This window comes from Brachionichthys hirsutus, chromosome 5 (genome assembly GCF_040956055.1).
Source record: "Brachionichthys hirsutus isolate HB-005 chromosome 5, CSIRO-AGI_Bhir_v1, whole genome shotgun sequence".
In the NCBI taxonomy this organism is placed as follows: Eukaryota; Metazoa; Chordata; class Actinopteri; order Lophiiformes; family Brachionichthyidae; genus Brachionichthys; species Brachionichthys hirsutus.
In genome coordinates, this window is record NC_090901.1 from 8702082 (window position 1) to 8774170 (window position 72089).

The window sequence follows — 72089 nt, forward strand, 5'->3', positions numbered from 1 at the left end:
TGACGTCAAAATACCAACAAAACGTGGGCTGCAAATAAAAGGTGTCTGGTGTTTTTTTTTTTTTTTGTGAGAAACCGGACAAATTGTAGGTACTTGACCATGCATGTTATAAAACATAAACCCTGATAAAACAATTGTCTACAGATTGTAACACGGTGATCGACACACAGTACGAACACTGACGTCATCGCCCGGCTCGCTTCCAGTTCGCTAAAAGGGTCTCATCGTGAGACAGCAGTCTCTTGTCCTGCATCCCGTCCCGTTACTTGTAGGTCTAATGGTCACTTTTCATAAAGCGAGATAAAGCAGGTTACATCCCTTCCTTTGAGTAACGCAGTGTTAGTATAATATTTATAAAAGCCAGCTTTGCCCCCCCCCCCCCCCCCCCCACAAAAGCCATTATTGACAGACTTGCTCATAGCTGCGCAATTCAGACTTACCGAAAAGATGGAGCTCTAAATGTCAATTCCTTTGTCTGGCTGAAGAGAAAATATCCCTGAACGGAGTCAAAGACCGGCTGAGGCTTCGTCCATCGACCGTTCATACAAGCGTCGCTCCGTGCACGAGTCGCTCCGAGCAGGCTTTCATCTGAAACTATGTTAGAAATAGTTACATTCTCGAGGCTTTGATGGTCGGTTCGTTAGTCCCGCCCCCTGGCTGATCTGATTAGTTTATGATCTATCAGAATCCCCGCTCATTGGCTGCTCTAATTATCTGTCAAATGGGGGGTTTAACATGACGTCGGTCACTCGACCGGCGTCTGCGGCTTCCCCGGCAACGTGGCCTTTACGCGCACACGATGAAGGCATGGCCATGGACGGATACAGCAGGCAGCAATTTAATTCTTATTTTTATTAGCATTTTTATAGAGTTCTTATAATCTTGAGAAAATAGTGCAGATTTAAACTGACACTATACATAGCATTCTGGTTGTAGCGTTCACGTGCTATGTTTTTTTTAAAATGTGCAATTCATCATAACTAGCCTATTTATTAGTTTTTGCGACCAGTCAAGACATGCATCCATTTCTTCTATTGCATTTAATGATTCTGTCATAATGAAAATCCTTCGAGGTTTCTTTCCCTCCTCTCTTTCCAGCACTTGATTTTGCGTCCCCTAAATTCTCTGAACGCAGTGATTCGTGAAGTCTTGTGCATCTAAATAAATAGAGATTATCTGCCTGACCTCATCGCTTCAGCGTCAGTTTAGCGCTGTATTTTGATGCACACCGCCACCTACTGGCATAAAAGCATAATTTACATTCCCGATAATTCAATCAGGCTATCAACTACGGCATTTATGGTTTAATCCCAATATTCTGATGTTTTTCCAACATGACCTAATAATGCATATGAGGAATGACCTGCGGGAATTCAGACTGCTATCTATTATTATCCTACAATGTTTAGGTCATTTTATTTCACTCAGTCTATATAAAGCTTTATTTGTTTTGAGATCTAAATTAATTTGTCGACTATTAGTTATGATATTTTTTAACGTTAAAGAATGTGTTTTTATGTGCAAAATGTGGCTCAATTGATTGCCGGAGTGTATTTCTGTATTTAATGGTCATCATTTTTCTCAAATGTACTGGTGCTTTAATTTCTGAACAAGATATTATTTTCAAAACAATTATTTAAAATAGCACTAATATATAGCAGTATTTATATGTTATATGGCCTCATCTGAAGCGGCAAAAGAAATACATAGTAAATGTATCAAATAAATGTACAATATCTTCCTTTGTGGACAGGGAATATATATATATATATATATACTACTCATCAGCACATAAACTATATAAATAACTACCTCAACTAATAATTAAAATGTGCTGTATTAGACGTTACACAATAATTTATTAAGAATATTGTATATAATGCTCGGCCGAGCAAAATGTCAGCATAATGTTCATTTTTAAGCATGTTCTTGTTGTTCCTATTTTTGCCTAGTATTTTTAGGGGCAACCAACACCTTTATAACTAAACTATTTACAGTTGTATGTTAATTTACAGGTTAGATCCAATCAACATCTTTATGCTTTTTGCAGATATATTGAGCCATTGGCTGCTGAGTAGACACCAGTGAACAACGATGACCCACCGCTAAAATGATATTCGGTTTCTGACATTTGGGCTTTTCTTTGAGCATCCGGCGTATTGGCAGAATAACAATAATAAACTGCACAGTAAACAGGAGACTGGTGCCGTGACTTAACAGTTTAATGTAAATTCAGGACAAAGTGTGATTACATTTCTACACATATACAATATGCATATGTGAGCATACAAATTCTCATTATTAACTCGATTCACCTCGGAGACCGAAAAAATGATCAAAAGTAACAGTGAATGACAAGCTATAACATAGTTCACCACGACGCGAGCCCCTTCTCACCCTACAGTTAGTAAAGAGGACAATTAAAAATAACTAGAGTCTTCTATTTGACGAAGCTGTTTGTTTGTTTGTTAAAATCCTCCTGTGAAATTTACAACGCTAATATTAGTTTTTTTTTTCTCGAGCCTATTAGAAATTCACTCCATTTTTCTACAACGAAAATGATTAAGAGAAGCACACAACATCATAATGGTAACACAAGCGCTTAGTAGCAAGTACTCAACTTGTTAGGAGGTTTAATTAATTAATCCTTCTTATTGTCATTATTATATTTATTTAAACATTCTATAAAGCCAGTTAAATATCCATTCTCATAACATACTTAATTATATTAAGCTAAAGAACAGGGCATACATATAATGCTACATCAGCAAACTGAATTAATGAAGCAACACACCCCCATTAAACAAAAAGCAAATAAGAAAAGACAATTAATGGAGAAGTATACGAGGAAATACTGCAGCACACGTTATCTTTATCGACAAAGAATGGGATTTTACACCATTAACAAACCGTACAGCAACGGACACACACGGTGGTCAGGGTTTGATGCACGCTTCGGCTGTTGGGCTACACTTACTTGCTTGAAGCGGCTTGAGGATGTACCGAAAGGGACTTGAATGATCTGAAAATTATCATTTTTTGCAGCGTAAAAAGACAAATCTGGCGTTGGTCTACCACCTTTAGACTCCAGTCACACACACGCACACACACACACACACAAAAAGGTAAGATGGGAAAAGCTGGAATTGTTTTGTTCTCTGAAGTCGGATGTAAAATCTTCTCCCAGGATTTAAAGTGACAGAACCAAATATATACAAAAAAAGAACAATATTTTGATAGTTGGGAAACAATTATATTGAAATTTGGTTTTGGTTCTTTTTTGTAACTGCAGTCATCGGACAGCCTCTGTTAGTGGTAACATCAAACCTTGACCACCTCACCCTGAATTCCCCCAAGAAATAGCCAGCAAAAGGAGCTGATCTCCACAACACAGGTAAAATAGCAACACAAATCTAATCTAAAAGGGTGTTAAGAATAATAGATAATGAATTTTCTGTGAGAGATGGTACATCAACTCATGATGAATCCACTACTACCTCTTCTTAACCCCTTCATACTTTGGGAAGCAGTTGCTACATTGCCAAAATGTTTTTGCACTAATAGAGGCGTTGGTTTCTGTTCACCTCCTGCTGAGCTTTATCTCACATTGATGGAATTCTGATTGAAAAAGACTAAACAGCAGCACAGTGCCCAATCTCACTCTCAGGAATGTTTACTCATATTTCCACCAAAGCTCCACGAATAGAGCTGTCCCTGAAAGCAGGAGGAGCACAGTTGAAAGCTCGAGTGCATTTTGGAGAAGAATTCCAGGGTCCATCAAAAGAGAGAGAGAGAGATGTTGCCTAAATGAAGTTGAATGTCATTTTAAACCCTTGGAGGTATCATTGGTTATTTGGAAAGCAGTCATCTAACAACAAAGTCATAAGCAGGGAAGGCTATATGCTCACTTCAAAAACACAAAACATATTTAAACTCTACTTAAGCACATTTTGGTATTTTTAAGGTCACTCGATCTACATTAATGTTCACATTTCTGATTCCCTGCTCTTGTGAAATGCAAAACATTGCTGAGAGGGAAAAACAGACAAAAGGTATTGTACAAATCTAGCCATTTTCCACAATGATGCCCATGCAGGGTCACTCTGAATTGAATGCTTCGTTTGAGAAAAGATGATTTGTTATTCCCTAATCATGAGGATGGTGTTAATTTGACTCTTTTTTTCTTTCTCTGATACGGGGGAATTTGCTGGAGATCAGATATTATTGCATCAGGCATGGCAACAAATGAAACGAAACAAAGAAATTAAACGAATGGTCACCCACGGCCAAAGATCTGAAGCCATCCCAGATGTCAAAGGTCACATTTCACATTCAGTTTGAAATGACTGCGGATTTAAAGTTTTAGTTGGTACGTCTTTGACTAATTCACTTCTTCAGGTCATTCTTTGCCAATGGCACCCCAATGAAGACAAATCATGCCTTACAAATGCATTTTCAAATGCTGCAGCATTCGGCAATTTAAACCAACAACTGTCTTAACAAATTCGGATAGGGGGGGGCCGTGTGAAAGTGTGACAAACAATGCCACAGAAAAAAAAGATTTCAAACAGACTCTTAACAAATGAATGCATATGCTGTATGGCTTGAGTATGTCAAATCCTCCCTATGTCTTTGTACATTGTATGCACGCCTGCACAGTTAAAACAGAATGCCCCCCCCCCCCCCCCCAGAAGTTGTTGCCCGTCTGCCTTAGCAGTGCCTGTGGAAGATTGCTCGTGCTGGGACTGTGCACAATAAATCTGCTTAAGTCTTTGGTGGGAGGAGCAATTCATTATAAGTGTAATGAGACTGTCCCCGCGCTGACAGGAGACAGGACAGCAGTGTCCCCTCCAACAGTGGAATGTTTCAGTAGTGTGTCTCATAACAGAGGAGTCAAAAGAGTTGAATGGGAAATCATTTCCTTGTTTGTGTGTGTGTGTGTGTGTGTGTGCGTGCTTATGCCTCAATGACCAAGAGGAAATTAAGTAGATTCAATAAAAATAAAAAGACAACAACAAAGCACAGACGAACGATGCAACCAGCAACATCACATCCTGAACTGCCTGCATCCTCGGGTTGCTGACTGGCTTTTGACGGGGATCGGAGCGGTCGAAGGAAATGAGTTCCACAGGATGGCAAAAACATTCAGGAGATTCTGTTTTAAGAGATTCTGGGATTTCCAACCAAAGCCTTGCATCTTGTACGGCCCCCACTGGATCGTCATCAAGTCGATCAGCAGCGTTGCAGCACTTCCACGGAATACTAAACATTACTGTACATCAACCCCCAGGTTACAGAATAGAAATAGAGTTCGACATAATAAAAACACACACACACATACACACACACACTCTGATAAAACATCCACAATAATTATTGCAACAGTCTCTAAAAAAAAGAAATGGAACATGTACTACAGCATTGTCAAAAAGGTTCAAGATAAAAATCAAGTTAACAAAAAAAAAAGAAAATCCACTTCAAATAACTAGATCTCAAAACGCGGAGCAGAGGGGGGGGGGGGGGAGTTCGACTGGACCCCCACCCCCATGAACAGAGGAAGAAGAGGAGGAAAACAAAATCGGCAAACTCAAGCAGCAAACAATCAAAGCGACAGCCCTATTGGTTCTCTAAGTATTCAGGTGTCCCGTCCGGTGGGCGTGGCGCGGAGTCTGGGACACCTGGCTGGCTCGAAGACGAATGGACCAGCCACAAGGTGCCCTTCCAGGTGTGGCATTTCCCTTCGGTTCTGTCCTTGCAGCTCTGAGATGTGTCCCAAACCTCAACAATAGAAACAAAATGACAACAAATGGAGGATCCACGCAAGTGTTTAGGCCGAGTATCCCCCCCCCCCCCCGGCTCAGTGTCTCTATCAACCTGCTCAGTGCCAACATGCTCCCATTTAAGATAGAGCGTTTCCACCCCGCCCTCCACAGTCCCCACCTAAACTGACGCTACGCTTTCAACCAGCCTCCCCTCCCTCACTTGTGCCTCCACACACAGTATCTCTCTCATCACTCTCAAACTGCCCTCGGCGGGTCTGCCTCGTCACCGCCCTCATGTCGACCAATCCCGTTCCTCTCTCAGACGAGCGTTTCACTTTGAAAATAACAACCTCTGCGTGTCTCAAATATTGTAAATCGAAAACCGAGCCCACAATATCTCCGCTCCGTGATCACGATGCACGAATTCCACCGTGTGATTAAATGAAAAAAACAAAAAAACAAAGTTCCAAACTAAAGCCGCATTTTTAAGTGCCAATCTGATAGAGTTTTCTTTTTTTTTTTACAGCTGCAGCTACACTGCACATTGTTCATATTTACAATAGTATCCAGAACGGATGTAAGAAGAATTTATCTCGGACTTTGGTAAGTAACCCAAGCGAGTTATCTCACGCACACTTTAATAAAATAGCTCAGTGCGATGCGAAGCTCTGACGTGAATCTTCATCACCTATAAATATGCCGTCACTGAGGACAAGAAACAACAAGGGCTGAGCCTACACCTGGGAAGAGAGCTACAACTGCCCCCCCACATCATTCTAGTTATTACCACCGTCTCTTGTGGCCTTCAGGACCCAAGCAGGAGTAAACTGTGGCGTTATATCAGTAAGGCACTACGAGGGAACGATGGTCCAAACCTAAAGACAGAAGAGTTGTAAGGACTGCACACGCATGGCTGACAGCAGAACACACAGACAATCACATTGTACATGCCTATGTTATTATAACCACTTTGTGCAATCACATTGAAAAAAAGAAGAACCAAATAATCTGTTGGTATCGGGGGGGAAAAACGTTTTCTTCAGGTGCAGACTGCTACATTCTAAGAACAGGGGCCCAGCTAAGACGCCAAACTAAAACGGAGTATTGTCATAAAGGTGAGACATAAAGGAAAAGTCGTCTATAAATACACTGAAAAGTTTGTTGTCTTCTGTTGGTTATATTTCCACAGGCCTCCTCGGCTCGAGAAGGTGGAGTGGGTGGGGTGGGGGGTGAGTTACTTCTCTTTTTTCCCCACACCATGAATGATTCGGAAATATTAAGACAGTTCAAGGCCATCGATATTTTTTTTTTCTTTGAAGAGCAGCAGGTTTCCGTATTTCACCTTCTCCCAAATCTCTTGGGATTCTCATCTTCCAGTCAGTAACCCCTGTTCAACAGTCACTTCCCACATTTTAGAAGGGGAAAAAAAATGAAAGAAAAGAAATCAGAAAACCCTTTCAACCCTTCCCTGCAAAAAAAATTAAAATAAGGACGCCATTCTCCTCTTCAAGTAAAGCAAAGGAGTAAAAGCAGTGAAAGCAAAACTTGGCCCTTTCAGGAAAAGAAGAACTGTAACCCCCCTCTATGAAACTTTAGTTTCTCTTTCTCTCTGTCACATATGAAATCTTCAAGTTAACAAGACATTTCCACGAGGATTGCATGTTCCTCTGTCTCTGTTTATGTCTGAGGTCGAGGAAAGGATGTTCAGGATGCTGATGGGGCAGGTGCGTTTCGGGCGGGGGGGGGCAGCAGAATGGGCCAGGCGCTCCAGTGTCAGTCGGGGTCTTCTCTAGAGGTAAGGGTACTGGTTCACCTTGGTGGGACTCAGTGGGTATCCAGTGTAGACGGTGGAGGCAGGAGAGGCGCTGATGTAGGCCTGATGAGCAAACTGGGCCGGGTACTGGCTGTGGTGTAAGTTTGGCGAGGGCAGCACACGGTGGCCCATGCTGACGGGGACCTGATGGACGATGCTCGGCGGGTAGCTTCCGTGCTGCACTGTGTGGCGAGCTGAGCCCTGCGACGCCACCAGGTGGGCCACGGCGCCAGTGGATCCTAGAGTGGCAGGGGCTGCGTAGGTGTAGAGGTGAGGCTGGCTGGGCAGATGCGTGGCGGCGAGGTGTGGGTGGACATTGCCTGCGTGAGAGGGGCTATTGTGATGGAAGGAGTATGGGGCCTGAGTGGCGATGGTAGGGGTGATGTAGGCCTGCTGGCGCCGATGACCTCCGCTTCGCTCGGCTACCATATGCTGCTGGGCCTGCAAGTAGGACACGATTAGAAGGGCTGGATATCAACTCAAATCTGTCTCATTCTTTTCTTAAGAAACTCGTACAACAAGATCATTTAGATTTTTGTTTTTGTTTTTTAAATGCAAAATGAAGGCAACACTTTAGTAAAAGGAGTTAAATGAAAAGACAAACATCACTCTCATGTCTGAATCGCATATAACGCTACCACCTGTAGCTGATTAGCTTAGCACACCGCAAACAGGGTCCCAAAAGGTTTCACACATTCATTGACACACTGATAAAACACAGTTCACCCTACCTGGCTGAGATTGAGAGGCTGCTGCTGGAGGGGGTGGGGCCCTGAGCGCTGCTGTCGATAGGACCCGCCTCCAGTCAGGCCTCCTGGGAGGTGATTATTGCCAGACACCACTCCGTTGGAGGATTTGAATTTATAAGCTGAATTCTGATGGTTCATTGCATCTGCATATTAGAGGATTTGAGTTTGGTTAGCAAGGAAGCATCAACTTTAATGAATGATATTTATTAAATGCACGAGGCTGTGTTTTTGGTTAGCATCTGCCACACCCCTTTACCTGGCATCAGGCGCCCACATTCACTCAGGAGCTCACTGTTCTGGGTTTTGAGAGGAGGAATGATGATGGTGCGGGCGTTCCCATTGTGGTAGTTGTCCAGGATGGTGGTCTTTGTGTCGTAAATGTTGTTGTTGTTGTTGTTGTTGGGGGGTCTTGACTCCACTTTGTAGGGGCTATTGTTGCTGGAACAGTCAGAGTCGGGAGAATCGTGGACCGTCACACAACTGATGACATTCTTCCGCTGCTTTGAAGATGACCTGGAGACAAAATGCATTGTATTTGATACAGTACTGTTATTATACGTATTGGCTAATTAAATACATGTTTTTAAATTGTATACTGTCTGCTGCCAATTATAGGCCCTGAATCTAAATCTGTAATCAAACTTTACATTGTATTATTGAAAACAGATTGCAATGCGCCATATTTCACAACAGCATTGCTCCTTTTGTTCCTTCAGACTGTGCTCCTGTTGCATTTTCATAATACAAATCTTGTAACCCCATTGGCCAGCTACAGAGACAGATTCTTAGCCTTAGCCGCTATCGGCTGAGCCAAAAAGAACCGCATGAGTCCCCTAAAAGGAGAAACTGACCTATGCCTTTGTTTGCGATCCTCCTCCTCGTCTGTGTCGCTGCTAATGGTGATGATGCTGACTGCAGGGCTGGGCGTGTCGGGGATGATGATGGTCTGTCGGGGGACACGGTGTTGATGCGGGTGGTCACGGGTGGTGCTGGAAGCCTGCTCGGCTTCACCAGCCCCCCACCCGCTGCCAGCGCAGCCCTGTAGAGGCAGGCAGTTGGAGGGCGGGCCGTTCTGCAGCACAGCACAACGTGGGGGCGTGTTCTCCTTGACTCGTTTGGAGCGCTGCGGGGACAGCATGGCCTGAGACGACGACACCTCGTAGGCTGACATGTTCCTTATAGAGAGATAGAACAGAGGGTCATTGGCGCATTGAAGGGAAATCGCGCAATGAAGATTAGATACCGCTCAACCAATAGATTTTTTTGCTTGTTTTGTATTTAGCACTATGATGATTTGCAGCACGTCTCAAGGGTTTAAAGTACCTGGCAGACATCTGGTGCTGTTTGTTCTTTTTCGATGAGGAATTGTTGTTGCTTGGCGGTTGCCTCATGACGTGTGCCACCCCCACATTGAGTGTCTGGTTAGATGGGAGCGTGACATGGCCAGCCAACAAAGCTGGCTGCTGCATGATGGTATTATAATGACCGCCATGAGGATGGGAATTCCTGTAATAAAACATAATTTCATGTCAATGGTGACAATAAGGAAATCTGTTAAAAACAAAAAAACAAAAAATGCATTTTTACAGCAGGACAACTAGATTGAACTTTCATGAGGATGAAGATCAGGATAAGTAGTTCTCACACAGGCCAGCAGGTGGCAGCAGCTAACGTTTCCAAAAGGAACAAAAGGAGGGGAGAGGAAACAAGTGTGGGAGAGACCAAAGAGGGGGAGCAGAGGAGCTGACACCAGCAACTCTTGAGCAATATCTCTGCAGAGGAAGTGCGACACTTTCCCAATCATCTCTCCGAGGACAACAGAGCTGCCACCGGACAAAAGGGGAGGCAGAAACAAGAAGGAGGAGGGATAGGGGGTGTCTGGCCACGGATGGACAGCTCCAAATAAATCTCGGTGCATATGGCCGCTGTAGCGCTACGCATACGCTGTGTGTACCTGCATCCTCCTTGTTTTCCTGCAGATTGCCTGGCTTCCCCCCCATTTATTGATCCATTTATCGAGTCGTCACTGTGACAGGCTGTACTCAACATGTCTCGATGCCCATATATACTATCTCCTGTAGGTAAAGCCGTTCTTATAAAAGCACCATCATTCACATAGGGACTGTGATTCATTCAAGATAAAGAACAAGGTACTGACACTGAGGCATCAGTCTTATGTCAGACCATTGGTATAATCCTGACCTATAAAAGTCAGGAAACCACTGAAATCATTTTATCTGACCTGAACTCAAAGACCTGCCTCGGAAGTTGCAAATATGATCTTTATTTTGAAAAAGTTTTTTTTTTTTTTGCAGTCTGTCAACCTTGATATTTATGTTTTACAGCAACATCTGTGTCTAAGTAAAGTTTTCCACAATACTTAAATACCCCAAAAAACAAAACAATTTAAAGGCAAGGAAGCCGTGCCACTCACCTCCAGTTGCCGAGAGGCTGTGTGCTGCTCATGGAATCGGGGATGACCGTAGCATGCTGGACTGAGGTGTGGGTGAGCTGCTGCCAGGCCGGAGGCAGAAGGATCTGCTGGGTGCCGCTGGGCCAGGCCTGCTGAGGTGGGAGAGGGAGCAAACAACGAGGGGCAGAAGATGAGGGGGAAAGTTAACCGGGTGCTTCCATACTGTGATTACTGTGCAAACATTTTACTCTGTTTTTGCTTCGTTCCAATTTAAACATTATAAAAGTACTCATGAAACATGGCTGATCAAGCTGAGGGTGTTGTGATAAATAACATTACGTTTTCACAAGTGCATAACTGGGCATGCAAAACAAACTCTGCGAGCTCCGAGGATATAAGAAAGAGAAAAGGCTTGATAAAGTTGCATGTCTTTGTGTACGTGTGTGTGTCTGTGTGTAACTGTCATTATTGTGTTTGACTTGAGTCAAATCTTTGTTCTAATTAAAATCCTGGGGCTATTCAAGCTGCTGTGAAAGAGGCTACTTTGTATTTCCTCGACAGAACAGGAGGAGTATCAGGCATAATATGCCCCAAGATGTGCCAAAATAAGTGTGTGTGTGTGGCTGTGCATGCCTGGAGCGTGTTTGTGTGTTGCCCAGTGCGTAACCCTAATAGTTTAATGCAGCTCTATTGATTAGCACTTTAATGGCAGAGCTAATGAATTGTTCCTTTAATACCATGTGCCCATCGATTTGCAATGGGATCAGAATGTGCAGCGGCACACAGGTTATAATAGAGGAGGAGAAAGGAGGCGGGAAGTGAGAGCCCAAAAAGAGAGGTGGCATAAAGAAGGCAAAGCAGAGAAACACTGCATAGAAAAAGGTACCATCAACCTTTGACTTACTCGTAAACTATTATATTTTATTCTTTTTACCTTTTGCTTTTGCTTAGTCTGATCCCACTTGACTAAAGACAAAGTGACTGCTCTGCTCTGTAGTCTGGCTGCAGGACGCCGAATAGTTTTGTTCTGAGGCAAAGGTGCAAAGTCCAAACCAATCAGCCTGCGGTTGAAATGATGGCGAGGGGGGGCATCTACGGGTCAGCAGGGCGGCCTTTCCTTTGCAATGACTGACATCTCTTACAAAAACATTCTCGAGCTGGTGCTCATCGACGCGGCTTTAGAAAAGATCCCCGGCTTTCATCAACATGTCGTTAGGAGACTCTAATACATCCATCCATCTCTCCATTCCTGGCACTTAACATGCCGCTCTCACCGGGCGTCTGTGTTGTGTAACTAGCCTGTCTGCCCTGAAATGGTAACTCAGTTAAGAGGCCCGCTTTCCTTTCTCCTCACCGCGCACATCACTATCGGCGATCCACCACCTCCCACCTCAACCTGCACTCCTCGGGTGCAAACCCCTTTTGTCACCTCGGGGCTTTGAAAAGCCTCAGCTTTTACTCCCAATTGTTTACACATTTTCTGCATTCCTGCTCTGCTCCAGATAAAGGTCCCCCTGGTTTCCCTGCCTCCGCTTCCTGGAGCCTCTCTCAATCTGTCCCCTCTCTGCATGCCCAGGGAGCTCAGGGCAAAAACCTTGCTGTTGGGCACATGGGCCACAGTGAGGCGTGAGTGGGTGAAGGTGCAGGTGGGGAACATGCGACCGAAAGGCAGACGATTACTCAGCCAAGCCTGCGAGACCTCCCACACTAAAGGAATAATCACACATGCGCCACACACACCCTGTTATTTGGTGTTCTGCTCGGTGGTCTGTGTAAAGTGAACCATCTGCTCGGGTTAACTGTTACCTGTCTTTGTTCAACATTTGTGCAGACAAAGCTGAATACCCGAATCGTGTGTCGTAAATGTCTGAAGTACGTTTTATTTTCCCTCTGATAGGGTCGTAATATCCATGGATCCAGGGACGCTGTGGATTCTATGGCCATGCAGAGCCTCATCCAAGCTTCCCCTGAACTCCCTGGATCCTCTCTGAGGCCTGTAATTTGGAGCGCCTGACTTGGAAGTAACCCTGGAGCTAATCACCATTTGGTATCCGACAGATTAGCCCACCATAGGCGCATGCAGACACACACACACACACACACACACACACACACACATACAGTAGGCTTGCTGCCCGCCCGCCTGCCTGCTGCATGATTAACTGGAGATAAGGGAGCTCTTCAAACCCTGAATTCTCAGGGATATTTAAAGCCTTCATGGAAATTTCCATTGGGAAAGAGGTGGTGCAGTGATGGAAGTGGTCTGCAGTGTGTGTGTGTGTGTGCATGGAGAGAGTGAGGCATAATCACTTTCTGTTGCTTCTAACAACTGTACACTAGAAGCTAATGCACCAGCTCCAATGCACAGGCTCTAATGTTGGCCTTCTCTGTGTGAAAGGCTCTTCTTGCCTCTGTGTGCATCAGACCGTAGCCGGCTCAGCCTCCAGAGGACCAGGGCAGGAGAGCGAATGAGAGAAAGAGGCAGGGAGCAATGCACAGGAGAGGCCGGATTGAATGCACTCCGGGAAATAAAATAAAAACTCAGCTGCCAGCAGGGGCAGGATCACAAACATGACTTCCAGCCTCCATCAATAAGTACTATTCTTAGCAAAGGCTTATGAAAAAAGGGCTTCAGAGGTCTTTGTTTTTAGTGTGAGCTGCAATTACCTCTTTTGTTAAGACCAGAAAAACCTCCATTTATTATCTACCTGTTATGTTTTAACATATTTCTACCTGTGTGAGCAGGCCAGGTTGGATCTGAAGAGGCTGGGCACCAGGGGCCTGGGTCACTATGGGAACAGCGTTCTCCATCCGCACAGCGTAACTGGTGTGTTTAGAGGGGGAAGCCTGCAGCCCTGTGCACAAAAAGACAGCACATACACAGAGGATGCTGAAAACAAATACGCTCAGCAATATCTTCCCTATGTGTCATAAACAACATTCTGATGCTATATTAAATACTATTTGCAATGACTTACTGCGTTCAACAAAAGCAGAGACTCTTCTGCCGTTTGGTATGATACTTAGAAAACCAAAACCGTAGTATAAAGGTAACTAATAATGGAAATTATTTTCATCAAGCATTCAAAGAGATAAAATAAACAGAAATAGCCTTTAAGTTTTTTTTTTTTTGCTCCCTCAGCAAAAACACAATAATAATAATTTACTTTTCAGTGATTAACTGCCTCATCAAGTTTCATTGATTCATTGTTTGTACATGATTAGATTTCCATGACCTGTGTGGCGCCAGGCTAACTCTGAAAAGGAGACAAAAAGCTAACAAAAAGGGAACAACCTTGTGTGCACAGAAGATTATTCCAGATTACAGTGCTATATTAATGGTGCCAGATAATTGCTATTTAATCATGTTTTATCCTCATATCACCGCCACTTCAAGCGGAGGAGCCCGTGTTTTGTGCAAATGACAGAAAAGCACCCTTGGTGCACACACACCCACGCTATAGTGACTGGTTAGACGTCCTTACCTTGGAAGCCAGGTGGGCAGACGATAAGTGCCTGCTGGAAGGGGTCTGGACGGGCAGCGCAGAGTTGAGGAGCTCCCGGCTGCAGAGGCATGCTCCTCTGGGCCACGGCTGCCATGGAGGCAGCGGAGGACTGGTAGAGTGCAGATTGGTAGTTTAGTATGGAGACATCAGGACTTGCAAAGGAAAGTGTGGCATTGTTGGTGGAGGAGGGAGCCAGGTTGGTGGCCTAAAGGAATGATGGGATCAAAATAAAAATCATGAGGGTGGAGGTAATGATGGGAAAGACCTGGAAGTGGGTGAACTCCATGGATGCAAGAGTAGCAGGCATTGGTAAAACAGAAAAATAACAAATTGTGATCAAATAATGCACAAATAAATACACGCAACACTGTTTGGATCAATAAAAAAGGATGGAAGAATAAGGAAATTGGGCGACTCATTTGAAAATAGGAAATATATAAAAAAAATAGAACTGTTGTTGATTTAATTACTGAGACAGAAAAAGAACAGGAGGAGAGATCCCATCAATTCCACAATTCTGAGAATAATCAAAAAGCAATAATAAAATTGCCACCCGAGTGGATTTAGACAGAATGTTTGGAATTGATTTGATCATTTGCGTTATTCACTGGCAAACAAGCCATCATCTTCAGATGTGCATAATGAGCTCTTAGGAGTGAGACTGTAATTGTTGCTTTGTTTATCAGAGCAGAATTTAGCAACAATACAAAAAAAAGATCATATTTTTACTCTGTTTAAATGTAACTGCTGCAGAATCAATAAGAGCCACAATATACTGAGCAGCAACTAAATTTGAGGTTTCATGTCACAACTTCAATATGTGACCTCCTAATCAATACGCCTGAGAGTAATAATCATTCCATAATAGTAACTTTTGGTATCTCCAGCACGCATTGACCATTAATAAGCCATGTGGAACACTAAGACTGAAGGCGAACATCTGCGAAACAAACAAAAGCTTTTAGGAGACACCATTTGCACAGCCTGGAAGTAGGATTTGCCTCACAAAACACAGTCTAATTTTATCCCTTTCATTAAGCACATGTAAAGATGAGGGGAAGCACAGAGGCGCTGCTTTCATTTTTCATTTGCTCTTTCCAGCGTGTTCAATGAACACCGGGGGGGGGGCGACATGATCAATATGGTCCCGTTTGTCGCTACAGGAGAAATGAAGCGGCAGAAATGCACGCCAAAGATGGATTCGACCTCGTAACAAAAATCGAGCCGAATAAATCAGCAACTTAAATTTTGTCTATATGCCCTGAAAGCCAGGCACAGAGAAGGCAAGCTGAGGGAATGCTAATCAGTTTCAATCACAGCAAGGTGAGGTTTCTGTTGCGTGCGGCACAGCGTGAGCCGTCTCAATATAGCTGGTGATAAAGAACTCGGTTAAAAGAGAGAGCGGCGGGAGGAGGAGTTGTAACTTAGCACAACATGGTAAACCTCAGTGATTCAGGCATAAAAAAGCCAAAAGTCAGCGGTTTTTATTCACATGCTTTACAGGAACGGAGACGTAAAGCAACACTGGCTTAACCAAGGGAGACGGGGAGGAAAGAAGAGGGCAGCAGCGAGAGGAGGGAGAAAGGGAGGACGCCTAGGGAAGGAATTCTTAAGGCACAGAAAGCCCCAGAATGCAAGGCAAGCAGGAAGTGTGGCTCGTCGTGTGTGTGTGATCAGCATTTTGTGACAATCCATATAGGACCTGGGGCGCAGACGGCAATGCAGACAGACACATCTACACGCTCAAAGGCAGACAGACAGGCAGGTCAGCGAGCGTGGAAGCATGCAGACAGACGGGAAGAATGGAGCGCAAAGAAACAGACGGCCACTCGCAGGCTGCTGCGCTGGTCAGCTCCTGACAGTTTGGAGATTTCTCTTCAGCTGTACCTGGCTGTGCACAGTGTTGAGCTGGTTGTTGAAGGTCATGGTGAGGTTGGTGGAGGTGCTGGGGGCCACGTGGGCGATGAAGGGCGTCTTGCTCTGGTTGACCGTGTCGTACATGTTGACGCGACGCTTGCAGATCTCCATGTTTTGGAAGCAGGACTTGACGCTGCGTGGACAGAGAGCGACAGGAATGAAGGGGCGAGCAGAGAGCGGTGCACGTGTGAATGACGGCGGCAAAAAACGGGTCCACTCGGCTCGTACTGTGTGCTGTGCGGGAAGTCGAGGAGGTGCGTCATGGTAACGAATGGGTGGTTGAGCGTTTCTATAGGGGTGATCCTCTTGTCTGCATCGATGGTCAGCATTTTGGTTAACAAGTCGATGAACTCCCTTCTGTCTGCCTTCTCTGCTAACATTTCGCTCCCCTCCAGGTCTGATGTCATGTTCACCTAGAAGAACGGCACAAGCACACAAGCATCTTAGCATGTAGCCCACTTCAAAGTCTGCTTTTTCTTTTTTTTTTTAAAGCCCTCTTATTATCATTATAAACATTTGGAGTTGTATTTTTTTAGCACCACTTGGAATATCTCTTGGTGCCTTCGCTGAGATTTTTTTTTATCTTTTCCCTAAAAAACAAACAAAAACATGTGCCTAATAAATACTGCTGCGGGTAAGCCGTAAAAGAAATCCTTTCACAGAGAAAACCATCTTATCCTTGTCCCGGTGAGTCCCAGTGTGTGTGTGTGTGTGTGAGAGAGAGAGAGCGCGAGAGAGAGAGAGAGATATGACATGAAACAACTTCACCTAAATATGTTCAGAGACAGTTCTAGGAAACTGCCCTGGAACATCTCTATTAAACATCGTGGCCTACGTTTGTGGATAAATACTGGGAAAGGTTGATTGTTTTTTTTTTTTTACAACAGTAGGAAAACTTGATTTGTTCGGCTGGAGACAATTTCTCTGAGGCTGGGCGTACTTTAAGGGCTGTCATGTGGGGTGACAAATGAAGCAACGGGGACAAGGTGGTGATCTAGCAAATCTGGGCTTGAACGAACGAGCACATTGTCAGGCAGCGTGAGGACAGAGACGGGGACAGCGGCAACAGACAGGCAGCCTCGTTTATTGTGGCTGCCATAGCGGGCCTGTTTTTAATAAAGACGCAGCGCTTATCTGTGGGCCTGCTCCAGGGGTTATCAGATGTGCTGCCAGTCACAACGCGGCAAATCTTTCCCTATGCAGGTTATTCCGGCTCTGTGACCCCCCCCCCACCCCCCGCTGCTTGCCATCTCTCCACTAACTGCGATAAAGAAATAATCAGCAGAATGAGCTGGGGAAATAATCACATTGTCCTTTGCTAGTGGAAGAGATGACTTTGGGAAATGTGCACAATTTGGTTTGCACGTGCAAAGCAGGAGGGAATTGGCTGAGAACTGAATAATAAAAAAAAAGAAGGAATCCATTAAATTAAGATTGTGAATTTACTATACATTTTCATGCAAAAGGCAACATTTGGCATACAGTACTCTTATTCCCTGCCACCAAGAACCTGACAGACAAATATGGCTTCAGCTAACACGGTCAGTTTCGCATGACTTGAATGACAACGTCTGCTTTATGGAGCCACATCTGTGCCACTGACATGCCACTCCGGAGTCAGGGCATGGAAGCCAGATGTCGAGCAGAGCGACAGATTTGGCTACGCCTCAGGAGACGTGGAGCCGAGTAGGCCGGATCCACGCCTGTTCTCTGCAGAGCACAAAGACGTGCAGATTTACCAATAAACTTTGTTTATTCGTCTCTCTCTCTCTCACGGCAGGATAAGTAGCAGTGGAGAGAAAAGACCATGCTGCTCCTCCAGCCCTTTCCACAGAGATACTGAGAGGCTTGCAGGTCAAGCCACAACTGACGCATCTTCCTCCCATCCACATCATGTCTCCAGAGGGAGGTCCTGCATTTGCTGTTAAGTTTTGTCTCTGATTTCCTCTAATTAAATATACTTGGGACAAAAGCCTTTCCACATTTCCCACGACCGAAAGGAGGCTCGTTATCTCTTCCTGGCACCCAGCTCCGCTGTCTTTCAAGGCCTTCAGCTATATCATCCATTATACACGCGGAGACAGATGTCCACAATGCTGACTTGTTTATACAGCCGGGATATTGCGATGGGGTGAAATAGGCAGTTTTTCTCCCACACTAGGCTTTAGCAGCTCTGCTGCATCGTCTCTGTTTTCATAGCAAGCAGTCTGGCTGCAGCAATGAGAGGAAGATGGGACACAGAGCTTGAAGCACAGGAGGCAGGGGACCCAGGGGAGGCACGACAGCAGGTTGGTTTCATTAAACTCGGCACTCCGTGTGTTTGGGTGTAAATTCAACAAGTCCAGGCAGCGCTACCATCTTGTCCCATGCTACTGCAAACAGGCCTGGCAGTGGCCCTGGGGGGGGACACACACGACGACGACAAGCCACAATCCTCTTCCTCATTTCAGTTACTACCTGTGTTGAGCATCCGCACTGGCGTTCCACTGGTTGTGCTTCATCATGGCCAAATCCCAAAAGAAACAAGTCACCTGCTTAACCCTAAACTCTTGGCTCGCCATTATCTGAGCTCGGATCAAGGTGCACGATGACAAGGGAGCAGCTGTCAGAGACTCAACGATCAATGGAAGCATTTGCGTCGCGGATGTTGAAACTGCCAGCAGAACCGGCACGTGGCCGAACGAGGGCGAGCAAAACACTCGTTATCGTCTCACCGTCAGGCACAGCCTGTCAAAAAATGTCGTTCTTCTTTTTCCAAGTCCAAGTCTTCCATAGACAAATGGCTACACACTTAATTTATACAGACACAATATAGTGCGGGTTCTACTGAGGACGTACACAATTTAGGGTGCGTGCATGTGTCGGCGACCAATTGTGCTACATTTTATACGCTAACACGCTTTCATGCACGACAGATGTGCAAAGAGACGCAGCCACAACACTCACTGGGGCTTAAATCAGAAAGCAAACTGTACACATAAAACATGTCAACCGGCCCAACCACATGTTCGGCTCAAATGTCAGTCTGTAACTTATTAGTTAGTGGTTAAACAAAATGAAGAGCAGAGGAAGAACCGAGGAGTGGATGACACTGAACAGCTGTTTTTAGTTCACCCTCTGGCATGCTATAGAGCAACAGGGCTAAACAGCATCTGGAGATCAGGTTTAGGCAGAATAAATACATCAGATGATTTCAAACATTGGATTAATAATTCTCAGGACGTGATGGATCAAGATTAAGATCAAGATTAGTTTTTCTTGTCATCGTTACACTTTCTACACTGCAAACAATGGAATTCCATTTACACCCTAGTACTAGGGTCCATTGAAACACACGCACACACACACATCACGCATATATATGCATAGGGGCCGCTGAGCACACGGAGAGGGCATAGGGTGAAGGCGCCGTCATGATCGGCACACCTGGAGCAATTGGGGGGGGCGTTGCCTTGCTGAAGGGCACCTCGGCAGTGCTCTGAGGGTAAAACTGGGCCCTCTCCGGTCACCAGCTCACATTCCTCAACTGGCCCACAGCCTGAATAGAACCACTGATACAAGTTTCTAAGAAAAGGGGGTGACTGTGTTTGAAGTAAAAGACGGAGAAAAAGAAACAACAATATCTCTATTGTCTGATTTCTGAGAAGGAGCGAGTCTTGACTTGAGAAGCATACCTGTGCCATATCATCCAAGCAGTTGAAAATGTACTTGCGAGCCTCCTTGGACTTGATCCCTGTTTCACCCTCGTGATCCTCTGGAGTCTGTGAGAGACAAGAAGCAGATGTTCTGTTCAGAGCCCATCACATTTCCTCTCTGGAAATGCACTATTTACACTTGGCTCATTATAGCCTTTTGTTGTCGATGTGCAGCAGGACTCAGCTTGCCCTCTGAGCAACCCTGGGGTAGCACACAAACACTAATCTAACAACTGGGGAAGAGAATGCATGAGGAGGCGCTATATCACAGAGACGATGCACAGAACCTCAACTGCACTTCACACATACTATTTTTACACAAGTATCGTGGATACACACAGGGGTTAAAGATTGAGGAACCTTAAAAAAAATTCTGATGGCGCAAAGAGATGGATTATATCAAGAGAAAATATGTAATTAAAAAAAAAGTGTATTCAGCTGAATACAATGTTATGGTAAGTTAATGACGTGGCAACCCCTCTGTAACCACCTCGTTAAATTAAGCAACTATTATGAATAAATTAAAAAAAAATACTTCTGAATGATGTGACTCGAGTTACAACGCTATGCAAACTAGGGTTGTAATATACCTTTTTGGAATGTACCTTTTCGGGCAAAAAAATCTCACCAAAAACAATCAAGCTAGAATATAAAAGAAAAGAAAAATAACATATAGTAGAGCTATGCTAATAAGATTATTATTGTTCACTGTTTCCAGAGCTCCCCTTAACATGCACAGCAGTGATGTTGCTAATGTTGCTGCGGCGTCACTAATGACAGTCGAGCTTTTACCATTCGTGGACAGACCCGTTTTAGCTTGTTGTTTTATTTTTGACAGCATTTTGCCAATGAGTATCAGATCCAGTCATTTTGAATCTCTCCGTCCAAACTACTCACCGACACAACATGAAGCTTAGTAATCAGAAATATGCTGAAATTGACCTCTGGACACACACATGTATGTACAGTGTGTGAAAATGCTCTGATAAAAATCCAAAACATGTGATCATTCTTTTTCAATTAGCTATAAAAAAAAAATCCCCCTGCCATGTAATAGCAAAGCACTTTAGCTGCAGTTACATGGAAACACATCACAAGGTCGAATTAAAGCTTATCAATCTCTCTTTCGAGTGGAATAAAAGAGATCAGGATGGCTTGAGGTCTGATTTTCCGCATCCCTCAGATATTAATCATGAGAGGTCACAGCAATAAACAGTTATTTGTCTCTCATTCTGCCCACGGAGCTGCTGTCAACCCTTTTCTTTTATTACTCCTGCCTGTAAAAAGGCCCCGTGTGTCACACGGCTATTCAGACAGGGCAAAAATAAAATATTCTAAATCACATAAAGAATATGTCCATGAACATCTGATGTCAAAGCATGTGCTTTATGCATTGTCATCCTCATCCGCCATCAGTGGGGTATGCAGTCTGCTTTTCAGAGGAGATCGATTTCCTTGATGCTGCCAGTCTGGACTTTGCATTGTGTGCCTCTGTGCCATCTCAGCCATACCTTCAGTCTCCAGAGAGGATAGGTGGAGTCTGGGTCTCTGTTGAAGAACCTGGTGGTCTTTGTTCCTGCGCTCAACAGGTACTCTGCAGGCAGACCCTGCGTCTGCGAGATGTACCGGATCTGTGAGACATGGGACGGATTATAAATGAACTGTCAAACCACAAGTCTAATTTAGTCAGGGAATTGTTCCTAAAAACCATAGGTTGGATGTTCTCTTGGCAGTTTAAACATTAACTGCTCTGGACTAATGCGGTTGAAAATATTCACTCCACACAAACTTGACCTCAGCTCAAGATCCGGAGATTGATTCAAACGGCACGCTTTCAAGGCCCGTGAAAGATCAGGCGCGCTTGGTCAGCAGTGGATCGCAACTTGCTCAAGGTTTTCCCATTGAGCTTTGCTTTGACTGACAGAGCGAGGGGAAAGCAGCAATGCCTTGCTCTGGAGTACACGGGCTGCGCTAATTGGACAAGTGGCTCTGTGTCATCTGTTCCGATAAACAGGGAGACTGCGGAAAAGAATCATCAGGGGCTGTCAGGGGGGAGTGTAGAGGCATCCCACCCTACAAAATACACTCACAAAAACTCAAACAATTGCAGTCTAAATTGTGGGTATGCTAACCTATCAAAGGTCTGCAGGGCCAAGGAATAATTGTGTCTTACCTGATCGTACTCTGAAGCCCCCGGGTACAGCGGCCATCCGAGGAAGAGCTCGGCTATCACACAGCCCAGGGACCACATGTCTATGGCCTCACAGAACGGCAGACCCAGGATGATCTCTGGAGCTCTGTGGAGAAGAGGACACGAGGTGCGGTTAGAAATTCCACATGGTTGTTTGCATGTTGAACGTATGACATCGTAATGACAAACTGTAAACAAAGCTTGTTTTCACGATCTCATGCATCCATGCGGCCTGTCTGCAGACAGCCGGAGGACGTCCACAGGTTCGATCGGGATTATCAAAGAAAGGCAAAAGTAGATACCTAGAGAGTCTGGTGAATCCTCATTAGCCAGGAGTCGTTTTGTTATTTTAACACTGAGCACTTTTGGAAAAAAAAAAGAAAACCTTGAAATCTATTTTCAGAAAAGACACGGCGTTTGTTGAAGGAACTTGTTTCGGATGTTCCCAAGGTTTCAACTTGCAGAGCCGTGATTAAAAATAATAAAGCGCCAATCACCGATCTCCATCTCTGGAGGTCGGGCGTGAGGACAAGGGCAAAGGTGGAGGGGTAAGTTTACAGAGCGTCACGGTCCACAGCCTCAAGGCAATGTGGACACAATTATGCCATGAAAAATTACAACCAGCGCAAATACTCTGTGTGAGAGCGTTGCAAAGCAGTCTGACTGTGGGGCAGCGGTGCAATCACATATACAAACACACACTGCGATACACAAGGAGAGAAGCTCAGTGCGAGACAAGATAAATACCTGTGATTTACTAAAAAAAAGTTTCAGTTATTTGAGCAGCACTGCAATCTGCAACAATTCCCAACTTTCATTCAACATGTTTCATATCCTGTCACAAAGACTAACGGCACTTCTTGTGAGCTCATGTCTCTGATGGGGCTTAAAATAACTGACTCTGCTCTCTCAAGATACACAACACTTTCAAGAGGTTTTCTGGTTGTCATCACCAGAGGGTAGGAGGGAGGGTGAACTAAGGGAGGGTGAACTAAGGGAGGGAGGGGGGTGTAGATGTAACACATTACTTAATGATGACATTTTAGTCACTTAGCTGAACAAAATGCTCTCTACTAAAAGAAATGGGCCAAGCTTGAGTCCTGTCTATGAAACCAATCTGAATTTAACTTCTGATGCTGACGCTGATCTCTCTCTCTATCAATGCTCTCATAGCTCACAGGAGTTTAAGGCCCAGCCTGAAAGGTTTCTTCTACATAGCGACGTGCACATTGCTTGATTGTTGTGACCATGGTAAATAGGCTAGGGCTCCCCCCAAAGACCAAGCAGGCTTTGGCAGAGTGTGGGTTGCAGAGAGAGAGAAATGAGGGCTTGGCCTCGGTCCTGCTGGAACTGTCGGTACCAGGGAAACTGAGAATGGGGGGGTATATGTTTTTTATAGAGCTGTAGGGGAGTGATGGGTAACAACAGTTTTTGGATTTGAAGGAGAATGTTTTATGCATTTAAATCTACATTTCCAATTGTAATAATTTGTCTTGTATTTAGTGCTCTCTGACAAAAATGCTTCATTCATTCATTCATCTATTGAAATGGGAAGGCAGAAGATGGGATAAATGATCAGATACAACACAAGAAAAACAAGATCACAAGAAGTGAGAGAGAGTTCAAGTGACACAAATAAGGCAAATGTGTGGGAGCTTTTCTCAGTGACGAGCTCCTGTCACACAGAGAGACGTTATTGGCGTATCAAGGTCAGCGGCGGCACAGACACCAAGACAATGCTCTCGCCACAGTATCTTAGGGCACCATTGCACACTAATACAAAGACACCTTCGCATACAATGAGCTGAGACATCTACCAACAGGCTGCCAAAGGGGGATATAAAGGGGCCTGCCAGGAGGCGATAGCAGGGAGAACAGTAAGGTCTATAAGGAAAGAGATGGACACCGGGAGCAGGGTCAGCGTTATCCTCCTCTAAAAGGAGATAAGGGTGAGAACAACTGCAGCAGAATGCACAAGTGAACAGAGCATACCTTGAAATGAATGCAGAGAGACAACAGTGCTTAAGAGGTCTTCTGCTGCGTTATATGTGTATATCGGCGCAGATGTTGCTCTGGTTTGAAGAAATTCCAATTGAATTGGGGCTTTGATTGTAAAAAAGCAGGAATTCTTATCAACATTTTATTCCAAATGACATTAATAAAACTCAAGAGAACTGAAATGAAAATAAATAAGTAAAAAACAGATGCATTATAATAAGACGATTCAAGCTACAATGAAATGATATCAGAATATCACACAACAGCAAATGAAAGAAGAAAGCTGTGGCTGATTGGCAAATCTTTGCAACAAAGCAATCAAAAGGAAGCAGTTCAAATGGATCGTCATTTTACTTTCCAACACACACACATACATGACGTAAGCAAATAACACTATCGTCTATATTTGTAAAAGCATGAGTTCTACAAAAACCTAATTGGTCTGAATGGAACCAAACATACGTGTTATATATTGTGATACTTTATATATATATATATATATTTATTTTTGGCTCTGAGGAATTTGTTCCCTCTCAAAACACACACAGACACACACACAGGAAACGCTTTGATGTTATCTTAGACACTAGACTAGTGACTCTAAGAATCACATGTAGTCAACAACCCCTTCCCCCCCATAACCCCATAACCAAACACGAAAACAAATTCAAACACCACTTATCATTGTGGTGTGTAATGCACTGTAGAGCAGATGAGCAAAACCTGACAGTAGAGCTCTGGTGGTTATTTACCACAGTCAATACACTTACATTAGAGTGGGCTCACAGACAAGGACAAATCCACACGGACTTTGTCCTTGTGTGTGATGAAAGGATTTGCTAGTGCTGATGTTATGCTTTGATTAAATTCAGCCCAAACTTTTCTGGATTATGCTCCAGTGCTCTACATAGGGCTGTTCTCATGGCTCTTCCGCTCTCCCCTCCTCCCACTCAGTAGGAGGGGGTGGGGGGCAAAGGAAGAGAGAAACGAAGAGAGAGGGAGTGACGTTGTTGCCCATGACATGAAACCACAAATGCAAATTTGCCTGTGCTGATGCACCGCTGCCATTGCATGCAAAACACCCCAGAGATGCTGCTGATGCAGACCTTTCACTGGCAGTGATAAACAGCACAAACATCTGCACAGCTCACAAACCAGATCCTTCCCTACCACGCTTCCTTTTGTAATGCAGTCGAGCACAAGAGACTGCCAATTTGTGTTGCTTTTTTTCCAATCAGGGTTTGAAATGAACCCTTAATCTTGAAGTGTTTGTGTAAAACAGCACAAAAGCAGCCATGTGTTGAGCAGTTACACAATTCTGGGATGTTTCGAGGGTTGACTCAGGCAAAGACTTGACTTGACTTAAAAGGAAAAACTGATTTTAATCAGTCAGTCTCTTTGTGAGTCAAAGACTGCACAAAAAATCTATTGAAATGCTCGCCCATCTGTGAAAACGCTGTCCAAGCACACGTAGTAAAGCATTGAACATCCACATGATGATGAGAGAGAGAGAATGCTAACATCCTCCCAGCTGGTCTGGTCATTGATGAGCCCCAGTCGTCCCCCCCCCCCTTGGGGAGCCAGAGATGGCACGACTCATGAATGAAGCCGTTCTTCTCCCAACCCAGCCTACCCTTACACTCCAGTCCTACACATCCTCTCGTGCCAGCTCAGCCAGCCCCTACACCTCACCCTGCCTCACACCCACCCCTCATTTTGCCAACAAAACCCCTCTCAAACCCCTTGAACTAGGGTGCGGAGGCCAGGCTATTGCCCCCCTCTCGCCCTCTGCTCCGCTGGACTGTGTCTGTGCTCCGTTAGCCTGCCTGCCCAGACTGCATGAACATACATGCACATGCACGGATGCACGGATACACAAGCAGCTGACATCACAGGCTGCGTGCATGTCAGGATGTATCCATCAGGCTGACCTTCCCTTAGCTTGGCTCCAGACGGGAGACTGATGGATCCTTGGGAACCCTGGAGCCTTTACACACACACACATATATATGCACAATACATGCATGGGCCTGCAACTTCACGGAAATGGCTTTGATCTATTTCCATTTTTAAGATTTTTTACCAATGACCCTTATGAAACTACATTTTATTCAAGAGACAGATAGTTAGAAGTAAAGTATGATCACTGTTAAAAATGCGTTTGGACATTGTTGCTAGGGCAGATAGATTCCATGCTCCAAGCCCTTGCCTAATGTAACAGGCTCTGGTCGGTGTTGTGAATGACTCTTTGCCTCCCCGGGGTGTTCATCTACATATTCAACCCTTCACAGGTTCCTCTATAGCCTTTTTGAAGATACACCACAGAAAAATAACTTTCCTAGCTATATTTCATGGAGATTCCCGACTATGAAATCAATGTGCAAACTTACATCCCCCACTGTGCACCTGTGGCATGCAGGAATCAGCCCTAACCTGACACACACACACACACACACACACACATACGCTCAAGCACACATCTATCCATATACACAAAACCAACACACTAATGGCTCCAGCTGCTCCCATCAAATCAGAAGTCAAGCACACTTGCACAAGCTGGGGATTGGATGCTCAGGTAAATGCACATTTATGCAAACAGCATTTCAATTTAAAGATGATATAGGTGTTCCAGGACGAGGTAGAAGGGGTGAGTGGGATATTTATATCAGGCAAACTGGAAGCAGGGGCAACATTCCTGGCGTTCAAGAAGCTGAAAACAAGCCTCCCTCTCTCTAGTTCTTTCACTCACAATTTGGAAACAAGCACAGCAAAAATGTATGCCAAAGTTGTCAGCCTTTTGCCTGCATACCCTTTGAGACCAGCAGGAAATGCTAAAGCCTATGGATGACAGGAGGGCGGGACTATATGCTCCCTACAAGAGGAGGGATGGGCATCCAAATCACGACAAAGTCAAAGTCAAACGTCGGTCTTGCCATGATAATGCAAAAAGCAATGAGAAAGCAGCATGCCAAAATTCGCAACGCTACTTCAGCGGAGGCACCTCAACCGCCTCCTCGCGGGCCAATGTTAAATGTGGGTTGACAGCCGGCTGTAGGCTTGTGCTGAATAAAGACATGATCTCCGGCGTGGCTCAGTTTACCTCAGCAGGGAACTCCAACCGACAGCTAATATAGACAGCGTTCATACATTCCAATATCGCCCCCCGGTCCCCTCTGTGTCACCGTCTCACATTCAGCTCCTCCCTCCTCTTTGATTGATTGATTTGATGAAATCAAACATTCAGGGGCAGCATCCACCCATTTCACTCATGGGGGCCTTCTCGCTGCTCCATGTCACACAGCTAATATTAGTGCACACAGAATGTACCAACTTCCATTCACATGGCATCACCCTATGTCAAATGGCTGCATTCATAGCAGTGTTAGGAAACATATCTGTAAATAGAATGTCAAAGACATATTTTATTGGCCCAGAAATACATTTGCTGCTATAGAGACTTTGTCCACCATAGGAGGAGGAGAATAGCACTACTTCCCACCCACCCTCTCTCGCGCTTTCTTTCCCTCTGCTTCCATTAGTCAGGATAACAAACTACAAAAACCAAAGAACAAGTGCAGCTAACATGTACATTCAAATGCCGATGCAGGGTTTCATTGTTTCTGGTTTCAATTACCTCGTCTCTGTGGCTGCTATTATTCTCCAGCACACGGTTCATTCTATAAGTGATAGCATTTCCACCTGCAACCAGCGGGCTGTACGTCACCCTCTACATCCCCAACCCCCCCACTGCATGGCGTAGGGGTCAAGCGGACAGATTGACTGGGTGGAGGTGGAGAGAAAGAGAGATATGACAGAAAGGAGATGATTTTTCAGAAAGATAGGCAGGGTGGGGTGGGTGAAACAATGGACGCTTCTTCAATCACCACCTGCAGACCCACACACACACACACACATGCTCACGCATTCATTCCGTCCTGCCCGTCTTGTCAAAAGAGTGTCGGGAAGGATTTGCGACCGCTAAATGACCGTTCTCTGTCATGCAGTGATGTTCATTGTGCAGACAGCTTGGCAAGAAGATGGAGGAGACACAAAGATGAGCCTCAAGTTTATCCAGCCTTATTATGGCAGTCGACTGACAGCCAGACAGTATTAGGCCAGTCTCCTAGTCACAGTCCAGACACTGACCCAGCCCTAAGGCATATGCAGATTTGCTCTGACAGACATGATTCACCATGAATTTTAGGTTTTCAGATGAATCTCTCTCTCTAACAACTTGCAAATGGGTAATATTTCTCATGAGAAAGAGAGTATGAAATTGCTCCTGCTCACACTTCAAAATGATGCCTTCGCACCTTTAGACTCCTAGTCACTGGCCTCCATTGTCAACAAGCCCTGGGGAAATATGTGGGTCACACTGGGAGCTCACTTTAACTGGGCGAAGCCAAACTTAAGGTATAAAACCAACAGACAATAGCACCCCCAGTGTTCTCTGCAGTCAGTCAACCAGCTGCCGAGCCTGTCACAATTTCCCCCCCGTTTACAACTAAAACACAGCAAATCAGCAAAAACAGGCAAAGACGCGCACTCTGCAGATGGTCAGTCAGACAGATGAGATTATGTCTGCCGGTTGCAGGGGGATGCTTAAACAAAAGCCTTGATCACTTCAGCAAATTAGACCATAACAGGGATTCAGCAAGGTGAATTTAAACCTTTAATTTGGCTCCAATTTGCCCATGACAACACAAAGCACAACAGGGCAGTCCAGACCAAAACTGCTGCATTGATTGTATATTATATTGTAATATTCTAGCAGAGACTCTCAGTCAAAAAGACAATCATGCCAGTTGTGTAAACTGCTGGCCAAAGCAATCCCAATCTCATCTGTGTGCTGGGACTCTTTGTATGCCTAGACTTTGCTGCATTATCCTCATTTTGTGATCTAGTTTCCTCCAATCTTTGCTATATATTCTAAATACAGTCCAGGGCAAAAAACCTGCAAGGCTCTGCATCAGTATGCCCCATTCTGTTGATTGAGGGTGACTAGAAAAGAAAAGAGATCAAGTGATACGGGAGAGGAGGAGCGGGCATAATCATTGTGGTTCGCTGGCAGAGCCGTGTATACTGGATATGCGGTAAAACAATAGACAGCAAAAATCCATTTGAAATGCAGCATTGGAGAACATATAGCTGGGAGCCATGGGGGGGGAGGGGGGCGTCCTACCATTGTAATGGCATACGTCTCCCTGCCATTCAGTACGCACAAACACACAAACATGGACTGACACCGTTTCCATCGTACACGCTCTGCTCTGGTTGTCTAGTTCCTTATTTCTGGGGCAAGTGAAGGAGCACATGGGGAAACATTTTCTGGGCAGACTAAAAAAAAAAACCTCCATCTTACCCCAACCCTAGCCCACACTACATTTACCCACACCCTCTCTCTTTCTATCACTTTACCTTGTTTGACTACCGTCTTCCTTCCTCCACCCAGCTGGGCAGTAATCCCATCACCTGTCTAATCAAATTCCGCTGTGTGTGTGACATGAATTTTCGGTGCCCAAGGCAGCGCTGCCTCCCGATGAGCTACAGGGCCGAAGAGAGCTGTAACTAAACCTCGCGCAGCCCCTTCCAGACCTCTCCGAAGCTCGCACCTTCTTTATATCTGCCTGCCTCAGCGTGCGTCAGTCTGGCTGCGTTACAGTGCCACCCTTTGTGGTGTGTGTGTGTGCTGACGTGGGTCCCTGAAGTGTAGCAGGTCACGGTTAATTAGAATTGGACAGGACGGCCCGCCGGAGTCTGATGAGGAATGTCACCACGGTGTGGTCAGATGTTAATCCAACGCAACATATGAACCACTGTTCCCTCCGTCAGAATTAATAACGTGCTTTCATGACGGCGATCACACAAGTGTGCAACACAGATCCACAAATGTACGCACACACACACACAGTTTATGAGTCTTCCCTCTATCTTTCCATCATTTCCACAGATGAGTATAATGAATGACATAAATTCAACAGCATGATGATCAAGGCTTTACAGAGGAAAGTGGACACACAGCCTCATGGAGAGGCAGCGCCATGAAGGCTCACGGTGAATGTTGGGTTCTCATGTCAGTAGGTGTTGGTATTTATTTTATATTTTTCTGTTTGCACCGCATTAATCGACGTATCTTGGGACAAGAGCGGATAATGAACGTTTGTAATTATGCGGTACACATGCGTAGACTCCCGTGCAGCAAGCCTTCTTTTCTTTGAGCGCACACAAAATAACAAGAAGAGATTTCTTCAGAAACAATCAGTCACAGTGACAGGTAATTAATTTGGCCCAAGTAACAGTGCCCTGCAGCCATTTGTAAGCGCAGTCACAGTTAATCAACTCTCAATGACAATAACGCCGTATTGTTTTTTTCCTTCCCTCTGTCAAATAGAGAGTGATCATTTTCTTCCATCCTCTATAGACGGTGTACCACGAAAAACAATGAAGGCAATCTGCCATTCGTTTTATATTGAGGGGAGGAAAAATAACTCTGGAGCAATAATCAATGCAGCATTATCCCTTTCATGTTGCTATACTTGAAGATTCAATTATGATGGACAAACTTCCGTTGTGTTTTATGCTCTTGTGGCTTCACTCGGGGAGAACGCAGACAGCTTGGACAAATCTCAGACGGCACTTCCTATTCTGGCTACCCTGGACATACGGAGAGGGAGCTGGCTTTTGTGTGACGGATTAAGAAAGGAAGTGAAATGAACGCATCTCATCTCATTTAAGCTTTTTCCTTCTAAGTATCACTGTGGCAGAATCACCAAGAGGGAGAATCAATATTAAAAAATGAACATGCTGTCAATTTGTGATTGGAAAAAAAATACCAGTGAGGGTGAAGATCCCTGAGGATGTGTAGACAGTGTTTCCTGAAATTAACAAATAGTTTCATTATGAATGGATTTGTTTTTTCAGGGTAAGGCATTATTGCCAAGTCCACAAAATGAAAGCGGGGGGAAAATGTTCCCACAACTTCCCATGCTGATGTCTTCCATTTGTTTTTAATTGTCAGACAAACTGTGATTATTATGATCTCGGTCTGTGTTCCAAAGAAGACACAGTCAAAATAATGGATTGAAATGATGCACCATGTGTGAGTGTGTGAGTGAGCGTATGTGCGCGTCCGCAAGTAAAACTGCCCTCACACATGATAGATTTTACAATATGTATTTACCACTCAAGTTAAATGCCTGCAAACAAAGATACAGACGGGAGGAAGCTCATGTTTACAGGCCAAATGACAAAGCATAAAAAAAAACAAGACCCCACCGGAGATTGGAGTCTGTCGTTCTTGGGAGTCTAAAGACAGACAAGCTTGCTCAGGGATGCATGAGATTTTTGTATTTTTATTTCTCATGGCAGAACATACCAGAGAACGCATGACTAATGAGCTTTCATCATGGTTTGCATGGTGTTTAAAAAAAAGCGTTGCACAGATAAGCACGTCATCCGGCAGCTCAGGAACCGATGGTTGCCTGCCTTCACCAGGTGTTTTCCTGTCTTAGCGTACCTTGCCCAGAGGGAAGGTGGTCCGCACTTCACTGAACACACATAAACAACAAAGGCATTCTGCCGCTGAGCATTTCCTTCTGTTGTGGAGTCAAAAGCAATCGTGGGTTTTACAGCACGCGACGAAACGGAGAAGATCAGCAACGTTAAATAAGGACATGATAATTTTGCAAGAAAGACCAAAAACATAGGAAGTCTATCGTTCTTGTCCATTTGTCCATTCCCGCGTTCCTCCTTTTCACTGGTGACTTTTCTTCTTCTGCTGTTTCCGTTTGTGTGAGGGCTCTCAGGGTGCTGGAGGGACTCCAAAAGGACACAGCGTGAAATGAACAACGCTCTGACCGCCGAGGCACCCTGAACGCAGCCCAGTCAGATCACATTGGGCACAATCATTTGTTCGTGGGTGGGAAATTATTACCAGTGGGGATTCAAGAGGTGGGGAAAAGGGGGGGGGGGGGGGGGTGAAGAGGGGGAGGCAGAAGTACAGGAGTGGTGCGAGGGCTCTTCAACACGCTTTATACAACCCTCCATTTGGGACAGTCCAGGACATTTCCAGAACAAAAGCAGCTAGCTGTCATTTGCTACTTTAAGATGTCACTCGCTGCAATCTGGTATGGCCTCACATTCCAGAAGTCTCTGGTGAGTGAGACAAAAGAACATTCCCTGATCCCTCAAACAGGAAATGACTCTGAACGTCGTTCCTGTTGTTCCAGCTGTGGGCCAAGAGAAGGCTGCTAACAACATGACATTAGAAATACAAATATGTCCATAAACCTGGCATGCTGAGGCAAAAGCACATGGATGCCCTATAAAGTGGCCTCTGTGTCTCCCCCCCTCTCCTCTAACATGTAGGTGTGGACGTGCACACGTCCTGCTCACGCATTCACCGCTCGCAGCTGCATACCCCAGGCCTTTGCTATCTCCAAACCCAGACTCGCATCAACCACATTCCACAGCCTCCCCGAGCCCCATGGGCGGCTTCACAGCTGGGTGCCGAGCTGGTCCGCTCCCTGCATCCCTGGCTAGATCATCACCATCACCTTAAAACAGAGCATAACGTCCTTTCACTCCTTGCATGGCTCCGGAGGGAGAAAATATCCTGCACTTGCTTCCATCAGCGCGTTCACAGTTTACATGACGAGGTTAGACAGAAGCGGCCGAGGTCGAAACTGAACCCGATGAACGCTGATGAAGGAAGGCAGGCTCTGTTTCATCCTTTCAGGAAATGCCACGCAGTATATCTAACTTCGTACATCTCCATCCATTTCCATATCTGTTATAGTGAAACCCCATCTCCCATTAGATAGCCCCCCCCCCAAAGAAACACACTGCAGCTTTATTAAGGGGAGGGAGTAAGGGAGAGATAAGGAATGCGTGTGTGTGTGTGTGTGTGCGTGGGGGGGGGGGGGGGGGGTCATTTTAACAATGGACTCAGGTTGCAGGAGACACAACACACACAAACGCAAGCTCACAAAAACACGGTACCCCCCCACAATCGCAGCCGCTAAGTGCATCACTCTCGTTTGAGAGAGCTGTTTGTTTCAGACCCGTGACACACAAGCCAGAGAGCGGCATGCAAGCTTATCTCTCCACATCCCTTAAAACGCAGCACAGGCCCCCCCAAAGAGCTCCCCGGCACTCCACATGTCACTTTCAATTAGTTCCAGAAAGAGAGTCTTTCTCTACCAAAAGGAAGATGGGAGCTCATTACTGAATTCCTCTCGACTCTCTGCTTTGAAATATAGATCAGGAGGCCATGTCTGTCTGTTGGGGCCCTGGATGTTCCACTCCCCGGCCATGCCACGCCAGTCAAGAGCAGACGAGCACAGAGTGCTGTCTCATGGATTAACTACTCAGGTTTTGTCCCTACAGCTTAGCCTCTATCTACCCATTAGCCCCCCCCCTCGCTCTCTCATGCGCTCTCGGTCTCTCTCATCCTCCCAGACAAAAGTCTTCCTGAATCCACAAAGCCCAACAAATGGGGGAAAACACCAGCTCTGCTAATCTGATGAGGGCATCATATCATTTTAAGTACTGTCACACTAAACAAAGACGCCCGTCATGACGGCACACCGGAAGTCAATTCAGGCGTGCCCAGTGACGTTGAAGCAAATCAGGTTGTATAGGTTTTAATTAATAGATAAGCACTAAGTGTAACAAAAATGACATGGCTGCTAAGAACAAAAAGGCATGGCCACGCTGGATTATTCATAAAACATGGCAGCTGCATATTTGCCCTGAAAGGAAACAGCCTTATCTGAGCAGAGTAGAAAACACACCAGCCTCCACATAGCAGCGATGCTGGTTAATGGCTTCCCCTCATGGCCCAGAACAAACACGCTCAGCAACATCTATCTGTTTACTGGCTCACCGATCAAGTCTCTGACGCCACGCGGGATCGCCGTGCTTCTGCGCCACGCGCTGCGTTTGCTCGCTGTGCATGCAGGCAAGTTTGACATCCTCATCTGCAGACATTTGTTTATACCTTCAATGAACAACTTTCATTAGTGCCATCCCCCGTGCAACGCCATTACCGAGGTTACACACGGGCAGTTAATTAGAGGATATTGGCTGAAACTAGAAGACGCCCCCGTTAGGATTGCGCTGGGGAGAACTATGTGACCCGCTGGCGCTTTTTGTCTTGGGAAAATAAATACAAAAATCATTGTGCTCTTCCCTCTGGTTGGTCAATCCATCCTCTGCCAATCAGCCACATTGAACAAAGTTGTCACAGGCAGGGGGGGGGTCGAGGTTTTGGTTTTGCGAAGCCACTGATGGTGATGTTGCGTGGTGAGGGGATAGAGGAAGAAGTAGGAAGGGAGGGGTGGGTGGCTGTAATGGCAGTATGAGAAGAGGAGTATAGGGTCTTAATACTCTCTGATTCACTCTCTATGCAAATCAAAACAATCACAGGAAATGCCTGGGCCTTAGCGCCAACTAATTGCCATTGCAATAACAAAGAAGGGCTTCCTTTGAATGGAGAAGCAAATGAAACATTAGTTTAGTTTTCTTGGAGACCAAGGGATATCCTAATTACCTAGGAACCAACACATCAGCAGTTTGGACGCCACGTGTCCCACTCGCGTAGCCTGGCAGAGGAAAACAAATGTATCTCATATTCTAGGAGAGAGGCATTTGGGTGGGTGGCAGCACCGCAACGGGAGGGAGATGGAGCGAGCGAAATGGAGGAGAAGACAGTAAAGGGCATGATGGAAAGAGGGCAGAAAGCAGGGGATGGGGGGGAGGACAGAGATTGAGAGAAATGCAGGGGTTTAATGAGGGGAAAAGTGGTGGAGAATGATAGTCCAAATCTCCAAACCTCTCCATGCTGGCAGCGAGGCATCAAAATGGACACCCACATATTAGCATATTGACTCCACCCCTCTCCTCTGGCCTTGGTCCCCCTCGTTATCATCAGTCATAGTGCACAGGACGCAGAAAACACAATCCAAGCGCATCTCCCATTTTAGCCTTAATGCCACCCGGGTCAGGAAATGAGAACTTAGAACAAGAGGTGTGTGTGTTTATGTGTGCGCGCACCCCCCAAATGTGTTCTAGTTTGGCCGTCTGGCCAGCCAGCGAAGGGTTAAGTCTACCAGTGCTTTACTAATGTGGGTCGGTGCAGCAGAGCATGTTACAGGCGCAACAAACAAGGCTGGATCTGGCTGAGATGCAAACCTGGCTGAGATATGCAAACATGCAAACTTCAGGAGACGTCCTTGGTTCCCCTTCCTTCCAGGGAGGCGGAGGCAGAGCTTCTCTCCCTGACGTTGGGCTCCGAGTGTGCAATGTGTCCTGGATGACTGGGTCTGTGTTCAGTGTCTGATCTATGTCTGAGGGCAGCTGAAAAGCCTGACCCTTTCAGCCAGTCTGTCTAACCTAAATGTTCATTCGAAGGGTCTGTCCCTGCCTGCAGCCAGACCATAACCTCTTTCTGTCTGTAGGCCTAATTGTGTGCTTCTTAACAGCCTGACAGATTGCCAGTCTTTCTTTTGTCCTCCTGAGATCTGTCTGGTCTTTCCGACTGTTTTGGGGCTCAGGTCTGCTTTCTTGCCTCGGCGTTCGCAGACCTTCATGCTATATGGATGAGAAAGTCAGCCGTGTGCACAAACATGTTCTATTAGTCACAGGCAGCAAATACGCCCCCCCCTCCCCCCAAACAAACACACCCTTCTACAGCATGTCAAAGTCATAAAGCACTCTCTCTCTCTAATTGGCATGAAGCAATTTTGCAAGCTCCTATAATAAAAAAAAAATTCTACCCCAATTACTTCACCATGTTTATGTAATGGGGCTTGTTATTTTACGACTGTTGCCCCCCCCCCCCCCCCCCCCCCCCAACACACACACACACATAACTGCGAGCTTTGTGAATAACAGCATTAATAGACAACAGATCTCAAGGACGTGTTGCTTTTAGAGAAATCAGGAATGTACTGATACAGAATGTGTAACAATCCTGAGCGCTGCCATCAGTTAACTATATAAATTGGAACATAATACGGTCATGAGAGAGATTATGACCAAAATGGCTGCAGGGACACAGCCCAGTGTTTCTGACACCAGCATTGAGGGGGGAGAAGGAATTACATCAGGGGTTATGTACAGCGCAAAACCTGCTCAAGGAAAGAGAAGGAAATAACTCCTTCATGGAGGCAAACAAATGCATTTTCAGCTGCACCACACCTTGTGCTCAGGTCAGCTAATCAAGCGAAGCACAAAAAGTGAACCTTTGCATCATGTTCACGAAAATGAAGAAAAGCGTGAACAAAATCTATTCAATTCAATTTTATTTCTATAGCGCCAGATCACAACAGAAAGTCATCTCAAGGCACTTTACAGGATTAGCAGGGAAAGACCTGCAGGGAAGGACGGAACCCAACTTATCCCACAAGAGCAAGAACTTTGGCAACGGAGGCAAGGAAAAACTTCCCTTTAACAGGCAGAAACCTTGGACAGAACCTAAGGTTCATGGTGGACGGCCATCTGTCTCTGGTTGGGTTGAGAAGGGGAGAGAGAGGGAGAGAGAGAGAGAGAGAGCAGGAGCAGACAAAAACAAAATTTCCATGCTATAATGCTCAAAAGGAGGAAGACACTCCTCCTTTGCGCATGCTTACAACCGTCATCGGTTTCTTTAGCGAAGATTTCATTTCCTCTCTCTGCGACCACATTTACATTCCACTTTGCAAGCCATTCATTTCCATCTGACCACATTTCGCAGTGTTTTCGGCGTCACCACGAACGGTCACGTGTTGCTGACGCACTCACCGAAAGGATGCACAGCCTAAAGCGTGGAAATGGGTTTAATGGCTTACCAGTCTTTGTTCACTCTTACAGGAAGTCTGATTAGCCTGCGCAGCTCCAGGTTGGTGCTTGTGATTTACCTCAGTGTTCATTTCATCCACCTGAAGAGTCCGGCTGTCTGCGTTACTTTGATTGGAAACTCTCTTCTCCGGCGCAATCAGAGACAGGGACTGAGCCTTATTTTATTCCCTCAGCTGAAAGGCATCTCAACAGGCCTGCTATTGACTGCCTTCACCGGGGGGGGGGGGTGTATAGGTCAATGCAACAGAAAGCAGGGGACCATTTTGGACCACTTAACTATAATCAGTAAATGCACCCCGGTTGCAATTAGAGCAGGGCCACCCTGAGAGCGTTCGTTTTGCTCACAGCTCTGTCTCTGTTTGATTCGGCTCCGCAGGAACTGAGTAATGCAAATAGCGCTCATCGCTCCCAGTTTAACAACGAGAAAGGTGGAGGGAGGCGCCCTCGTCTCAATGTGCGCCGTTGCCTTCCTGTGTTTCTGGCAGGAATGATGTCTGAATCTGCAAATCTTCTTTTTGCACAATGTCTTGCTTTAGTCAACTTGCTGTCAAATAAACCCTTTCAGAACTGGCCTCACACGGTGAGTCCGCAAACTGACGGTCATCGTCTGCTGTACGCAGGCTCAACATTCATGATTCTGGTCCAGGGTCAGCCCTGCTTCAGCTGTCTGCAGTATATCTAAAAGGGCCGTTGAGATTTGTGTTTAGATGATCCAACAGCCCGGATTTGTACAATTATCCCACCGATAACGGCTTCATTTCTTAAGTCAAGAGAAGCGCTTTTTGGCTTGAAGAAAAGAGGAGAGACATGTGGCAGGTCGCTGGCGGTACCACACTTGAGCTTCAAATCCTTTACGATTCAGGCGCTTATGAGGCATCCATCCATTCTCCACCCTTTCCCTCTGCTCCTGTAGAACGAGGCAGGTGAAACTGGCAGGAGACGGACGTACAAAAAGTACACACAAAACAAGCAGAAGGCCTTCCACCTGATGATGGCATTTCTGGAGAACAAGTGGTGCGGCGACGAGCGACTTGAGCTGCAGCGTGCGTGCTGACGAGTCAAAGAGAGGCATTGAGCACCTTGAGTGTAAGCAGTCTGCTGATGCCTGCCTTTGATGGTCGACTCTGTGAGACTTGCGAGTTTGTATTTTGGATGATAGCACACGTGCACTGCATGCACACACCCGCAACGACGCAAGGCACAACAGGGTAGCTGACCTCTTTCCTCCTTTGCCACCTGTTTAACCGCGATGAGAGGAAAGAGCGGTCCCCACAGTTTCACTTTCTGCACAGCTCTTCTGCGGCGTACACCAAATTATTTCAGTTACGCAGGCCTTTTCCTACACACTCAGTAGATCTCGCTCGAGCTGACAATCGGTTCTGCACTCTGCCGCGTGCCCTCACAAATTGCCTGCTCTGACATTCAACAGAATTATGCAGAAAGCGCCAGCGGGACATACGGCATACCGAAGGTCTCGGTCCTGACGGGCGTCTGAGAGGGATGCTCAAGGGGCAGGGGTCATGGTTAAAAGAAATGAGGAGAGGAGTGGAGAGATGGAGGAGGACAAGAGGAAGAGTAGAGGGCTGGGTATAGGAGGACACATTCAAAGATGCAACAACAACAACAACAACAAAAAAGGCAAATATTGGAAGAGTGGATAAGGGGCAAGGAGCGTTAATGAAAGCCCCCTGCTCTGGGTATCCTGGCGTACCCATGGTGCAATGCTCTGAACAACACAGGCTCCTGTGAGACTGTGGAGATCGTGTACTTCAGCACCTAAATGTGTTATGTCAAGAGCTTGGCACTATTAATAAAAACTAGAAAGGGGGCTTTTGAGGACTTCCCAGCATCATCGGGGGTTTTTTCTTCAAAACAGCACTGCTAACAGTAAAGTCATGCCAAAGGCTTTAATAAGAAATCCGAAATTAGGGTTGGAGAAGACTCCTGTGTTCCTGCGAGGAAAGCAATGACTCAAAGCCAATGATAATAACAGAGTCATGGGTAAAATCTATACTTTCTTTTTGCACACAATGCACACAGCTGGCAACAGGCTGGAGATGAAAGCCAATTTGGCTTCTTTGTGTAACTGAGAGCTTCAGTTGGACCATAGGTCCCTGTGGAACAAAGAGAGAAAGAGGACGAGAGCGGGGGGGGGGGGGGTGGCGTTCTGGCCCACCTGGGCAAACAATAGCGGTGAGACGTGAGCGAGGCTCAAGGGCCCTCGCTGTTCCTAAAGTACACAGCTGTCAGTTGGTCCGGTCAGGCGGATCAGCCCTGGACGAGCTCAGGTGTGCACCTTCAGAGGCAAAGGGACCAGTTTGGAACAAGCTCCTTGGTTGCCATAGCGATGGCCATAACAGAGAAAGCTCCTTGTAGATTTCACATGAAATGATGCACGCTTAGGTCCTCCATTCATTCTGACAACAATGGACCAGATAAAAGGCAGAAAAGACTTGTATCCACCTCCAGGATCTATGTTAAATGCATTTCCTGTTCAAACGAGAGAGCATTATTTAGCCGTGGCTTGTTTGCATGCTAAAAGCCGCTTGTGCCAGATCCAGTGTGTGTGTGTGTGTGTTAATGGACTTAATGGACACATCAACCTGGAGTGTAAGGGAGCTTTCATTTCTATGGAAGGTGTTCAAGCCATCAGTTGAAAACATACAGACCACCTTCCGCATCAACTTTGCTTCACGGCTCAGTTGCTCTTGATTGGTGAGAAAACAGAGTTCTGCGGATGAAAGAAATTCTACTTCAAGGGTACATGTGTTTAGTCTTCTCAAAGCCAATATATGTACAGAAAAGACAACACAGAGACAACCAGAGAGGGGTGGGGATGTACACAATTGCCTTTGGCCAGACACAGGGACGGCAATGCTGCAGGATTTGTAAAGGTGAGTGGAAGATCTCATCTCTCATCAATCGCCCTGTCTGCCTCTGGTTCGCTGCTGCCAGGAGACTTTCAGCCAGCAAAAATATGTTTGTTGAAGAGAAGCCATCTGTTTAATGGCGTATAGATTCTCACTGTACTGACAGAGTACATTGTTAATGCCTACCTGACGGCCCCCGACACGTTTGAAGGGGCCACACCTGATGCCTCTTTCGGCCTGCCTTGCATAAATACAGCCATATATTCTAAGCATGCACATAGTACACAGCCACTGAACGTGGTGCGTAACAAGGACAGGACACGAGCAGCCGGTCGCACACACAGATTACTAACTGCTCAGTGCGTCTGAGGAACTGTTGTTCACATTTGTGTGTCTCTTGCTGTTTTGCCTCTTCTTTGTCTCCTCTTTTTATTGTAGTATTTCAGCTTTTTTCTTTGTTGCGAAATCTACCATCTGAGTTGAAGATGTTATTTTTTATTCTTTTCATTCCTCCGTGGGCTGTCTGTCTGTCCGTGGGTCTTAAGGTTCTTTGGTGCCTCCCAGCTTGTGCACCCAATAACAAGCTGAACTCAACAGACAATCTGACGTGCCTCGCTCACAAAACACCGGGATTAGTCATCAAAGCTCGGCGGCCAGGCGCACAGAAGTTCGGGAGTTTGCATTGCTCTTATTTTGTAAAATATTAGGAATACAAAATATATATACCAGTATATATTTTCTCCTGTCTTAAGTAGTAATGGCGGAAACACTCCTGGATGCTTCCCCATTTCTAATGTTAACCTTTTAAATATTTAATAACTGAGATCCAATTCAGAAATCATTATTTTCCCAAACAAATTATGCCTCAGGCCAAAAAAAAAAGAAGGAAAAAGACACTCTGATATGCCGAAAACAATATTTTAACAATTTCTCTGTCTGGCGCTATTAGTCATTTTAAATTATTTATCAAGCTGATGTGAAATCGGATTTGCTTCACACCATCTTTTATGGCTTGCATGCATTTCCGACAAGATGAGCGTGTGAAGAGCTGATGCCCCCCCCCCCCTCCCCCCTCCCCACAGCTGCAAAAAATACTTGCCAGATTCCCACCCTGATATGGATCTTATCACCTCTTCCCCCACTCCATGGGCCACCAATCTACAAACCTTCCCTACAATCAGTTGGGAAAATGTTTATATTCTGTTAACTAAATGCAGTTTTCTTCTGACTTCCAAACAGGTGAAATGTTAATGTAAATGGAATTGATGAGTGTCGGGCTAAAGCCTCCATCATCCTTCATCTGGACTATGCGAGCAATGCGTGGCGTTAATCATTGGACTCTTTGGGTCACGCAGCGACGCTTCTGCACAGCTTTATGAGTGGCGCTGAGAATAAATAGCCTTTGTGGCAAGAACACAGCCTCATTTTTCAACTTAATGATGAATGGAAAATGGCAACATTTTTACAGAGTGCTGACTGTCACCATGAATACGAGTTTAACTGGGCTATCAAACACGGCGAATGCATTTAAAAGGCAGGGACATAAATGCAGGCGTATAAATGTCCAAAGTGCTGGTTAAATGAAAATAAAGTTTACATGTTAAACCAGGGATGAGACTAAAGAAAGAGGTGGAAAGCGGGAGCGCCCGTTTATAAGGGCGCCCCAGCTGGCTGGACGAGTGACAGTGAACTTGCTGGGCAGAAATTAGCCAAACTATTTACCCTCATATATGCACATTAGCAAATTCCTCCAATTGAGAAAACAAATGGATCCGTTTGTTCTGCTGAGAACTTCACAGCAGCCTACATGGGCCTCTGCACACCAGGCATTCTATGTCACACTGGCAGTCAGTCTGAACACACACTCAGCCCAAACGGAGCCCACAGGCCTCTCCCTCCTAGCTGGACAGCTATATCTTGGATCAGTGTCTCTGCTGTCCTTCTCCCGGCGGGTGTTCATAATCTCTGTTTTGCGCAGTCTTTCTAACGCTCCCTCTGCCGTTGGATCCACCAGGACTTTCACCAACAGCCTCCTAACCAGCTTTCAAATAAATAAATCCAGGGTCCTAAAATAAGCATTCCTACCCCCCGACCCCTTTATTGCACATTCGTTGCCCTTGGTGCGTATTTTCCATCTTGGTGTTCGCTTTTAAATATTCATGGCATTGGATGGAAGAGGTGAGGGTGAGGGGGGGGGGGGGAATTGAAAGGGAAGGAGCTGCAGAAGTGTACAGAGGTGGGGGCTACCCCATTTCTGGAGTTCCCTGCGGAGGGATGGTGGGCATAGTGGGATGATGGAAGGAGAGAGGTGGGGGATCAGCAGGAGGCTTCATGATTTATTTAGGCCCGGGGGGGCACCTGTGCCAGTCAGCCACTGATGGCAGCCATCATCCTGCCAACCCACCGAATGAATCCAAACAAGAAAGACAAATCTGTGGCGAGCAGGAAAATGAATATAGGAGCACCGCGGTGGGACATTTCACCTGTCCAGTTAATGATCGTCAGACGTAGGTGAGGAGAAAACGCTTTTGTTCCGTGGCTGCAACCCGACAGTGGAGTCTGAGCATTTTAATGACCTACCAGTTTATGAATTTCTCAGTTAGCCTGTGGGATTATGCAGCAAACACCTGTGAGGTTGAGCACGTTTCTACATGCTGCCAACGTGTGCTAACTACCCCCAAAAACTTGGGGGAGGGGGGGGGGGGGCTCTACTGTTAAAATAATCCAATCAATATAAAGCAGGCAGATTGCAGACTTAGTGAGCATTTTCTAGGCTGCGTTTTATCAAGGAAGCTTAACATCCAGGGAAATGTATGGAAATTGAACTGCGGGGGAGAACAAAGAGGAATAGCAGAGATGAAACGATTTGGTGAGACTCAGAAAGCTCTGTCTTAGAAGCAGGGGTGCACAAACATACACACGCGCACACACACACACACACCTGGGCAGCCCATCATGAGTGGATGGACCTTTGTATCCATCCACTTGGTGCTCGCTTTTCACTGTTTCTTGAAGGGTAACAAATTCCCATTCATCAATTGCCAAAATGACAGAGAGCAGATGACAACTGTATGTATTCCAGCTGCATATGCCTTGGTTGGCTAATTAGCTTCGACGCTGCATGTCTCCTGCTCTGTGGCCCAGAGGCAAATTATAAATGAGAAACAGGTTGGGGATTCTGTCATGCATACTAAAGTATTCTATTCTATTATTATTATTATTATTATTACTATAAACAGCACAGCAGTGACGACAGGGAGCGGTCCGTCTTCAAAACCATTTCCTGACAATATCCAGCATCTACTGAACAACAGGGCGGCGCTGGCCCCCGGATGGTCTCACAAAAGGTACAAAGCCAACACACCAGAAAGTCAACAAACGGCACGGCAGCCAGCCAGTCAGGCTGAACACAGTGAAAGCTCATCTGCCTTAGTAATAATCTGCCGCTGCTTGAGGGGCAGAGAAAGCTGTTCCAGGTTCTGGGAAGGAATGCAAGACAACGAACTTCCACACACTATGAACAGCGCGTTGTCTCGTAGCACCGGCGCCACAGAGTCAATCTGCATTTCTGCCCTTTTTCTAATTCATCTTTCCTCTGCAAAAAACTCATCCTGCCATTTATACCTGCCTGTCTCTCTCTGCCTGGTTTATATGCACACACTTAAATACACGCCTCGCAGAACAGTAACTAATAGCAACCTCATTCATTAAAACACTTGATGGGGTTTTTTTTTTCCCCCCCCGACAGAGCCAGGGTAAATGTGCCGGAACGCCCGCCCGGTCTGACTGGTTGCACAACGCCGAAAACAGATAGCAAGACAGATAGACAGGTGGGGCAGGGGCGCATCTTACACCAGCAGCCGCCCCAGCCTGGGCAGCGCCTGCACCACCCCTGATGAAGACAGATATATTTCATCAGTTGTTTAAGCAACATGAGAAATATGTCCAGGGTGTCGGAGATCACAGCGGCGCATCAGCTGTGCTCACATTTGCCATCAACATAAAACACACAGGTTTTAAAAATACGTTTCCACGATATGAGCATTTTATGGAGTTTCCATCTGGACGCATTAAGATGTCGGCAACCAGAGGCCATTCCCATCAAATTAATAGCACTGAGACTACGCAGACCCGGCTGGCATGCCTCCTCCTCATCCTCCTCCTCAGACGCTGTTGCTTTTATTATAGCTGCAATGTCTAATGTGTTAATTCTGGCTCTGTATGCACCATATAGTTTGGGCTTGCATGTCAAAGTGTGTCGTCTACAATATGTATATTAAATAGCCAGCACACGCTGGCAGGTGAATTAAATGTAATACAGCTTCATGCTTTTGGGCTGTTAATAACAGAGCTGCTTAATTTACTAATTTACTCTGACTTGAGGGCAATTGAGCTCGCCACTGAAAAGCGGCTACAGCGAGACAGTCCTTTCTTTCTGTGGACATGAGGGGTGAGGTCTGCTGGAAAAGAAGTGGGCAAATGAAGGCAGCATCTCTTTGTAGCTGATCCAAATATCTAGAGTCAAGGACAGATGAAAAGAGAGTGCTAGACAGATGATTCATGATCTACAAATGAGGGCAATGGTGTACGTTTTCCATTTCTTCTAGATGGCATTCATAGTGTTTGTGCTTATTTATACTCATAGAATAATTTTTTTTTAAAAAGAGGCTTGTTAAGGAGGTGCACACAATTGAGTTCAGGTATTTGTGGCAAACTCACCAGGGTATTTAAAAATATGAACTTCTACTGCATATACTGCACCGAGTCATGCAGAATTTCGCACTGTGCATAACCGAGGTTTGTTCTTTGTCTCTGGGACAGCTGCCTCTCCCACCCTACTATAAAATGTTGTGGATGGCCCTAAAAGCAATTAAAAATTAAACTGAACAGTGTTTCCCTTTCACTCCGGGTAGTCCGCAAGTTCTCTGAACAAGTTTCTTTACTTTCTACCGAAGACAAAGCCCTCATGAAACAGATGTTGATTTGTGGGATCATTATGATTATCCAATGCCGCCAGCCAGCACAGAAAAACTATAGTAAATTTATCTCCATCGCAATGAGAACAAAATCTATTTGGTTGTTCATACTGCTCAGTATTTATTTTATTATTATTCATGTGTCAAGTCAGAAATGCCCGTTTGATTGTGCTATGAGCGAATCCATGGACCAGGCCCCCTGTACATTGGAGACATCAAAGTCCCCCATACCTAAAAAAAACAAACAATGGGATGTCCAGCAGTGGTGTAAAAGGTGAAACACGTTACCCCCCCCCCCCCCCCCCCCCTAAAAGCAGCCACAAGCTTGATGCCTGTCAGCTTTACCGGTTGAGGAAACATTACAGGAACTTAAATACCTCGCTGCATTCCATCCACCTCATGGTCTTTACCCGATGAGATAAATAGGACAAGCATGTCCAACCGGGGCGTGACGATAATCCCCTTTTGTTTTAGTGCATAGGGTAAACCTGACCTGACGGGTTACCTGTTTCAACATTAGCAATAGGCAGGAAAAGGAGAGCAGGAAATAAGGGGAGGAATAAAAGATGTCGGGGCAGGGTTTAGAGAACAAGTTCAGGCAATCAGCACATAAGCAGCAAAATAAATGAATAAAGAAGACAGAGAGAACGTTGTAGCCGACTCCAGAAAGAATGATCTATAAATGTAATAAGAGATTATTCCGCCACAGTGGCAGGCAGTGCTGCACACAGAAAGAAAGATAGATGAGCTCGTCTACATGAGACGATTCTCTACACAATGAAGCAAGCAAAGCAGAAACTCGAGCATCCTAAGGAGGCGTTCTTGCAAATCACTTGTTTGACTTGACTACCGGTGTTTTGTTTTTGTGAGTCCGCCTTGTTCCAGGCTCTTACAACCTTTCCAGCATCACCGGCAAGCGGTATCTATGACATCCAAAATACAAAAAACAAACTTTTGTGTGAGAGGTTTGAGGCTCCCACCAAACGGATTCAAGGCAAAAAGAAAAACGCTTTCGGTTTGGTGCGTACAAATGTCTGTGATGGTTGAAATTACTTTATTTGGGCTCGTCTATATGAAAAGATTGGAAAAAGAGGAACACAGGAAATATAAATACAATACTCTCTTGATAGTCTCGTGCTATTTCACCTCATCAATCCAAAATGGGGCTTGGAATCAAAAATGTGCATTCACAAAGATGCAATACTGCATCTGTGGGTATGTAATTTATAATAATAAAAAATAGTGAGTAACCCAGAGCCAGCAGGTTGGAGCTGGCACATCCCAGCTGTGTGTAACCCTCTACCCTGTAAAGGTATCCAGAACAATCCATCTTCTTATCTGACATCATCAGAGATGGTTTAACGTTCTATAAGCTTTTGAACTCGGCATGAACTCTACCCGCAGCCAAAGTTTGTTTGCTCTGTAAACTGCCTACAATGATAAGATGCCCCAAGTGCTCATCTGCCATGAGCTCATTCTTTGAATTGACACGCCTCGTTCATCACAACGAGTCCTGGTGGAACACACAGACTCTTGTTGCTGGCAATCTGTATGTGCATGACATCACATCACACAGTACAGAAAAGAAAACATGTGACACACAAACACGCCGCACCCAATGCCTCAAACCAGGGTCGCCAAGTCTCTGCTCTGGGTTCTGGGTAAGTTTCGAGTAAAGGTCTGCCTTTCCTGAAACTCCTACACTGCCAAGAGGAAATGAAGGGATGATCTCTATGCTCTCCTCCACTCCTCGTTCCCCGAAAAAACAAACAAACGTTTTATGGCCTTCTTGTTGACCTACAACCCAGAAGCAACAACAACAAGCCAATAAGTGTCATGCACCTTCGGAAGAGCTGCAAAAACGCTGATGAAACAGCTCAACAAGCAGGACCCACAACCCAAACACCAATTCAATAAAGTTACATTTCTGATCAAAGATAATCCACCTTTTCTGTAAGCTTGCAGTAAAAAAAAAAACATTTAACCAGCCGGCAATAAACTGCGCAGATTAGAAAACCAAACTCTTCCGTCAGCAATACAATCTGCCGGTTGCAGAGCCACCACCTGGCATGCGCGCGGGTCTATGTGTGCGTTTGCATGTATGGTATCATGAACACACCTGCTCTCCCGTCAGTGCCGGGCACTCGGCCCGAGTCCTGAACAAAGCGTGTCTCTGTACGAACACAGACACTGTTTGATTCTTCATGCAGCGTCGCGCAATCAACCCAACTCTGCTTCGGCTGATACCGAAAATCACAGTTTGTACCGCCGGAAAAAGAAAATGCAAAAATAAAAGATGAAGAAGACGAAGAAGAAGAAAGAAATGTCTTCTAAAAGATTCTTCTGGATCTAATGCAAGTCCCGCTGGAGTGGATTACAAGGGAACTCGGGCTGACCCTTCATCGCCAGGGCTGCAGAGAGGTGAGCAGAGGCCCGTGGGCAGGCTGCAGATCTACAAAAAACCCTCTCTTGAACAAACACAAAATGCATTTGAAGGGCATTTCAGTGAAGGAAGCAGGACAGCGTTGGAACTGTCAGATGCAGTTCTTGTTCATCACATAAAGGCGGAAAATTATACCATCCACCCATTTTCTTGTAGATGAGACAATCGTCTCATTTACAGCCGCTTCACTGTGCGGGTCTAGAGTGGCTGGAGCGTGGAGCCTACCCCGGCTGTCTACGGGCGAGAGGCGGGGTACACCCTGGACAAGCCGCCAGTTCATCGCAGGTACAGGCTGGTACAGGCCACACATAGATGCACACTCACACCTATGGACAACATAGCATGACCAATTCACTTTCAGAGGTAGGAGGAAACCGGAGAACCCGGAAAGAGAACCAATGCAGGCACGGTGAGAACATACAAACGCTGCACAGATTGGATTTGAACCCGGTACCTTATTGCTGTGAGTGCAACAACTACGCCACCATGCCGCCCTGCAGGAGGTAAATAAAAAATAATAATAATGAGGGATTTAAAAGAACTCATAAAATGAGGAAAATTCTGAACATTTCAAAAGGTGCCTCTCCAATAAATGTGAAATGCATATTTATGGGAAAAATACAGAATGTTTTTTAAGTTACACCCCAGAAACCTTTTCTCTGAGACGACTAGCACTCAAAGAATAAGCCCCAATTCAGTTTGTACAGGATTGAAAAAAATTAAAAATGATGAAATATGATGAAATATGTTCAATATCAAATGGGACCACTTCAGTGCTTAGTTGTTATTTGCAGGAGGTTCTTTGGGGGTAAAATAATTAAGCAGTTTTTGATTAATATTCTGGAAATTAGAAGTGACATACAGACGGAAGGATAGAGAGGAAGAATGGACAGAACCAATTCCTATTCCCTCCCGTCACTTTGTGTCACGGCAGGGGCTTAAAAATATGCAAAATATAATAATATTTTATACCTAACGTTGATACCAGCAAACATCTGTGCTTCAATTGCTTCGAATATTTCCTGTGTCCTGTCGCATCCTAATTCCAGAGAACTCCTAAATTGTCAGAACTTCAATAATCATCAAAGTAAAACTAAAGCATGCTAATATGAACCACACAAGGCAGCTGGATATCAGCAACCCCCCCCCCCCCCCCCAATGTTCTGTCTTATCACATGCTCGAATGTGGGGGTTAATGCTGCAGCTTAAAATAAAAAAAACAGAGGAAAGCGAGGGGACTTCAGCAGATTAGACGGCTGGCAAGCATTCTGGGTGTTTTGTTGAATAAACAAGTCAACAACAACAACAAAAAGAATATTCCTATGAAAGCAGGGATAAATCAAACAAGACACAGAAAGCACATTGAGCATCCAAACATTTGCATGTGTGTTTCACCTGCACTTCATGACAGAATTAGGAAGTGACACTGATTCCAAAGCTGCAGGTCTTACCGGTAGTATCTGGACTGAAGGTACGTCGAACAGACCGCTTTGGACACGTGACTTGCTGAGCCGAAGTCGATGACTTTGACCCTGTAGGGCTGCCGAGACGGGTCCACCAGCATGATGTTCTCGGGCTTCAGGTCGGCGTGAATCAGCCCCAGGCTCTTCAGCTTCATCAGCGCCGTGGCCACTTGCTGCAGCACGGGCCTGATGTATTTGAGCGGCAGAGGGCTGAACTTGTTCTGCTTGAGGAAGTCGTACAGGTTCTGCTCCAGCATCTCAAACACCAGGCACGTGTGGTTCTTGTGCTGGAAGCACTCGTAGGCCCTAACAAAGTTGTAGTCATCTGCACTCTCTGTGCTGAGACGAGCAAGGATGCTGACCTCGATCTGGCCCTGGCGCGCGTACGACGGGTGGTTCTTCAAGATCTTGATGGCCACAATCTCGTTGGTGCCCCTCTTCCAGCACTTAACCACTTGCCCAAAGGTTCCTCGCCCCAAGAATTCCAGCACTTCATAGGTGTTGGTGATGGAGCAGAGCACCTCATGCTGCACCAGCTGGTAGTCCCCCTCACTGTTGGAGCCACTGTTCTTGGACGTTGCGGTGGAGGTGGCGGTGGCCACCGTGGCCACCGTGGCGCCACTGGCCGCTCCGTTCTGGATCATCGGTGGACCGTGTTCCTCGATGATCTGCACACTGCTGTTATTGTCAAGCTCCTCGCTCTTGCGTTTAAGCCCGCATCGCTGGTAGGTATCTAGGAGACTGACCGTGCTGCGGCGCGTCAGGTTGTGGACGCCAACCCCGCCACCCAAACCGCTGCCACCTCCACCACCACTGCTGCTGTTGCTGCTGCCTCCACCTCCACCCCCGCTGAGCAGAGACCCCACGGCCCCCGAAGTGCTGCTGGCTGAAGCGACGACAATGTGGCTCGCGCTGGCTGGGAAGATTAGTGCCTGTTCGTAGGGTAGGGTGGAGCTGGCAACCTGCAAGGAGCTGTTGATGCCTGGGGGGCCACTGGCGGCAGACAAGTTCTTGCTACTGTTGTGGCTGTAGACCTCTCTGTGTGTGCCGTACCCTGTCATATCCCAGTTACAACTCTGCTCCACCTTTAGTTTCTTCACGCTAAAGAAGGCACTTGATTGGAGAGTGTGAGGGGAGAACACTTGCACTTGCGAGGCCATACCTGTAAGAAAGGGGGAGGGGGGTAGGGGGGTGCACAGGGGAGACGATGGGAATGAAAGTGAGAAGTTAGGAAATTGAGAGTGTCTGAAACATGAGCAGTAGCCACAAGCTTTAAATAAAAGGCAGCTTGGGTCAGAGCAGGTCATTAAAACACCAAGCCGATTGGCTGATGTGTGAGAACTTCAACCTCTTGTCGTGCTGCAACAAGCATTAAATAATCGCTGTAATCATTGTTACTTAAAACTGGAGACAAAGGGATTTGTGTTTTTAATGAATACAACATCATTATAACATGAATAAAAGTTCTAAAAAAAAAAAAACAATATGAAGGATTATAAAGACGGGCCGCTGCAAAACAGTAATTCACGCAGAGGAAATGCCATTTCCCATCTGCGGCAAAATAAATCGGCTGAGCGAATACCTAAAGAGTACCCGCTGGTGAGACGCCCCTCAGCGACAGCAGGACAACACTAAACCGTACAGCACACAACAACAAGCTCACGACACAACCCAGCATTTACTGGTCCACACTTACTCAGTTTGGGGAAGGTGCTGGAAGATATTTCATTCAGGGAACTATGAGAACAGGAAAAGCGGCACTGAACTCCCTCTCAACTACAGATCCGGAAGACAACAGAAAACTGCAACAAGGTTGTGCTCTGAACTCCTGGGAACAAGCTGCCTCAGAATAAGCACCAAAAAAAAGCCTTTCCAAGCAAACAACCGGCCAAAAATAGTCCCTTTCGTCATCTCTTTCTTTGCAAACAGGCTTGTTTGTAAAAAAAGAATAATTATGACAGAACACGGATGATTATATGAGACTTGCAGTAATGCTGTGTTGAAACAGTTTGAGTTCAATGCTAACAAACTAAACACTTCCACCTGGCCTTGCCAACACCCGCACAATTAGAACTCCCCCGGTTGATCAACTGATGCAGGAATCAAAGAATGTTATGGTTGCAGTTTGCACACTAAGAAAAACACAATCATTGGCTGCAAATACCTCTTTTTTTTGGGGGGGGGGGGGGGGCTGGAAAAAATGGGTGCTTTTGTGTGTTTAATAGACATCTTCAAAGCTGGGAGATCCCAGCATAATTAGAGGCTTATTTTCCTACGAGATGAGAGGACTTCCATCATTGTGAGCGCTATTCTGCGGACAGAATGTGGAGTGGAGGGGACGCTTTGTCATTATTAACCCTTTGAGTTGGGACGATGCTGAATTCGGTTGGAAGTCTGCAGCCGCTTGACGAGACGTTACCTCGTTTATCTCTCGAAACTCTCCAGACCGTCGTTGCTCCTCATTCAAATCATCAGGCTCTAGTGTAGATCGGATTTAGTTATCTGCCTGGTGATCTGGTAATTTAAATGTAGTCTCCTTTTTTTTTTGCTGTCCATGCTCAGCATTTCATGACCAGTCCTGCATCTATAGCTGGTCTAGAGAGGTAATGAAGATTGCCCATCGGCTATTAGGGGCAAGGCGCGCTTGCTAATCACATAAGCCCTGAAGGCCAGATGTCACTCCTTGGATTACCGATTCCTGTGCCTGGACTTTACACTAAAAATAATTTGAATGATGGGATGTGTCCCGAAGCAGCAGCGACGGTAGTGTGTGATTGAGAGCCTGATCGGATAATCACCGACACAGACTGACAGACGTAAAGATGGATGGACGCACAGAGCTGCCTTGTTGATTTCATGGAAAATTCCAACATTACATATCCACCAACATGATTAGAGTCTAGGTCTTACAAGACCAGACTGCGGTTAGCCACTCTTTGCATTAGCATTGCATGTATTCCTCCCTTACCCTCACTCACTGACTGCCAGCTTATCATTTGACATCCCTGATTAACCCGATATTGCCAAACGTATCATATTTGATACACCTGGCCTTTCAGGATTTTGACCCTTCTACCTCAGAAGTTTGATTTTTTTTTTTCTCTCTCGAAAAAGCTGATAGATACAAGCCGACACATGCATCTGCATTTTCCATAAAATAAATTCCGGATTTTGCAAAAGTTAAGTTAAACCTTCAATTAGAGCACTTATATAAAATGTTTTTTTTTTTTACAAATTTATCAGAAGGTTCCATTATGACCTTATTTTCCAAAAATTAAAGTGTTCTGATGCGGGCTTTAAAGGGTTTAAAAAACACATTTATGAATGCAAAATAAATCCTTCACATTCATATTTGATTGAAGTCATTCTACGCAGCTGAGTTTGTTGCAGAGCTCAAGGCTGCAGCAACACCGTAATGAACTGTGCCAAATACAGATAAGTAATTAAATCAACCAAAAGCAAGAGGTCACAGGGTTGGAATGTTATCTCATGACAACATACACATGCAACAATGTGACCAGCTATACTTTACACTGGGCGAGCAGCTGAAGCCCTGATGAATCACTCTTCACAAAGCCCTATGTTCAAACACATTTATGTGCTGGAACCTTAAGAACCTTAAGCACTAAACCAGACAAGCACAACACCTCGCCTTGAAAATGACTTGTTGAACTTTATGTGAATTTCTGAACTTTATGCCAAGCCCAAAACTGTAAAGGTCCATTGTTGTACATTTACAATGCTGGAATGGCTTCAGCAGCCAAGGCTGTCCATTCAGCATACCGAACGGAACACTGTGTGCTTGCAGGACCATTTACTGCAATTAAGCACACTAGAGAGGCATTTTTCCACTCTTTATAGGCAGCATGTTGAAATGGTAGCAGTCAATGTTTTCAGAGAGATTACTTATCTGTCAGAGGGCGGTTAATCTTCTCTCTTTAGGCGGATCAGAGCCTCGCTGCATGGCATGCGAGGGTAAGAGGCGGCATGAAAAGACGGGAAGAAGAAAAGAGCGCGGCCGTCACATTCTCATCTGTGACCTTCTTGCTTGTTCTCTTTTATTAAGCCCGCCGTTTATTCTCCGCCAAAGCCATGACACAGTGCTGATGAGTCAGCATGCCACTCGCAGCCCAACAGTCTTTTTTATATATAAAACCCACTCATCACTTATCTCGTCCGTGTCAGTCTCAAAACGCTCAGAATTTAAAACAGTTTGATGTTCAGAAGAAAATAATGGCGCCCTGTTTGCTCTGTGACCGCTTAAAATGCCGAAAACGAATGTTCCGTTACCTAATATCTTTGTTGGGCTAATGGCCACTGAGAGCCTCTATCTTCACAGTGTGAGTGTGTGTGTGTGTGGGGGGGGGGGGGGTCAATCTCTAGCGAATGGCACAACTTTTTTATTCCACACAGGTTGTTTTATTCTAGTTGTTATCAGAACACCGTCTGCTGCACCAACATAATGTGTCCTGGTACTTGACTATCAGAACAATTATCACACATATATATATATATACTGTATATATATATTCTTCAAGTCTCTGGAAATAATCTTGAGGAAAGCACTGCCTTTCACTGAGAAACTGAAAACGCTTCGCATTCTCATCTTCCATAGTCACCAATCCACGCGCTGAGTTTATTCACCCTCTATAGAAGCATGATTTTCCTTTAACGCCGTCGCCCATCTGTAAACGCGCCTTTTTCCTGATACATGCACATCAGGACTACAAAGCCACAGGATGACAGAGACGTTGAAGATTAAACATCACAGTAAAAGCGTCGCCATGGAGGAACATATTCACAAAAATCAGGTTGCAGATGACTCTCGATAGCTTTGTCATCTGCAAGTCGCAATATAGTGCAGACTGCGGCCACTGCTGACCATCTTTGCAGCTTTTTATCACTCTCATCTCTCCGTATGTACAGAATAATGTACCAGAGGAGATCAAGGGGAGATAAATGTCATACTGGCCACTTTTTTTTTGCTCATTTTGACCGACAGTTTGAAATCCTCCAACTTTCTGTATGCTCCCAAATGAAGACCTAACACAAAATGTCAGGCCAGGATGAATGCTGACTGACAGACACGGCGGGGACTTTGCAGCTCAACTCCTCCCTTCCTGGAAGCCAACGGCCTGTTTATCATGCTGTGTTCGCCGTGAGATAAGTAAAGACATATCGGTCCAGTTGCACACAGGAGAACACGTCTATGTGAAACTTGTCTTCCATAAACTATACCTGAGCAATGATGATTCATACACTACGAAACAAAAATATTAACAATTCCAATTTGAAGTAAAAGTTGAAAAGTTGGGTTCCGCTGGGCATGTCCGAGTAGATAAGGCGGCTCCTATTTATAAGTAAGGGCCGTCATAAAAAAGGTTGTGTGAGAGAAACACTTGTCTTGTTTATACTGCCAGGTTGGCTTAATCAGCCGTTGAACCCAGGCGTGGGGTGGGGAGGGGTGGCGCTGGGAGCTGGGAATGAGGAGGAGGAACAGCTGGCAAAGTGGCTTTCCCTAAGTTGGAGTTCTTATTCATTAAAATTCCAAATGTGGCAAAGCCTGTAAAGAATAAACTAGCTGCATATAATAATAATGCTCTACTATATTTGTTGTTGCACAGAATAAAATAAGAGCTCGGTGACTGTTTTGGCAAATACAGTGTGCAGCCATGCAGGCACACACACACACACACACACACACACCTGATAAGCAGCCATCCTCCAAAACGCTTATCATTTACACATAACAAGAAACGCCCCGCTTACACCACACTTCCTCGAGCGTCGTTAGGATCAACAATGACAGCTGGACATGATGTACCATAATAAGATCGACGTTTTAGAATTGTAGGAAAGACCACACATTAAGCACAATGTTGGACAGAACATTGCACAATGGCTAACTGGTCCGAGAGCAGCAGCGGTGCAGGAAGGATTTTGATGCATACCAATAAGTGTAAAGTGTGAGGGTTTTTAGCATTGACGAGAATGGCAGCGTTGTTTGTGGCTCTGACAAAAAAACAAAAACAAATTCAACCCAAGGTTTTGAAAAGATGGTGCTACATTAAGGAAGGACAAAAGCCACTAATATGAAATTATTATTATGCGACAAAAATGTTTTTTGCATGGTGTGGTTGCACGGAAAGTCAATGCAAAGCCACGAGTAGATGCAAATTCCCACCAGGTGTCATATGTCCAATGTAAATGAGAAAATGTCCCAACTTGTCTGTGTCTCCCACATGACAACCAAAGCAGTCTTTACCTCACTCGTGGTTAATAATGGGAGATACACAAAGCACAAGGACACACCCTCATTGCTAGCCCAACGCCTTGCTCTGTTTGCAGACGTTATTCTCGCTGTCCCTTTATTGAATTCATTCTGCACTGGTTATTTACCGACACATCAAAACACAGTCTAAGCAAATTTACCAACTTCACAATTTCATCAGCCTTATTAGTCTCAACAGAGTCATCAGCCACCACCGCCACTTGTCAGCCCTGAGATGCCACCTTTTGATCACTTGCCTTTTAGCAGGGATGACTCTCACCAATTAACAGTCTACACCAGGGATCTCAAACTCGTGGCCATGACATTACTAATGCAGCACCTCATTAGTAGATTAAACTAACTAAAGAACTGTTAGTAATCCCGTTTGCAAGATTAGATTTTTTTTATAAAGTTATTTTGTGTGGAATACCTGATGTGGCCCGACCGTACCCAGATTTTGCCTCTTGGGGCCCGCCAGGTAATTTGAGTTTGAGGGTTAGCCCCTGGTCTACACTGATCAGCTACTAATAGACTTGGTCATGGTGTATTCTTGTGTTTTTTTTAAGTGGATGCAAACAACATGAAAGGTACAGGTAAAAACATTTTAAAAACTATGACAAAATGATAACCGTGTCTAAATCCATTTTTTGGGGGACTTTCTGACAGACTAGCCAATGACAGTTATTTGCTGTAAAAATGTCAAGAATGTGTTCGCCTCACAGAGACAGAGCCACACACACAAATGCACTCGCACACAACAGACACACAGACAGAGATTAAGTTCAGTCCCCACCCCTTCCAAACCTTTCAGTGAACCCCCCCGGCAAAAGAGGAACCGGTCTAACCTGCCCGAGTTACCCTGCGACCAATCAGATGCAAGCATGAACAGCCTTTGCGGCGTTTCCAAAACACAACTGTATTAAAGCAACAAACTGACAGTGACAGCTACCTTCACGAAGCACGAGAACACATCACATCAAGATAAATACGCTACGACTGAAGCTAAATGTTTTGCAGACCTCAGACTTGCTTTGTGCACAGCTGTAAAGAAAAGACCAGTGTCGGGCTGCTTGAAACCAGGATGGCACGCGGTGTTTTTGAATGTGGCACGCAAAGCAAGACAATAGAGGAAGAAACGGGCAACTTCTATCCATCTAGCATCTGATTCCCCCCCCACCCCCCCACACACACACCTCGCTCTCTCTGCGATGACATGCAGCTAGGGATGGTGCCTATGCTTCCCCAGGAGACATGAAGGTGTGATATTACAGTGGGGCGTGCTAAGCTGCATCTCAGGGCCTATTAAGACCACCGATCAAAACCATTTACGTGACGACGGATTTGCGAGAAACATTTGGTCATGAAAAATGTCCATGTCCATACTACAGCATGTGTGTGTGTGGGGGGGGGCATGACCCTCAACATGCACATGGATCTGCAAGAACATTTAAAAGCATTCAGTTTGAATGCCAGGTTAGGGAGAAACGCATGTTCTGCGGGTCCATCAGGCCGAAATCTGCGTCGTCACCGATTTTAATAAAGAATTGCGCTTTGCCAGTTTACAAAAGTTGACATTTTCCGAGACCTGTTCTGCATTTAGAACGTCTGAGCATGTGGTCCGGCCTTTATGCTCCAAGGAGCAGGTGTGAACGTCCAATCAACAAGTTTCTCCTTTTATTCTCATGTTCTTTTCCACCCTCTCTCTCTCCCTCTGTCGTCTCTCTCTCATGCTCCTCTCAGTCTAACAGCTTTTAAAAGATCAGGATGCACACACACGCTCGCAGACACGTGCCCACATACCAATTTAGCAAGCCTTAATCCAACTGACAGTATGTCACAAACAGGGTTGGTGAGTCTTTCTGGCCGCAGAGCTCAAGAAAATCCCGTGGCTCGCCAAGCCGGCCCTGCATGTCTGATTCAGCGAGAAAATCTTTTACAGAGACCCGACAGTCAAAAATAGCAAAACACCAGGCAGGAAACGACTATTCTGACCATTAGTTTAACACCCGCATGCTGGATGGCTGCCTATGAGGAGTATATATCTGAATTGGTTTACATTTCATGCAGGGAACAAGGCCTTAACAGCCGTGACCATTATGTCAAACTTTAGTTTAGTAAATTACAAGTGTGTGAAAGGGTAAATGAAGTGAAGCAAGATTGATCAGAGAAGACTGTCCACGTTGTTGCTGTGTCTCGTGTGATGTCGTTTCCAAAAAAAAAGGATCTGTGAAAAGTCAGCAAATAATTATTCACTTGCTTAACTATGAGTAAAGAAAGGCATGAGAGCGGCTACGGCTGCCTGCCTTGTTTCACCCCCTGCTATTAAAACGTCGAAAGGATCTGAACGAGTTTGTGTTGCCGGAAATGAAAGTCGCTTAGGGCTGTCATGTTTCTGCCCAAATCTTTTCAAGTGCGGCACATACAAATGGAGAACTCCTCTCACGCCGTCTCCGGCGCCTAATGAGGTCAGCATAGCTCGCCCGGCCCGGGCCACCTCCAAGCAGCGAGCGCAAGACAACGAGTCCTCTGAACCAGTTTCACTAGCAGTGATGGAGGGGTGTGTTGGACTCTGTCGGGGGGGCAGCTCAGGAAATGGGCGCCTCATCTAGAAAGCACTGATCCAAGATGTAAGAAGGAAACAGGTTAAAGGAGACGAGCGGCGATATCTCCCATCCTGTCAGCCACGCTGAAATCCTTCGCAGGCCAGTGACCCGACCCCCCCCCCCCCCCCCCCCCCCACCCCCCATCTCCTGTCCCCCTGACCTCAAGCAGTGCCCCTGCAGCCCATGGGCCCCCTGAAGAAAGCATTCATCTCTCCACCCCTGCTCTACAGCCTCTATCTCTCTCTCCCCTCCATTTTCTCCCTTGCTCGTTCGACCTCTGTGGCTCAATATCTCTCTGCCACTCTCTCCCTCTCGCTCTCTGTCTCTCAGGCTGAACGGGCGGGTCAAAAGGCTTCGAGGCAGAGAGCTGCTGGCTGGCTGGTTGTGACGTTTCGGAGGCTTTGATGTGCCTGCTTTTTAATGCTGCCACACATTCAGCTCCAGGAACATAAACAGACAGGGCGGTCGCAATTATCTGCAGAGTTATGTTTATATCTGCATAAATATACTTTAGAATAATGGACCGTACGTACACGAGTGTGCACAGAGCATTTCCAGTGATTCACTTCACAGTTCTTTTTTTTGGGGGGGGGGGGGGGTTGAACACAAACATTCTCCAAAGCTAAGTGTTCTCTCCTTAACTCATTTAAATCAATAACTAAATCCACTTAAATGAAATGGCTGATAAAGATTTTATTTAAAAAAAAAATGTGCAAGAAACTTAGTAAAATAAGAAAACCATGACCATTTCCTGAGACCAATGAGAGTTTTCCCCAATTAAACGGTTTAAAATGCAATTAATCAGCCGTCATGATTCACCGTCGCGACAAAGAATTGCTACTACATGAGTTCTGAGCCATTGGAAGTGGAAGCGGAAGAAGAAGAAGAAACAGAAATCATGCTTAAAGTTAGGGCAATCTGTGATGTTTAGTTTTGTTTTTTGACCCCCCCAAAAAATATGATCAGGTGCCTATCTATAATATCACGCCACATCACATAGTACTTCCCTTTCTGGCTTGACACCGATTGAAAATTGAGACTCACGCAGCATTTAGAGACACAAATGACTAAAGATTGGCTGAATAAGAGAATGAATGCATGTAAAACAGAACTGGAGAGCAAATGTTACACACACAAAAAGTGAGCAGAGTATAAGGAAAGGGCTAAAGCTGTTCCTTCTCATGCCTGTTGACTCTTTTGACTCTTTTGACTCAACAGTCTTGTCCACCTCGGCCTCCTGGTTCTGGACTGAAATGAGCTCTCGTCTAAGCTTTGAAGTCCTTTGGTTATCAGCCAAGCGTAGCGCCGTACCTGCAGCCATCTGTGAAGGGGCTGCAAGTCGGCACCCATCGCTCCACTTCCCTTCTGTGACCAGGAGTGAGATGATGGGGGGGGGGGGGGGGGGGGGGGGTGTTGGCGGCACTTCGTCCATTCTGACTGGTTGGACAGAGTAAAGCTTGTCGCTGAGCCTATGTCAATGCAAACTAGAGCAGATACCCTAAAAAAACGCAAACCTCAGTGGGCTGTGTAATTCAGTCTTTCTCTGCTCACTTTAATATCCGCCTGCAACCCCCCCCCCCCTCCCTCTCCCTCTCTGTCCTCACTCTCCCATTATGTCTCTTTACCTCAGATGAGATGGAAAAGCATGTAGGCTACTAAAAGCTTGATTAAAAACTGCAAACTGTTTTTCACTCAGCGCTTCATGTAACATGAAGAGAGTGTTTGGGTTGTGAGACCTGCTGCCCTCTTCATCCAGGGGTTCTTCAGCCCCTCGTCTGATCGAAGCTGCCCTCTTCATCCAGGGGTTCTTCAGCCCCTCGTCTGATCGAAGCTGCCCTCTTCATCCAGGGGTTCTTCAGCCCCTCGTCTGATCAAAGCTGTCTTTACACCCCGTCCAAGGACTTAAACAAAAAACTTTTCACTTGTTCCTGCGACCTGTCAATCTAAAAGGTCAAATAAGACAGTGATGAAGACGACTGGTACTGACAGCTCTTCCAGCTCTGCCAAAAAGGCAAGCCAAGGAGGGTTGCGATGGGGAAGACTGGGGGATTTGGAGTGGGGGGTTGGGGGGGGGGCATGATTACGGAGAACAAAAAAGCTACAGTAGTTAGACATCTTCTTAGACCAGCCTTCAATTACACACACACACACACTCGCACACACACACACACACACACACGTGGAAGCTCCCAATCTGGCCATCAGGCTGTTGCTGAAGCATCACATGGGCACCATGTGTGCCGGCCAATGGCCTCACAGCTTATCAGCAAACAGAGTGGGATGGAAGGACAGATAAGAGATAGACATGGGGGGTGGGGCAGGAAAACGGCAGGCTGGGGTGGGGAGGGGGGTGGTCGCTGATGGATGATGATTATTGCAAAGTGAGGACAATGTACGGTACGAGATGAAAATGTTGCACCGTGCAGAATTATGCACGGCTGCAGTGAACTAACTCCAGCGCCCTCTCTGCTGTGTAATTATTGCTTAACGGGTCCCAGTTAACAAAAGGCTTCATTCACTCTCTGCCATGTTGAGAACATGTTAGCATGCGAGCCGTTGTTTGAACCCCGGCTCTCATAGCAGATCTAAGCAATATACGTGACCCGAAGCAGGGACTCTCCTCATTGGGCTTTAGACTAACGGTTCCGTCGTCCTCGCTGTCCAGCAGTTACCACGTCACAGAACAAACGAACCCTGCAGCGTTCACACACTGAAAATATTAACATGAGCTGTGTGTGTGTGTGTGTGTGTGTTCAGGTCTGTGATGCGTGATGCACATTACATATGGCGCATCATAAATCATACAACTTACATATAAAAAGGCCACGACGTAAGGGAACTGCAAGACGCTTGTTACACTATAGTTAATTCCCCTTGGGGTCATTGCACTGCTAGTCACACGTGGAGGCAGCTTGAAACAACACACACTATGAAACAACAGTGCATGGGGGGGGGGGGACCCTTCACACACGCATGACAAACGAACACGGAAATGCCTCGTGTAAGCAGTCGACAGGGCTAAAGCTTCATCCCAGCCAGCCTCTTTCTTCCACTTCAACGGAAACGGGCGAATGTGTGCAGCCGATGTGGTCTTCTGCTTCAAGGACCTTTTACACCCGTCTGGGAGAGAGAGGGCCGAACCATTATGGCAGGAGCAACTGAAACAGGAGGCTTACTGATAGAGGAGAAAATGAGAATCGCGAAGTTCCCTTGCATATCAACGAAATTTCATCTGTGCCATAAAACAAAACAAAAAAAGAAGACTCCTGCGTTTGAGTACAGAATGAAGTTTTACTGCCGGGAAAGAAAAGCGAAGCTGAAATGTAGCGCCTGTTTGAACGGTCAGAGGTATTCTGCTTACACGCAAGATGCCGGACTAAACTGTCCTTTCATTTCATTCTGACAGCTGCGGTTTCAGTTTTAACCGAGACTTGCACACCCCTCATCACTAATGGAACTTGCATTTTTATCTCTCTCCAAATAGATGCTTCAAAAAACCCCAACACTGGATTTCACCTCCTTTTAAGATAGGAAACTTTGAATAATGGAAGTGATACTGGTGGAGACAGCTTCTAGGCCCCTGAGAGTAAAACAAGAGCTGCACATTCAGAACGGCACCGACATGGATTTGTGCCGTTGAGACTGCTCTTTACTGCGGCCTGTTTAACGATCACGCCATCTCTTACCGACTGTTTAGCTCTCCTCAATGCCAACGCCTTCCTCTCTCTCAACTGTGGACAGCGAAGAGCTAAACACAACGCCCTGCTTGTCATAATAGTCAGGAAGAGACGTCCCCCCCACTGTTCCCTCGACTCCGCCACGGGGACGTTCCGCTGCCCCCCCGCCCCCCAAGGCCAGTAAGGTTCTTCCTGCAATTCAAATTAAAGCAGCAACCTTGGACTCCCCAGCCTGGGTCATGATCTGTGAGGAAGATATCAATCAAGTGACTCCAAACGAGCATGAAGGGAAGGAGGGAGTTAAGAGAGAGTCAAATGAAGATTCAGAGAAAGTCTGGGGACTTTCTTTCTGTCCTTTCTGTCCTCCAAGAAGTAACTCCCCATGCAAATCAAAGTTAACTCATAATGGTTGCGTGGATGCATAAAGCATTGATCTGCCTATGATGCTGCAGCACCTGCCCCCCCCCCCGTCATCAACAGCAGCAGCGTCTGTCACCCCCTTATCATTTTTTTTCCACAAGAATGAATGAGTCCTCTCTGGAATCGCACTGGATGACCTGAGAGAGGCAGATCTGCAGTTGCCTTCCACCCCAGCGCTCCACAGCTGCCCCAGCTCCCACAGCTGTCTAATCCTCTTGCAGGCATGCCCTACAAATGGGTAATGGCATTTGGACGAACTCGTGCACCAACGGAGACATGTGCACACACAGACACACACACGGGCACAAGCGCAGCACCACAACGGCAATGACAGGACAGGGTTACGAGGTGTCTGGACCTGATTCCCTCATCAGATATCCATCAAGATGTCGCAGACCAACGTCTGCCCTGCTGTCTGGACCAAGAAGTAAAAAAAATAAAAAATAAAAAGGGACTATAAGCAGAATCAAAAGGTTCACAAAATAACGGCGAGTTCTGCCACTAAACAAGCAAATTAAATGATTAGAAATCAAGCAAAAACAAATCTTCATTCTTATGATTTTTTTTTCACTACCATTAACTTTAAATAATAACAGGAACCGATTGATCATATAGATCCAAGTTATTAGTTACTCTGTAAGGGTGAGTAATCACCATAACAGCCCATCTCAGGGTACATGAAGGACCCCCCCCCCAAAAAAAACAACCTATTTTCCACTGACAACTTTGATCATTTCCATGATTGCCCAGCATAACAGACTTCACTAACACAGAGGAGGACAGGCAAGGTAATTAATTCACCCCTTTCTCTCCTTCCCTTCTCCTCCTCTCCCCGATGAAGGGGTAAAGCCGGTGAATGTAATTTACGGTAATTAGCTTTTGCCTAGGAGTCTCATTTCAACTTTCCGTTTCATGTTGAAACAACAAAGTGTCGGGCGATGCCTCAAAGCCCCCCCTGCAAGAAAAGAATCACTGAAATATTCCTACAGTGATGTCAGAGCAGCAAGGAAACCTTACAGGCCATTTCAAGATACCGCTCCTTCTGTCGCCTATTGTACAATGAGTGATAGTTCTATGGCGTCACTTAAAAGTATTACTTTTCAATAGTTCTATTTCTTAATGGTAATTTTGGAAAAGAAAAGGGAGTGTTCTGTTTACCACCGCCAGGGGGAGTAGAGAGAAGTGGAGACCAGATTTAACACGAGGCTGCTCAAAATAAATATTGAGAACATGAACGCTCATCAGTTACTTTGTGCTATTACACACTACGCATGCGCTTGCGTGCACGTTTACAAATAATATCAGAGGTTATCTACAACGTTCCCTCTAAGGTGCGCTCGTGCGTAATTACGCACAGCTGATACGGTCTTCGCGCAGCGAAAATCTACGTTGCGCACAAAAAAAATCCAACCTAAATTGAAAATAACATAAACGCGTAAAAATTCATTCTGTGCTATTGGCCGGTGACCGGCTGCTCCAGCTAATGATGAGATTCACATGTTTTTACGCATCTAATAGACGCCATTGTAAACGGAGTTCCAGGACTCTCGCGGGACCACAGTACACACATCCTTTGCTTGTTGATTTTATCTGTTTTATTTGTTGATTTTTATTGCTTGTTTTTATGTTATTTATTTTTATTGCGTACTTTGAGATTTGCTTTTAAATGTAAAGTGCGTTTAAAATAAAATGTATTATTATGATGTTGCTCAAAGTTGTCTAAGGGACTGCTCAGGCAGTTTGTGCGTTTGCTCAGACGCATGAAGAATTAGAGGGAACATTGGTTATATATCCTAAATACACACAGAGTATATGCGTGCAAGCTGCAGTGTACGACTACATCTGAATTAAATCCAAATCTGACCTATAAATTACATTCAAAGTCATCCCCACTGTTTCTAAATTGCATGCGTGTAATTCGATCTGCATTATCGGCGTGGGCCCAATTTATTGCTGATCATTAAGAGAACCGTGGTCGTACGGGGACATATGAATGACAGCAAAAAATACATTAAGGGGGGGGGGGGGCATCCTGGTTTGCGTTCTGTAAATGGATCAGTCAAAGCTACAATGCGTTACCCGACCTGCTGGATTCAAGCTTATTCCCGGAAATCAATACAGAAACCTTTGATTCAATGAAACACATGAAGGCAGTCAGCGTTGGGATCCGTGTGGAGTAGAAATAGAGATAATAGAGACGAGACTCGGACCGATCGGGCTCCGACCTTGCTTTATTTGAGTCCCCTCTCCTCTCAAAGCAGAGCTGTCATTTCTACCTGGATCAGACGCATTCAGGTGTCTGCACGCACGCAGGCTGCTCTGGCGTTAAACACGCGCGTGTCTTCTGACCTTATTACGCGCGTATATCGCCGCTGTTTCAACGTTAACCAAGCTCCAGGCTGGCAGCACAATCCGACTCCGTAATATAACGCTGAACTGACCGACAACACTCTCCTGCACGGAGCTTGCGAATCCACAGAACGAGAATACAGCGTGAAGTATATTTAATAAAAGATGAGACGGCGCAAAACGCATCTGTGGTCCGGGAGCAGCAGCGATACAGGAGGATGCGTGACGGAGCCCCGCACATCTCCCAAACCCGCTTACCTTCGTATACAGGGGCCATCGGTGCAAGGATTTCTGTTATTCATGGCAAAAAAAAAAAAAGAAAAAGAAATGTCTGTTCAGAAGTCAATGAAAATCTGCCATCTTGGAACAGTGATGAGAGAGTCGCCGCGGTCTCCTGCGTTACCGGCCCAGTTCATTAGTGAGGAAAAGGCGCATCATTCATATCCTGGCGTTTTCCAAGCGTCGGCTCCGATGCGAGGACAGAGGACAGCGAGACAGAGGACAGAAGGACGCGGCTGTCCGGCTCAACTCCCACCTGCGCCCTGTTTCCGGAGGCTCCAGTGATGAGCCGCGATGACAGGTTTTTTTTTTTTTTTTTTTTTTACTTTAGCTATTGTGCGACATTTCTGTGGAGTGAGGAGTCTGCAAAAGTTGCAGCGGTCAGAGCGCAGCGAGTTTGGCGTGCAGTCAGTGCGCGTCGACTGCCGATCGAGTCGATGGAGGAGGCGCATCACTCTGCGCGCCCCCCTCCCCCCTCCCTCCTCCCTCCTCCCTCCTCCAACGACGTGCCGTAAAAGAAAATCGATTACAATTAGAATAAAAAACTAATAATAAGGATCAGCAGCGACGCCGTTACCATTTAGAATCACAAAGGTAAGAATGCAAAATAGACGTGTGGCAATGAAAAATGGAGAACAAGAAGAGACGCTGCTCAGTTCAGGATAAGAGCGTCTAATTCAAGACACAATTCCAAGTGCTTTTTTGGAAGAAGATTAGTTCAAGTGAAACTAAATTCTAAAACACAACAAAACAGAAAATAATTTTCACTGGGAATAACATTGAAATTGAAGCAAGAAATCCAACATAGACAAAAAAAAAAGATGTCAATATTCTAATTATTATGATTCCCACTACTACTACTGTTAGTATTAGAGTAGTATTGGGAAAAACTAGTAGTACTACTAGTATTTCCAGGCTACTGCTGTTGATACTGCAAGACTTAAATTGTAAAAGGATGATTCTGTGGTTGTTTGGTCACGTCTGCCCGAGGCTGAAGCGCTCCTACTGTAGGCTATGACGACATGAGATTTGCACAGAATGAACTGGAGCAGAATCGGATTACATAGACTCACACAAATGTGAGTAATCTGTCATTTACCAGCGACCCACTCTCAGCAATGCCTCTGACCAACCGATAGATTAATCATGTCGACTCAGACACGCGTTGTTAGTAACATCCCAGTATGGGCCAGATTCCTTACAATAAACACAACATTATTTTACACGTCTTTGCATTATATTCATAAAATCTCTGTACTGAGATTGAATAAAATGACTCACATATTTAAGCACAACGTTTTTATGATGAGAGGGGCCCATATGTTCTATCTTCAGCACATAATCTCCTGTTCATGCACTAAGCCTTACAGCTTTGGAGCGAATTGAAGTGTGTCACACGGCTTTGCTGCGTCATCATATAGAACTGACCTCTAAGCGGTGATGTAACTTCAGGACAGCCGTACGATCAGGTCCACAGGGTGCGTCGAGCTGTTGGGCTTACATTAAAACACGAAATTACATAATCCACAACTCAACCAAGGCTCTTTTTAGTCATGCTGTTGTCCTCAACAACCAAAACACTACAGTGTTCCTGTCCGTCCGTCTGTCTCTCAAGTTATATTGACGCTTCAACATCATTCTGATCCGTTTTCTTAAGCAACAACTAGTTCTTGTCGTTGAATCGATGTTTGACTTGCGCAATTTTCAAGTTCCATTTCCTGTGTTGAATGAAAGGTCTGTGCAGAATAACAACCCAACAACATCAAAGTGCATTTTTGTCAGTATTCATTTAATAAGCTCACAAATACGCACAAATATACTTTTATTTTCAAGCTTTTACTCATAGTTCCATTATTTATTTTATGCATGCATTTCAAGGAGTTTAACTGACTAATTGAGCAAGAATTAATTTAGTGAAGCATTGCTGACATACAGTGTGTACTGCACAGGGAATATCGCGTATCGACTGCACGAACTGGCCTTGCTTCTGTTTTCCTGGTTAGTGATTTTAATAACACACTGTCCTCAATCACCTGCATCAACATTTGCTTTCAACCCCTTATATCATACGACGTTCTGCGGATGAGAAAAGACTAAAAACTGTTATTAAGTATGAAAAAATGAAAATGAAAAAAAGAGAGGACTAACAGCAGCATAATTATGGAGACTTACAGAGATCGAGGCTTCTGAGCTGCACTGAGTAGCGGATGCTCTCGTTAGTGTTGACACAGCCCAGAGTGCAGCCTGCCAAGCGCACACACACACACACACACACACACACGTATCACTACAGGGAAGGGAACACAGATTAATTCTGCCAAGAGTGTGGTCGAGCTGAAGATACAGACAAATAAAAATAACACCTGAACTTTAAAAAACAACGACAAACAAACAAAAATAAATATACATGCAGACGAAGTCTAGAGGTGGCTGTGACAGACAGTGAAGCAACATAAACGTGAGTTACACTTGTGAATTTTTATATATTTGTGTGTGTGTGTGTGTGTGTGCATTTAGGCAGACTGTGTGCTGAACTGAAAATGTATCTTCAGGGAAGTCAATTAGCCCAAACATGAGTCGCGTGTTTTGCTTCTGTCTATCCCGTATCAATGGAAAATGTTTTTCCCCTTGCGGGACTAATAAAGGAATATCTTATCTTATGGAATATCTTAAAACACACTTGCTGCCAGCGAACTCTGACCTTTCCTGAAATAGTCCCTGTGCCGATTCAGACGTCAGCCTGTTGGTCTCGGCTGTTTCGTCTCGTAGGTCCAATTATTATCTGACACATATTAGTAGCGTCGTTGCTTCTTGACACAGAGGAGGACAACACGGTCGTGGGGAAGTCCCTTTTGGCCCATCTAGAATATAACGTTAGATTTACCAGAGAGAAAGAACGGCGGACAAATCTGTATTCCTCTTTGGTACAATGGACCAACCACTCTTTTTTGTGGCACAAGTGACACAGAAATATAGAGTTACATATGGAGCTTAAAATGCAGGCTTCCCGTAAGCTTTCCGGATGTCTGCATGTTATTTGCTTGTTTTTACTCTGTATTAACTGTGATAGAAGCGATGCACTGGCCATAAACACGCTTCAGATTTATATGGCTTGATTATTTTTAATGAATTTCCCCTCAGTGTCAATTAAGCTTCTTAATTAACACCGCGTGAGGTAACCATTTGTATTACACCATCTATTTGTCTCTGAAATAACACCTTGGAAAAAAACAAACAACCCTCCTCGAGCGATGCTGCTTGTTGTGGCTTTTGGATGTGTTTTATTATGAGATTTGCTTTCCCTGCCAGGTAGAACTGATGGTTTACCAGGCACCTCAGCATATGTTCGATTTGTCTGAACACAACCTGCATGAATTGCAATCCAAAGCCAAACATGATTATCCCTTATACTTCAAACACGTCAATGCCTGCCGCTCACCGAGCAGCAGTCTGTCGTAGCCTATTGAATCACTGAACACACAACTGGAGAGCTTCTCTTTCTCTTAAATTAATTTAGCAATATATTTGTCAAAATGTTCTTATTTGTGTTGCAACGTCCCGTTTCGTGTCCCTGTGTCTCTTCAGCGGTTCCTGTTCTCTTTCTTTCTTTCTTTCTTGCAGAGTCTGCGATGGTCCTCGCATGTGCCTGAGAGGTTTATCTTTGACACAATGGTACTGAGGAATGGACGGACATGGCCTCCTGGGTCACAGGGGAAGGAAGGGTGAGAGCTCTACCAGTTTTCAGACAAAGCCGCTGGAACAAATAATTGACAGGTTGCCGTGGAAACCACCTAACTAATCTGCATGAGACAAATCACCCTTGTGGCAGAGCTTAAGGGCTGTAGGCTGCACTAAAAGAACAATTTACTGTCTTCAGCTCATATAGAGGCTGCTGATTACTATAGGGAAACGCGTTTCACTCATAATAGCCGAAGCATCGTTGTAAAATGTCGACAGGTCAAGTACAAACATCTCCTTCCGTCGTATGGTTTCTTTGCTTTTCTTGCTCCTGTTCTTCATCCAGATGGAGATTAGATACAGTGGAGTTTATTAAACACAGGAACGTGTTCTCAACCGACACCTTCTGTCTTCTTCATTCCTTTGAACCCTGGTGCTGGTTAGGGCACCACAGAGGGGGTGCGCTGCTTTAATCGCTGTGGCTGCAGTTGATTTATAAAAGGCGTTCCACAGCGAGGGTGGCGGGTTGTCGTTGTCTCGTCCTCATATGTGTGGTGCTTTTCACTGGTGAGTGAAGATGTTCAGCTTTGACCTTCTAGATTAAAAAACAAACAAACAAGAAAAACAAGAGCAGCTCGCGGTGGTTAATTTGCCGGTGTAGGCCCGGGCTGGGTTTTAATGGGCGCTGCTGGACGGAGACCTTTTACTGTAAATTGACGAATCAGATTAACAATGCTGGTCGACCAGACAAAAACCAGTTCTCCACCATTACCTTATCTAAATGCTGCAGCTCTGTGGCCAAATGATGGACATGATGGTGAGCCGACGGGAGTATAGCGGCGCTGTGATACGTCACCGGCTCGGCCCGCACCACCGTGCCGTATCAGTTACGGTACAAATCGGTACACATTGTTGCCGTGAACGCAACATTAGAGCTTCTCAAACACACAGAGCTTTATCTAAAGGCTCACGTTCCCCTGCTGAGCTCATATTTCAACAATTTGAATGTCATCGTGGACATGAGTGGAGTGGAGCGACTCCAGCAGGAGGGAATATAGCCTAACTGTCGCTGTAAGCTAAAGCATAATTCACTGATGCACGCCTGCTTTAGAAAATACATTTGAACCTGGACTCCTGAAAATGAAATCAAACTGCCTTCCAGCCGTGGGGGAGGGGGGGGGGTTCACAAAGCAGACCAAGTCAGAAAAGAGAATTTAGACATTCAAGACTTAATGCGATCAATACGGACCGACCGAAACCAGCAGCACTTCATCTGAGAAATGTCCTAACAAATTTTATTTTTTTTACAAAGTTTCAACACATATCAGCTTCGGATGTAACACAGCCGCGCCTGACTGATGACACAACCAAATAAAGGGAAATAGTCAGTGCAGCCCGTTTGATGCCTTTCTTCATCTGTAAGCGCTGCTGAAACAGCTGCCAACCATATATGGTGTACTTTAAAGAGACGCACACATACGCCTCTTGTGAAAATGGGCATACACAAACTGTGTCTGCACAGGCACACATGTTCAGGAACAGGGAGGCAGAGAACGAACCCGTGTCCAGAACATGTAAATTCCTGCGCTGTTTGTGAAGCCGCAGCTGCTGTGGAAGTTACGCAATCAATAAATGAAGATCAACATATTACTGAAAATGTACATTACAGGGCTCAGGGAAGACAAAGTCCAGAGACAAAGCCCACACTTTCAACTTCAGTCCTCAGCAAAACAAACTCAAAGTTGTGTCCTTGATGCGCAGCGTGCCAGCGGCCCTTCAAGTGCTGTGGCCTATGAACTGCTGTTTCTTTCCTGTCTGACATACTGGAGATAAGCCCTATGCATAAGATTGACATGCCCAGGGGAATCAAAAAAGCATCCCATTCCACACCAAACACAAAATAAAATAAAAAATGTCCTCTTTCATTTCATTCAGATGAACGTTGTTACTGTCTACAAGCCAAATCCGCCAAAGAGCGTTGATGATCATTATCGTGAAGTGGCTTAAATGATCAGCCAGAGTTCATGCCTGTAAGTTACGCAGAAGTAGGGGCGTTTTCAGCAGCATGGGGAAAACATTTCCTCCCCCCTGGGGCTGAGGGCTCAGTGGAGTGTGGCAGGCAGACTGGGTTTCACACTCCTCCGCTGGGCAGGGCTGAACCCTCGGTGAACTCTCTGGTGGTGAATGCAGGGCTGTGGGCTGAATACGTGACTGACTGAGCCCACCTCTTCCATCTTCTGACAGTCCCCGGCCAGGCCTGGTTGGTGTCTGTAGAATTTAATGTACGTCTGTGTATAGGAGCTGACAGGTCAGAGTGACACCTGCTGGAAGAGTGCACAAAAATAAAGGGTCATTTATTTGCCATTTAAGTTAGGTGAGGTTTGGTTCGGTTCAATTTAGTACAAGGTAAGGAAATGCAGTTTAGCATCGAACCGGACAGAGAAATAAAAAAATGAAAGTTCTGCTTGTAGTACTTTTGATGGAATTTGTGAGGTAACTGTTCCTCAGAAATAGCAAAATGAGGTGTTCTTTCATACCCCGGTACAAGTGTTTATCCAACATCCATGTGTTTATCCAACCTCATGTGTGATTATAATAAGAAGGCTGGCTAAATGATTCTGCTGTAATAGAAGCCAATCACTGAGTGAGTAAAGCACAATCCATTCCTGGTTGGTCCCAAGGTCAGGAGTGGAACTCATGACATGATCCCAGGTGATCTCAGATTAAATTGGCTTCACCCAAATGGCTCCTTTTGGGCATGGACAGACTGACACAAGGAAAAGAAAGACAATGATGACATTTCTTTTTTTTTCTTTTAGTTGCTGAAGACAGTAAAAAATAAACCACTTCCATAGTTGAAAATGCTATTTTGTAAAAATAAACCAGTGCAGACAAAGCAGTCGCTCCAATTATGGTCAGAATAAACTTTCAACAAGGAGTTGATGGAAGCAAGAGGTCTTCTCCTCTCTTTTCTTATTATAGAGAACAGATATGATGCTTCTGCTGCTGGGAACAAGCAGCTGAATGCTTCCACAGGATAAACTGCTGAGTCCTCAGTGGTGATAAAATGCTCAATGTCCTGTCCAGATTGCTCAGGAATGTTGGAGAGGAGTGATCCATATGTTCTTTTCTGCATGGAGCAGCTATCTGGACTCCCGAGATCACATCCAAACCAACGTGTTTCATTAGAGTTGGCTGTACATGCATGGGCTGTGCGGGAATGTGCCTATAAACGATGGCTCAGTGGGTTATTGAAATCAGCAGCAGACGTGCAGAGAGTTTCATTGATGGGGACAACAGTTAAGCATACTGTTGGAAGGGAAATCAATCAAGCCTCACCGTATATGAACCTTGTTGGCAAAATGTACTGTTTATCAGCTGATTTTAACAACCTAACCAAATAAGAGGAATACGTCAACATGACCGATTCAAAGTATTTTTTCCACATTCAACAACAACAACAAAAAAATGCTACTTTAGACAGCAACTACAGTCTGAAAATGATTCAGTCCCCTAAACAGCATCCCTCCTAAGAACACACATCTTCACATCAGATGTAAAAAAAATAATGTGCCAACTTTCAAAAACGTGCTACAGCAGTAGATTCCCAAAGTGTTTTTTTTTTTTTCTGTTTATGCCACATTTTTTATAAGGGCTCTCTGCCCAAATGCCGAGATATACACCAAAGCTAGCTCAAAAGCAAAGCACCTTTTGTTTTCAATAAGCCAGAGAGAATTTTGGGTTGTTCTTCTGTGGAATTTTAAAACTCCACAGTAACTTTTATGGCTACTGGATCAGCTGTTTGTGTGGATGAGGAAGAATGAAGCATATCCTTAATTTAAAAAGCATACACATGCATGGATGCACACACACACACACACACACACACACACACACACACACACGCCCTACACTGAAATAAAGGAAGCAGTGAATCAGTGATGATCTCGGGTTGATTTGGTTCCATAGGCAGTGAAAACCTGCAACATATTGTCGAAAGCATCTCATCATCTGTGAGGAAGTTGAAGCAATGGTGTGATTTGACATTCCAAAAAGAACAATGATAGCAAGCATACTTGAACGTCCACCAAGCTTTGGTGATAAAAGAAGTCCTGGATCATTCCACTGGGGCTGTCACCGACTTGAATCTCGTTGGAAAATCTCTGATCGAGT

General features: G+C 45.4%; 1 protein-coding gene across 1 annotated transcript; it reads right to left on the reverse strand.

Moving 5' to 3' along the window:
- Positions 1-7551: 7551 nt before the first annotated feature.
- Positions 7552-49799, reverse strand: hipk2 (homeodomain interacting protein kinase 2). Its single transcript, XM_068739148.1, has 14 exons — positions 48628-49799; positions 22029-22152; positions 21367-21486; positions 19835-19921; positions 16389-16573; positions 16131-16293; positions 14223-14448; positions 13471-13592; positions 10759-10889; positions 9648-9830; positions 9182-9499; positions 8581-8870; positions 8307-8467; positions 7552-8016 (listed from the first exon to the last, which is right to left on the reverse strand). Exons 1-14 carry the CDS (start codon positions 49797-49799, stop codon positions 7552-7554), a joined length of 3747 nt encoding a protein of 1248 aa, XP_068595249.1.
- Positions 49800-72089: the final 22290 nt, after the last annotated feature.

Coding starts and splice junctions, on each gene's coding strand:
- hipk2 (XM_068739148.1), bottom strand. CDS start 49,799: ATGGCCTCGCAAGTGCAAGTGTTCTCCCCTCACACTCTCCAATCAAGT. Junction 21,487..22,028: donor GGGCTTCAGAGTACGATCAG/GTAAGACACAAT, acceptor CATGTCTCACAG/ATCCGGTACATCTCGCAGAC. Junction 13,593..14,222: donor CTGCCCACCTGGCTTCCAAG/GTAAGGACGTCT, acceptor TTTTGTGCACAG/GGCTGCAGGCTTCCCCCTCT.